This window comes from Delphinus delphis, chromosome 9, assembly GCF_949987515.2.
Source record: "Delphinus delphis chromosome 9, mDelDel1.2, whole genome shotgun sequence".
Lineage (NCBI taxonomy): Eukaryota > Metazoa > Chordata > Mammalia > Artiodactyla > Delphinidae > Delphinus > Delphinus delphis.
In genome coordinates, this window is record NC_082691.1 from 7,059,783 (window position 1) to 7,131,871 (window position 72,089).

Here is a 72,089-nt window from a genome sequence, read left to right on the forward strand (position 1 = left end):
TTTAATGGGTTATGATTTATACACTACAAACCAATATAGTATAAATCCATTTAGACCGTACCACTTAACAAGTCTTAACAAATGTATGCACACATTAACTTCTCATAAAAAGGAAGATACAGAATATTTCTATCACCCCAAAAGATGTTTCTTGCCCCTTTGCTGTCCATCACTCCTGCTGAACTGGCACCAAACAACCACCAATCTGCTTTTTGTTAGTGTAGCTTTGTTGGAATTTTCTAGAATTCTTTGCAAATGGGATCACAAAATATATACTTTTTTTTGCTTCTATTACTTAATATAGATTTTGAGATTTATCCATGCTGTTGTTTGTATTAATAGGTTATTTTTGATGCTAGCAAAATTAATCATGGAAAGAAAAAAAAAGGATGGAGGTAAGAAGGAAAGAGATGCACACAAGTGAAATGCTGAATGAAAAACGAGACGTAATACTGATACAGAAGAACATCAACAATAGGGCAATGTTATCAAGAATTGAATGCTAATAAATTTGAAAACCTATGCAAAAGGGGACGATTTTAAAAACGCATATAATTTCAACATTGGCAAAAACTACCTCTGGAACTTGAATAAACCAGTTAAAGACATGTGAAATGATACTGAAAATCTCTCCATGTCCCTAAAATTCCCAGACCCTGATGATTTAATAGGGAAATGTTACTAAATTTTAAAAAAAATCCTATCTTATTCATGATAGAAAATAAAAAAGAACTATAGCTGCCAATTTTATTGCAGAATATAATTATCATTCCAACTATGAATATAGATACAAAAATCATAAATAAAATATTAGCTAAGTAAACACAACAGCAAGTGAAATGTAATACATTATAATCAATTGAGGTTTATCCCAGGAATTCCAAGACGGTTTAACATCATAAATGTAATTATTACATTAATTACATTTGTTAAAAACTACATCAACAAACTAAGAGTGGAAAAGCTAACTCTTTATCCTTGCATAGATTTTTTTTTGACATTAGCGAGAGAGAGAGAGAGAGAGAGAGAGAGAGAGAGAGGTAAACCATAATTATATGCTTATCAGGGAACCATTAGAGGCATTCTCTTCAAAATCAGGAACAATATAAGAATGCTTCCATTCTCCCCTACTGCTCAGCAGAGTGCTATAATTCCTGGCAAATGTTATGAGGAAAACCAAATAAGGTCTGTACAGCTTGAAGGAAAAGTGATTGAACTACCCTTAGATCAAGATAGTATGATTGTCTCTCTAATTGGAAAAATCAACAGAAACAACAGATACACTGTTTGAACTAATTAGTGAGGTCAGAAATGTTTCCAATGCTTTAACTATAAAAAATTTTGCATACCAGTAATCTTGATTCAGAAAACATAATGCACTATTTAGTGAAACAATAGAATTATAAGGTATCTAGGAAATTATTGACCAAGAAGATGCATGAAAACCACAGCGAAGACTTCACAACTGCAATAATGGAAATGACAGTTGACATGAATAGATGAACTATTCCACTACTCTTTTTGAAATGTAAATTCTCAGGAAAGTAATTTATAAATACAATCCAATTAAATATAGGCTGAATATTTTGAGTATCTCAATAAGCTTTATATATATGTTTGTGTGTATACAGTGTATATGTAGTATTAACAGCATATACATATACAGGAAGTCCCCAAATACCTACGTGACCTGGAAGAGATCAGTGAAAAGGAGAGTACATAACTTATCAGATTTAAAATACATTTCAATTTATAGTATTAAAAATGCATTTATCATTGGAACAAAAAGATACATGGAAGAAAACAAGTATTTCAAAGAAAATCAAAATAAGAGATAGCAGAGTTGCAAGTCCAGGTGTACGTGAAAATAATATACTTTGAGGATAATACTGTATTTCAAGAGGGGACAGATATATTAGTGAACAGTATTGAGAAAATCTGGAAAATTAAAATTGAATTCCTATCTCTTGCTTCCTGTTCGTTTTTACTTCGACATGATTAAAAAATTAAAAGTGAAAGGTAAAACCTGTTCAGAATGCAAACCTCCAGTTTTATGCCAGAAAGCTAATGGCAGTCCCTGGCTGCAAGGACTGCAGGGTGGGGATGTGGTGAGGTGTGGAATTTTGGTATTTTCAGTGGATCCTTGAAAGCTTCTTTTCCTCATCCCATAGCCCTTCCTGTGAAGCACCTGGTGCCTCCCAGCTCTCAGCCTCTGTGGATACTGAACCACATTTGTTTTGGTTCCCCACAGAAACTCCGGTCTCAACTGTTCCTGTACTGAAGTTACCCCTTGTCTATCTGTTTTTTTCACATCCAAAATTCTATTGATAGATATTGATGTCCCTTCTCTATTGATAGCTCTCCTTATCATGTAGTTATTTATCTAAATATGTTTTTAATCGATGATAAAATCAGATAACTTCTTACATAAAATATTAAACATTGTCAGCTTTAGATAGATTATTTTAAAAGATTATGAATGAAGAAATTTCAATATTGTCAATAATGTGTTGGATATTTCCATTTGAACCCGATTATAATATCAAACAATTTTTTTAAAGTTTCATATAAATTCAGAAATCCAAGGTAAGGGATGTCATTCTCTCTTTTCCTATTATTGAATTTACCAGAATATTAAAGTGCTCTAAAACAGCTGGGTAATCAGCATGGATAGTATGCCCTTATCAAACAACTATCCTGTGTTGACTTAGCAGGATCAAATTCATCTAAAAATATCTGCCCCACTTTTTCATTATAGTAACGTTATATGACATAGATGTGTCTGCCAAAGTAAAATGTCTCTCTCTGGGGTTGCACCATTATTATGAATATGTAGTGTAAACTAATCCGTAAGCTGGTTTCCTGATTGACACTGAAGTAACTTTACGATTTAAAAAGCATAATTTTTGTCAGCGGACTTTCATCATTATTAAATTTAGCCTTAAGGTGCTACATAAAGGCGAGGGAAAAAAATCAAATAACTGAAGTTATGGAACATGTATGCTTCCAAATTTGAATACTTTTAATTATTTTTTGATGAAGAACTAAGCAAGATCATTGATTCAACAGTGATAAATGTTGCCCTGCGTTAGAGCAGACTATCCTGTTATAGATTTTTCTTATGCTCCTTTGTGGCTGTTTCTCCCCTAATATAACTAGTTTGGCAAGAACTGACATTAAACATCGTGTTTTCATGGTATTTGGGGTTTGCTTTTTTCTATTCTTCATACTTGGGGAAAGAGAGGAAATTTATTATATCAAGATTATCTCTGAGGAGTTACTTTTATACTGATTTTTTGAAGTTTTAGTCTTCTAGTCTGTGCCCCTTAGAATTTTATCTAATCAACTGCATCCCTCTATTCTGAGCATATAGAGGAAACAAAGAAGATACACAATGTGGCAACAAGAAGATCCTTTGTTGCTGATGTCATGTGAGGCCATGTGTTCAGCCCTTCCTACTCAGTCAATTTCATACTTGAATGGCATAGAAGTAGGTAAAATAATTGTTGCCATTTGAAAGACATGGTTGCTGAGTCTACATAAATTATTTTTGACCAGAAATCCACACAACAAGTCAATGTCACACCAGGTCTTAAATACTCATTTATATGACCCAGGAACCATTGATTTGTACACTCACCTAGGCTTTCTCTAATCATAACCACTTTGAATGAACTTATTTACTGCTGATAGTGCTAGTAATGATGACATTGATTATCATTTTGTGTGATATATTAGTACATATTTGTACACATACACGTATACATATATATACACATGCATGCAATGTTATGTACAGTATATTACAGAATATATTATAGACATATGTTATACACTGTCAGTAAAGCACTCTTCTGAGATACTTCAATCCTTTACTGAATGTGCATATGTGCCCCACAAAGGATTTCCTTCAAGAGGTTTTTGTTTATTTGTATCATTTTGCTTTTTATAGTTTAACACAGAAGAAATAATTGAGACAACTTATTTTTTAAGCAAAATATAATTGAACATTTATAGTTAAAGAGATGAATCTACACAGTATCTCTAAAGGATTCTACCTAAAAAAGAAATGTGCAAAGTGGCTGTTTCAGCAATAGTGAAACAATTTCACTGACAGACTTAGCAAAATTTGAAATATAAAACAGATAGATGTATGAGATTACTTTAAGAAAAATAACTTTAAGGACAGCCCAAAACATCTCCCCTAGCAGTCAGCCATCTTTGTTCCTTCACACTCCATGGCAAGTAATGATTATCTATTTCATTATTTTCAGATGTTGACCAATCTATATTGGATGTTTGATATGGGCAAATCACTCTGCTAGGTCCTTCAACAAAGAATTACAATTAACATTTTCTTCCAGTAGGTTTACAGTCTACTGGAGTAAATAAACTTGAAAGCAGGAAACTGTAAGTGAGAGCATGTCACCCTTGAAAGTGTCTTCAAGCCTGCTTGGTCCACAAGCCTGCTTCCACCTCACTGATAATTTCCTGTTTCAACCTCCACCCCAGCATCTCACTAAAATGTGCTTGCGAACACTCCTGGTGATCTCCTAATGACACAATTTAGAATAAATCCTAGTTATTTATAATTTTCACACTGTAAGCCTTATTGGGCATTTGACCACTAGCTAATTTTGAAAACAATGATAGATTTAATTTGTTAGTACTGCATTAGTTTTACGAAGAAAAGGAGAAGATAGTAGAAAGCGTTTTAATAAACCTCCCCCCAACCACATAGCCACATACACAGTTTCCCCTGTTATATTCCTATGGTACCGTTGTCACAATGACCCAATATTGACATATTAACTGCAGTCCATAATTTATTCAGGTCATATCACTCATTAATATCACTCTCTTGACAGCCAGAAATAAATCTGATGAAATATTTTTGAAGATATCTTTTCCCCCATAGACATATTTAACTCAAAGCTAATCTAATGAGCTTACACCACAAAAATGTCTCAAAAATATTACTGGAAAACGGCACATCAAAATATGTAACATTACCATGGAAGTTAGAGGCACTCTGCCATTATCTTTGTCTTTCACCCCATATCTATCTTTGCACTGCTCATTCTCTCTTCTAACTTTCTCTAACATAGAACCAGTTTTCTCTGTTCTCAACATCACAGTTTTATTATCAAATCACACGGTACCTTACTTAAACTTCCACAGTAGCTTGTTACTTTGCATCTGTGACAACCAAACATCTGTACACTGGTGCAATAATGATCTTTCACCATATGTATATATTTTGTTAAGTTAAATTTTAATTGAATACATAAACTATTCATCTATTTTCTATTAAATAATTACCACTTTATAGATTGAGCAAACCTCCTATTTGAAAAGGAGTCTATTCCTTTCCCAAATTTGTTATCCCAAAGGTAACAAGTTTGGCATCTATTTCTTCAGACTGAAAATGAATTTTATACATATAGCTTTGTATTTTTTCACTCTTTTTAAAATGCCACATTGTATCATAGCAAATAAATATATTATGTGTTGCTATAAAAACATATTCCAAAAGGATTTTGCAATTCATATTGCCACTGTGTGGATATAAATGAACACATTTTCTCATGAATTCAATAATACAGTATTATGAACATTTTAATACTTTCCTAATGTAATGAGTCTATTTTCAATCTGTATTTTTTACTGATATGATAATATTTTTTTATTACACTTTTGGTCATTTTCTTATTAAGGATATTTTTTAGATTTGCCTTTGTATATTGCAAACATTTTTTCTTACTCTATTGTCTTTCAACTTTGTATAGGGTCTGTTTCATTTTATGGTAGTTCGAAGTGTGTTATAATAAAATGTATTTATTTTTCTTTACAGTTTTGTTTTTCATTTCTAACTTAAGAAAATATTTACAAAACAAGATATTAAAAAATATATATTAATACATGCTAGAGCATGTCTTTGTGATTATTTTTTCAAATTTGCTTTGGCAGAATTGGCATGCTTATGTTTCATTAGAAATTTTCTGCATCCATGGTGATTTTCATAAATTACTGTGTGATTTTATTGCAAAGGTCTATAGGAGATTTTGTTTAAAAGTGCACTGAATTTGGAGATTAATTTAGAGAAATCAACTTCTTTATAATGTTGAATATTCTCTTTATTTAGTCAGATTTCTTTTGAGTTCTTTAGTAAAGCATATTATCTACATGAAGGTGTGCTTATTTTTTTGCAGGGTTTACTCCATGCCCACATGCATGTGTCTATCATAGTTTTATTTCTGTTGTAGTTGTTTTTTCTGCTATGAATGGGATCTTTTATTCTAATATATTTTGTGAATTCTTTTTACTTCTACATAGAAAATCACTCAGGTTTGCATGTATAGTGTTAGACTCTGATCATAGCTCTCTCTATCTTGCTAAACTCTCATAAATTAAAAAACAAGTATGTTCATTTTTTTTTTCCTTAGGTAAATAACCATAATTCCTCCAAATAGTTCAACTTGGCTAGTTCCTTTCAAATTTTATGTATTTTATGTTGGGTTAAATGAGATTTTCCTGTAGTAAAAATGACCTCAAGCTCTCTGCAGTTAACAAGAAAAGTTGATTTTTCATTAATCCAATTTTCTCCAAGACTCTGGATGGCCATCCAGGGTGGGTGTCTTCCATGTGTGATTCCTAAATCCAGGTTTCTTCATCTTGGGTTATCATACCACTTGAGTTCACATTTTGTGTGGCAAGACAAGAAAACATAACATATTGCACACTGGCTGTTAATGTTTTGTCATGGAAGTGAGGCAAATCATTTTTAACATTCTAGTGGTCAACAAGCAAACAACTTGGCCACACTTAACTTCCAAGAGGAGACATGCCACAAGTATTATCTCTGTTACATATTAGCCTCTTCATCTTTGCCAATTACATTAATAAAGACCACCAAACACCACTAAAGTCATCTTTATAATGTCAATCTGTGATTGTTTTCTTTTCTAACAACAATGGGATTACATAATATTTCATAATTAACTGTGATATTTTCTGTATTTCCTGGTCAATGCTCCTAATAATTCAAGAATATTCACTTTTATTCTTTCAGTTCCAAGAGTTCTTTGTTTGTTTGTTTTAATACATTTAAATTTAAATATTTTTATGCAATGTTATTTTTCCTTCTTATTTCATTTGTTAATGTAATGAATTATATTGACCCATTTTATAATGATGAAGCATAACTATTTACTGATGTAAAATTTATTAGTCTATTATTTTTAATATACAGAGAAACATAATATTTTAATATTCAGTATTATAATGTTTGGCATATATTTATATTTGGGAGATATTATCCTGTAGTTTTCTTTTCAAAAGTTGTCCTGTTCTGAATTTGATAGCTGAGTTACTCTAGACTCTTAATATAACATTGGGACATCATTTTCTGTGTCTTGGAAGCAATTTCAATGGGAATTTATCTGTTCTTTTAAAGTGCAGATGGTCAACGTCTCATAAAATTTGCCTGGTACTCTTTTTTGATGGTAGACATTCTTTAATGGTACTTGGGCTATTTGGGATTTTTACCCTCACCAGGAAATTTTGGTCATTTTTAAGGTACTAAAAAATATCTCTTTTAAGTCAAAACCCAGTTATTTTATTCAAGAATAAGATTTTTTAAACTTGGTATTATTTTATATCCTCACATAAGATATTTTATATCCTATCCTCATTACCCTCCTCTACCTTTGTTAATGCTAGCACAAGGTATTTCCATTTTTCATTGTTGTAAGTCATTTATCTTGACAACACTACCTTATTTAGGCAACACCATATTTTACTCATTTCTTAGGTGACCTGTGCACTTCCCTTATTCTACGTAGATTTATTATATTTCTCTGCTGAAGTACATCTTTAGTAGTTCTTTCAAAGAGAATCTGTAGGTGACAAACTCCTTGAGTCCTTAAATATCTGAAACATCTTTATTTCACCTTCAGAGTCAAATGATTGTTCCACTCTTCTGGGTCAAATGTTGATTTTCTTAAATACTCGAATATTGCTTCATAGTCCTATTACAGGTAGTGTCACTAGAAATTGATGAAAATAACAATCACAACAAACTAGCACTGTGTACCAGACACTGTTCTAATCACTTTATAAATATCACCTAAATTAATATTCTGTCTAAAAAGGCAAGTAATTATTGTCCTCATTTTACACATAAGAAATCTGGAGCCCAGAAAGTTGAGTAAATCACCCAGTGGTGCACAGGTGGTGAGCCAGGCCAGCTCAGCACCCACACTCTGCGTCACTGGGCTCTGCAGCTTTGCCATGTCAATGTGATTCCTGGTCCATAGGCACATATTTATTCCATCACTGTTGGAGCTTAGAATATTTCTTTATAATTGACAGTTTGAAGTTTATTTACAGTTTGTGTATGTATGAGTTTCTTTTAATTTATTCTGCACAGCAACTGTTAATCTCCTTTCAAGTCATTCTGATAAATTATTAGATATCATTTCTTATCCTTCCCCATTATTCACTCTGTTCTTCCCTTCAGGAATTCCCTTCTACTTTTATGAATTTTTCTTCCATATTTTCCAACTTTCAACTTTTGTGCTGCATTCTGAGGCAGTTATTCAGTTTCATTTTTGAGCTTAATAATTTGCTGTTCTGCAGTGTCCAGACTCCTATTCAGAAAATCTATTCAGTTTTTCAATAAATACTTTAATTTCTTTTTAATTACATTCATCTGTATTTCCTTTCCCTACTCCCTATTCTTTTTTATATTATTATTATTCTTTTTGTTATTTTTGACTGTGTTGGGTCTTCGTTGCTGTGCGTGGGCTTTCTCTAGTTGCAGTGAGCAGGGGTTACTCTTCGTTGCAGTGCTCAGGCTTCTCATTGCGGTGGTTTCTCTCATTGTGGAGCACAGGTTCTAGGCACGCAGGTTTCAGTAGTTAGTTGTGGCACACAAGCTCACTAGTTATGGCTCGTGGGCTCTAGAGCACAGGCTTAGTAGTTGTGGCACATGGGCTTAGTTGCTCCACGGCATGTGGGATCTTCCCGGACGAAGGCTGGAACTCGAGTCCCCTGCATTGGTAGGCAGATTCTTAACCACTGCACCACCAGGGAAGTCCCTTCCTCCTTATTCTTGACCTTAGTATCCTACTATAGGCATATAGATGAAATGACCTCCCTATGTCTTAGGGTGGATTCACATTTCTGGAAACTTTCTGTGGTTGTTACATTAAAGTTGTTTATAAAGGATAAGACATTGTACTGTATTTGTTGAATTGCTTCATATGTTTCCTGGTGTAGATAATCTTAAATGTGAGTGCATCTGCAGTTCAAATTCTCCTGAAGCTCCTCACCCTCCTTAAGCCTGCAGCCCTCCATACCTTGGAGAGGGAAATAGAAGTGGCTCCTGGGACTTTGCTCTCTACTCTGCTCAGTAGGAGTTGGGGATAGGATAAGCCTGATTTTGATTCAGATCCATAGAGCTTGGAATCTTCCAGCCTTATGCACTTATTTTCCTTTCCAAGCATTGCTAACCACCTGGGAACTGTTCTGCATCTCAAGTGCAAAGTTGGTTGGCAGACAAAGGAAAAGGCATCTCTGCTTCTGACCTACAGGACTGGGGCCTCTTCAAGATGGCCAAACATTGTGACACTTTGTCCATTGTGAGGTAGGCTCTGATTCTTCTCTTCTTGAATCAGGGCTGGATTGCTTGGGCTAGGGGTGTAGAGTGAATACTATATGAGTTGAGACTAGGGCTTTATGTAGACTGGCGGCTTTTGTCTTGGTTTCTTGGGTGCCTGAGCTGCCTTGAAATGAACCCAAGTATTTTAGCAAAGCCACATGGCAAAAGAGTAGAACCCAGCTGAGCCCAGCTCTCCAGCTGTCCCAACAATCTTAGCTCTATGGTCAAGCCCAAGTACTCACATCAAGTGAGTCTAGTTGACACCATGTGAACTGGGATTGCCCAGGTAAGGTTTGCTTGGAATCTTAATCCACAGATTATTAAAAAATTGTTGTTTAAGTTCTGAAGTAGTTTGCTACGTAGGCCTGCATGCCGCAGCTAAAGATCTCACAACTAAGGATCCCACATACCGCAATGAAGATCCCACACGAGGCAACGAGGATCCCGCGTGCTGCAACTAAGACCCGGAGCAGTCAAATAAATGAAAAAATGATTAAATAAATACTAAAAAAAAAAAAGAGAGAGAGAGAGAGAGAGAGAAACAGGGGTCAGGGGACAGTTACCCAAGTTTTGAATGTTCTGTATTCTCCTAATGGAGAACTTCAGCTGATCCTTCATTTAATCTCCCACTTTAGGATTCTGTCATATCAGAATGTGAAATATCGCTAGTACTAAACTCAGTTTTGAGGTGTACTACTCTTCTCAAGTATCTCTAATTGTAAATGGCTGATACTTTGCTTTCCAAAGAACTCTATGTGACCCCGAAAGAAAAAGAGAATGTATCCTATAGTTTACCATATTGATACTGCTATCTTGGCGGATGCTTTGCCAAATATGGGGGAGACTCCTTTTCTTTTCTTTTTTTAATACATCTTTATTGGAGTATAATTGTTTCACAATGCTGTGCTAGTTTCTGTTGTACAACAAAGTGAATCAGCCATATGCATACATATATCCCCATATCCCTTCCCTCTTGCGTCTCCCTGTCACCCTCCCTATCCCACCCCTCTAGGTGGTCACAAAGCACTGAGCTGATCTCCCTGTGCTATGCGGCTGCCTCCCACTAGCTAGCTATTTTACATTTGGTACTGTATATATGTCAATGCTACTCTCACTTTACCCCAGCTTCCCCTTCCCCTGCCCTGTGTCCTCAAGTCCATTTTTTATGTCTGCATCTTTATTCCTGCCCTGCCAATATGTTCATCAGAACCATAAGAAAACCATAATTCAAAAAGAGACATATACCACAATGTTCATTGCAGCACTACTTACAATAACCAGGACATGGAAGCAACTTAAATGTCAATTGACAGATAAATGGATAAAGAAGATATGGCACATATATACAATGGAATATTACTCAGCCATAAAAAGAAATGAAATTCAGTTATTGGTAGTGGGGTGGGTGGACCTAGAGTCTGTCATACAGAGTGAAGTAAGTCAGAAAGAGAAAAACAAATAGCATATGCTAATGCATGTATATGGAATCTAAAACAAAAATGAGACCCTTTTTCCTTATCAAATACTAACTTAATTATTTAATTAACATGACTTTGAGCAAAGGAGTCAGATTATAAAACATAAACATTATCAATATTTATTTTATTTCAAGAAAGCTCTGCATATTTTACTAAAGATAAAAACAATAAGGAGGTATTACAGAGAGTGTCCTCTCATCTTTGAGGATGGGCTTTCTTTTTATTTGAACTCAAATTTCTCAACAAGGCAGATGCCTGAAGAAAGGTGATAAGAGAGGTTTTCAGTCGTGTTTAAGTCCAAGTGTATGACCTGGTTATTCTTCACTTACAGCCATGGTGGATGAATAAGATAACACCACTTACAACATTTTCTTCCTCCTTTGGAGCACTGTGTCAAGTTCCTTTATTTTCAGACATGAAAGTACCAAAAAAAACATAATTTCTCAGGGCAAAGGCCAAAATATCTCACATAGCAGAACTCTTGCTTCCCTCCCTGTCTGGCACTGGAATGGCCCAGCACTTGTAGGTATACTATACCAGATTAATGAGAATTGAACAAGTACAAACTTTTCCAGTTGACATAAACTTTGTTAAAAGGTTATTGCCAAGTATCTTGATCAGAATGGCAGGAATTTCCAAGTCTCCTGACACGAGAAAATTATCTTTCTAAAGTTCACTTCTCCTTTAATTGGCCCACAGAGTAAGAATATGTCTTCAAGATTTGCTATTGGCTGACATATCCTGACAGAATTTCCCTGCTGAAATTTTAGTTTTCCTTGCCTTTGTCATGTCGTGTAACCTTGTTCCAAACACATAAAATATTTTCCATCAATATTTACTAAAACTTCCAAAACTCTTCACTTTTCATGACTCGTTACCTCTACCTTGACTTTTTTCTCTATATGCTTAGCACACTAGTACTCAATTGTCCAGAATTCACATAAGTATAATATATTTGGAAACATATATTCACTTGTGTATTTTTTGAACACCTTCCTCTATATTTCACATACACATAAACAATATAGGTTGAGTGTATTCCTAATAAAGGACTTATCATTTTGTTTTGTGTTATTGTAATGTTTTACTGTGTGTCCTAATGAATTGTGAATTTCTCAAAAGCATGAATAAATTTTTTAACTTTACAAAATACATAAAGATGCCCAGAATCACACACTAAAAGTTTATGTACACACTTTTAAGAATTTACTAATTTTCCTACTTATCACTTTGTTTCAGATATTTTTATTAAAGTTAACATTTTTAGACAAATTGTTATCTCCTTTGTTTACTCTCTCAATTAAATGTCCCTCCATCTCTCATCAGAGGCAAAAGTATCCTGAATTTAGTGTATTCTTCCATATGGAAAAATTTCATATGTTTATTGCCTTTATATAAATACATACACACAATACTCCTGGGTGTAAACTCTAGGTAAACTTTTGTTCACAGATGTAGAAGGATGTTTGCCATAGTGTTATTTTCAGGGGAAAAATTTTTATAAACTTGGTGGTTTTATTTAACTGTATGAACCAGTAAAATGCAGAATATAAATATCATTCAGTGGAGTGAACTAAAGCCACATATAATGAAAAATAATCTTGAAAACATAGAGTGAAAATATGATAACTCAAAAGTAGGACAACTAATGTAAATTTAAAACACAAAACAGTGATAGACATTCTAAATGAATAAACATATTATAAAAGCAAATGTGTGGGAGATGAATTGGAATTACACACATTGAAAACACAAAAAATGATGACAGTGAAGAAAGGGCAATGCAATCGTGTTGGGTAACAAAGGAGAACAACCGATAATCTAATAATTGATAGTCTAATAAAAGAAGGGACACTGTATAAAGTGATGATAAAATGATACCATGAGTTAAGGAGTAAAATCACCTCAGCTCTATGTTCCTGATTTCCCTCTCTCACCCCCTCAAAAAAGAAAAGAGCCTTTTACTCGTCTACATATTTAGATTTTGGCAATCAAAAATTATGAAAAGTTATATTTGCTAGACCTCACATTTTATGCGTGTTAGATACAAGTCCAAAAATGTTTTATTTTCAAATTCATATTATGTAGCATTGTTTGCAACAAAGATGTTCTATAAAATATAACAATGAGTCAACATAACTAAGAAGGACTAAAATATGACAGAGTGATTAGAGACACTGTATACAGAGTGATGGGCAGAAAAACAGGGACATTAACATTTAGGGCTGTTCAGTATTTCAGCTGTCTCTTAACAATATGCAAATATATAGCAGTAATTTTACCATTTTTCTCAAAGGAAAACAATCCTACTTTGTATTCTTAATAAGCACAAATTCGTTTTCTTCTCCCCTTGAAACAAGAGTGTAATGATATCCATCATCATCATTATCATCATCATAATCTTTTTACATCTGTGTGGAGTTTACAGGGTGCACTCTATTTAAAGAAGGTATGATTGGTTAGAAGTGTGAAATTAGAGAGCATTAAAAACATATGACCAACACCCTTAGGCCTTTCTTTTCTGGATTAGATAAAATAGAAACAAAACCATCAGTATTTCACACCTGCCCATTGAATAATCTGTAAGGAAGTCTTCACACTATCTTCCTCCTCTACCTACTCCCAGGCCCCCCTGTACTCAATAAAACATAAACCCAGAAGTTCTAAGTTCTGAGATCTGTTCTTAGTCAAAGGAGAAGTGACGAATTTCTCAAAGGTGAGAGAGAAGCTCAGAAAAGTTCTCTTCAGTATTGCTCATCCTAGAGCCCAGAAAATGATTATATTTTCTGTGTCATGAGCACCTCCTATGAGCCTCTGGTGTGCTGAGTCTATCACAGGGGTTATCACACATAACTCTAACCTCATGGTAGCCCTTAGAGACTATTGTCATTTCCACTTTTAATGAGAAACTGAAGTTTAGAGAGACTAAGTACATTGATCAGGTTATACAACTAGTAACTAATAAATGTTGAATTCAAGAGGACATTTGTCTGTCTGCCTCCAAAGTAAACACTCTGAATTCTTATGCCAAGCTGAAGAAAATGACAATTTTAAAAATGTAGTACCAGGGCTTCCCTGATGGCGCAGTGCTTAAGAATCTGCCTGCCAATGCAGGGGACACGGGTTCAAGCCCTGGCCCAGGAAGATCTCATATGCTGCAGAGCAACTAGGCCTGTGTGCCACAACTACTGAGCCTGCATGCCACAACTACTAAAGTCTGTGCACCTAGAGCCCATGCTCCACAACAAAAGAAGCCACTGAGATGAGAACCCTGTGTACTACAACGAAGAGTACACTCACTCACCTCAACTAGAGAAAGCCCTGCATGCAGCAACAAAGACCCAATGCAGCCAAAAATAAATAAATAAACTCTTTAAAAAATTATATTTAATTTAAAAAAACAAAATGTAGTACCAGTGCAAACCATATCAGCAGCCAGTGTTATAATAATGTTTTCATTACAAAGCCTGCAGTTTCTTGACTGTTGAGTGCCCAAAAATATAATAAACATTCTAAACACATCAGCTTTTATAATCTTCAGAATTATTCTATTGGTTATGTATAAATATTCTCAATGAAAAAATGAGAAACTCAGCAAAACCAATTCTCTACAATCTGTTCTAGAAAATAGAAGCAGAGGGAACACTTCTTAACTCATTTTACTACACAAAAACAGTACCCTAATATCAAAACAATACAAAGATACTACAAGATAAGAAAACTGTACACCAGTATTTCTTATGAACATAGATTCAAAATTCCTCAGCAAGATATTAGCAATTGAATCCAACAATACATAAAAAGAATTATAGACTACAACCAAGAGGGATTTATCTCAGATATTCAAGGCTGCTTCAATATTTTAAAATCAATTAATATAATCTGTCATAGCAATAAAAAAGTTAAAAATCATATGAGCACATCAATAGATGGAGAATAAACATTTGACAAAATCTAGTAATAATTCATAATAAAAACTCTCAGCAACCTAGAAGTAGAGAGGAACTTCTTCAACTTGATAAAGAACAACTACACAAAACCTACATCTAACATCATACTTACTGCTGAGAAACTACATGCTTTTCCCATAGGATCAGGAACTCAGCAAGAATGCCCTCTCTCATACCTTTTCAGCATTATACTGGAAGTCCTAGATAATGCAATAAGAAAAGAAAAGGAAATAAAAGGTATATATTAGGAAGAAATGAAAATTTGTTCATATATGACATATTTGTGTGTGTATATATATATATATATATATATAAAATACCAAAGAATAAAGAAAAAACTTTTGGAACTAATAAGTGATTATATCAAGGTTGTGAGATAAAAGATTAATATACAGAAGTCAATTGCTTTTTTACATATCTGCAATTAGTAGTCAGAATTTGTAGTTAAAAACACAACACCATTTACATTAACACCAAAAGAAAGGAAAAATAAATGTTGAAGTATATATCTAACAAAATATATATATAAGATCTATACAAGAAAAACTACAAAACTCCGATGGAAGAAATCAAAGGAAGTTTAACTAAAGGCACAGATGTTCCATGTTCATAAGAAAGACACTCAATAATGTTAGGTTGTCAGTCCTTACCAGCTTGATCTACAGATGTAATGCAATCTAAATCAAAATACCAGCGAGCTATTTTGTGGATGTCAACAAATTCACTCTATAGTTTACATGAAAAAACAAAAGATACAGATTGCCAACACAATATTGAAGAAGAACAAAGTCAGAAAATGAAAAAAATACCCAACTTCAAGATATATTCTAAAGCAACAGCTATAACAGTAGTGTGGTATTGGTGAAAGAATATAGAAATAAATCAATAGAACAGAATAGGAAGCCAAAAATAGAACCATAAAAATGTAGCTCTGTAATTTAAATGTAAACTGAAATTTAATAAAGGAGCAAAGGCAGTTGAATGGAGAAAGGAGAGTGCTTTCAAGAAGCGGTGCTGGAACAATTGAATATCTATATGCAAAATTATATATCTATATAGACATTAACCTTACACCTTTCACAAAAATTAACTCAAAATGAATCACAGACCTGTTGACTGGAAAAAACCCTGCACTATGAGAATTGTGAGTTAAGTTTTATTGGGGCAAAATGAGGACTATAGCCTTGGAGACAGCATCTCAGATAGCTCTGAGGAACTGCTCTGAAGAGGTGGAGGGGTGGTCAGTATATACGTAATTTTGGTGAAGGGCGATACATGCAATCAAGCACACATTTTGGCAGGGGTTTGCTGCTGGTCTCATGAAGTTTACTGCTAGAAACAGGAGCATATATTCCATTAATGATTTTAGTGCTTTTCTAGATATGATAAGATACAAGAATTTAGGCTCATAAAATCTTCTCCTGAAAATATCTAATTATCTGAATGACTCTTCTTCCAGTTTTTCCCAGCGCAAAGAGGGCCTCATTCCTGATCTCCACCCTGGACTCCTTTCAAGGTGTGTTGAAGTTCGGCGACTGCCACAGTTAGTGACCTAATCCTTGCAGAGGCAGACGTCAAGTGCCAATTTTTAGTTGGCAGACCTAAATGTAAAATGTAGAACTATAACACTTCTAGAAGATAACATTGAAGAAAATCCAGGTGAGCTTGGGCAGGAAAATGAGTTTTTAATACAAAAACAAAAGTATGATTCATGAAAAACATTTATACAGTGAGCTTCATTACAGTTAAAAACTTCTGCTCTATAAAAGACATTGTTAAGAGAATTTAAGAGACAAACAACAGCCTGGGAGAAAATATTTGCAAATCGCACATCTAAAGAACTGTAACCAAAATAATCAAAGGACATAACAGTAGGAAAACAAGCCTATGAAAAAGTGGGCAAAATATCTTAATATACTACTCACCAAGGAAGATAAATGAATGGAAAATAAGCATATGAAAGGATGCTCAACATCATATGTCATTAGGGAATTGCAAACTAAAATAACAATGAGCTATCACTACATGCCTATTAGGTTAGCTAGAAGCCAAAATACTGACAACACCAAATTCGAGCAAGGACATGGAGCAACAAGGCACTCTGACTCATTGCTGGTGGACTACTAATGGTACAGCCATTTTAGAAGACAGTTCGGCAATTTATTACAAATCTAAACCTCGCCTTAACCACATAACCCTGCACGTTGTTCCTAGGTATTTACCCAAATGAGTGAAACATGTATGTCAACACAAAAACAGGCATCTGACTATTAATAGCTGTTTTATTCATCATTGCCAAAAACTGGAAGCAGCCAAGATGCCCTTCAGTAGGTGAATGGATCAACAAACCGGGATACATTCATGCAATGGAGTATTACCCAGTGATAAAGAGAAATGAGGTGTCAAGCCATGCAAAGACATGAGGGAACCTTAAATGCATATTGCTGTGTATAAAAAGCTATTCTGAAAAGGTTGCATATTATATGATTCTAATTATATGACATTTTGGAAAAAGCAAAACTATGAAGATGGTAAAAAGAACAGTAGATATCAAGGACTTGTGCATGAATAGATGAAATGGGGGATTTTCAGGGCAGTGAAATGAATCTGTATGGTACCGTGATGGTAGATACATGGCAGTATGCATTTGTCAAAACCTACAGAGCTATACAACACAAAGAGTGAATCCTAATGTAAACTATGGTCTGCAGTTAAAAAGTAATGTGCAGATATCAGTTCATCAATTGTAACAAATGCACCACACTAATATAAACTATTAACAGTAAGGGAAACTTTGTGGGGTAAAGTGGGGTTATACAGGAAATTTCTGCTCAATTTTACTGTAAAACTAAACCTGCTCTAAAATTATTAATTAATTCATTCATTAATTAAATTTTAATAAATCTTTATTGGAGTATAATTGCTTCACAATACTGTGTTAGTTTCTGTTGTACAACAAAGTGAATCAGCCATATTCAAACACATGTCCCCATATCCCCTCCCTCTTGAGCCTCCCTCCCACCTTCCCTATCCCACCCCTCTAGGTGGTCACAAAGCACGGAGCTAATCTCCCTGTGCTATGCAGCTGCTTCCCACTAGCTATCTATTTTACATTTGGTAGTGTGTATATGTCGATGTTACTCTCACTTCGCCCCAGCTTCCCCCTCCCCTCCCATGTCCTCAAGTCCATTCTCTATGTCTATGTCTTTATTCCTGCCCTGTCACTAGGTTCATCAGTACCTTTTTTTTTTTTTTTTTAAGATTCCGTATATATGTGTTAGCATACAGTATTTGTTTTTCTCTTTCTGACTTACTTCGCTCTGTATGACAGACTCTAGGTCTATCTACCTCACTACAAATAACTCAATTTCTTTCCATCTCATGGCTGAGTAATATTCCATTGTATATATGTGCCACAACTTCTTTATCCATTCATCTGTTTATGGACAGTTAGGTTGCTTCCATGTCCCGGCTATTGTAAATAGTGCTGCAATGAACATTGTGGTACATGACTCTTTTTGAATTATGGTTTTCTCAGGGTATATGTCCAGTAGTGGGATTGCTGGGTCATATGGTAGTTCTATTTGTAGTTTTTTAAGGAAGCTCCATACTGTTCTCCATAATGGTCATAAATGCAATTCTATTAATTTTAAAAATTAAGAACTCAAACCATGACATGACTAGTTAGTTGACTTTCTGAAGACCAAGTTGGGGGAAGCCCACAGGCTGTGCTCCTACCTGCTCTGTTAGCTAATGGCTGAAAGCTTAGAGCTCAGGACTCAGCCTGCAGACTGCACATCCCTCATGCCCACCTGCAGCTTATCCTCAGTTGTTCTCATTTCCCATTGCTCTCTTGTTTTTAGGGCAAAGCATCACATTGTATTTCAGTGACCCACATTCGTATTTCTGAAGAATGGATCCCTGCTTAATAACAAGCCCCCATATCAATTCTTTCAACTCTAAGGCCCTCCACACTTCTCACCAGTTTCCCGAGTGGCTAGAACCACTTCTCAAGGAACACACATTTGTTAGAGAGCTCTCCTATTTGACAGCATACGCTATTTACGTTCCAACCTCTATGTAGAGCTGGATCTAATATGCTTGTTTCTATGCTTGACATAACTTTCTGGATTTCCAAACTATCCTACAAATGTATAACTATCCTGAAAATGTATCAATATAACAATGTATAAATTGTTCAGATCAATTCAATTGAATTAATATTTGAGAAGTAAAAATAGAATCGCCCACTCTCCCTCACCCCCACACACACAAATAGAAGGATAGATACATGATCGGTAGATAGATGAGAGATTGTAAAAACAGTGTTGCTATGTTGCTGCTATTGTATATGATTTTTCTATTTGAAAATATTTTACATGTGGTGAGTGCCAGGTAGCTCCAAGTAATACAAAAGAATAATCTAAGATGCAAGCAATAGAGCAGAGGACCATCCCTTCTACTCCCGGGAACAGGCCCCGGGGCCATGCAGTGTGTGTGTGGCAGGTGAGCTGGGACGGCGAGGACACCACAGGGAAAGCTAAAGTGACACTGAGGGTTTTGTGCTGAACCACAATATTGGAGAGGCTTATAGGACATACAATGGGTAAAGGACGGTTCAGGAGCTCTCAGGGCCTGTGACGCCACATCATAAATACTTAGAGTTCAGAGGAGCCCTGGTCCATTTGTCCAGAGTGGACATGGCACCCTCTGAGAGGCGAGGTTTCCCTGGGGAAAGAGAAATCAGAATGATCCCTAATACAGTAAAATAAAGAAACAGGTTTTAACAGTGGCAGACTACCCAGATATAAGAACTTTGATGTAAATCCAGCAAACGATTGAAGTTTTAATTCAGAAAGAGGGTTGTTCATAAAGTGTAAACCTTCAGAAGGTTACCACTATGACAGCTGAATATTGTCAATTATCCTTCATGCCAAGTCCATAAATCAGAGGACAATGGAAAATGTTCAAACAGAATTTATTGTGGAAAATTATGTTTGAATTTAGGGATGAGGGAATTGTCAAATGGTCAGGGGTTGGGCGTTCCTCCTTGTTTTTGTTTGTGTTCACATTTAACCTTTACTGAAATTTTCAGAGAATAAAACTATTTATTAATGTTGATTTCAAATAATAGCCATAAGACAAAAAAGACGTTTAAAGTGATTTGATTCATTCTTACTTTTCAATATTTATCCCATACAATTTCTGAGCTACAAAAAATATGTGACAACTGAGTAAATGAAAACACTATTTTTTTAAAATTCTTATTGGAGTGTAGTTGATTTATACTGTTGTGTTAGTTTCAGGTGTACAGCAAGGTGAATCAGTTATACATATATCTGCTCTTTTTTTTTAGAGTCTTTTCCTATATAGGTCATTACAGAGTATTGAGTAGAGTTCCCTGTGCTATACAGCAGGCTCTTGTTACTTATCTATTTTATATATAGTAGTGTGTATATGTCAATCCCAATCTCCCAATTTAACCCCCCAAATGCCCTGGTAACCATAAGTTTGTTTCCTACACCCATTTTGTAAGTTCATTTGTACCCTCTTTTCTAGATTCCACATATAAGTGATATCATATGATATTTGTCTTTCGTCTGACTTACTTCACTCAGTATGACAATTACTAAAAAAAAAAAAAAAATCTATTCCTGCTATAAGTATGTGAAAACTCACATAGGACGTAGCATTATATGATGATAAATTTGCTGAACAATCTGAGTGTTGTAAAATATTAGCTTCTGCCATTGTATCAAAGGATGTATACTAAAGAGATGACATTCTACTCCTTCACGCCAGTTTACATGGATTCATACACACATATACCCCCAACAACTTGGAATCAAAAAATAAGATGTCCTTCTGATAATTGGACAACAGAATATGCAAATAATTGGATCATAAATATATACACTTAGTTTATGAAGACAGAGTAGTTTAGAAGTCAGAGCAAGACTAGCACATAATCCAACTGAAAAATGTAGAAGAGAAATATGCCAGTTAGAAGCAAGAATATTGTCAGCTTGGAAAAAACAAAACAACTGTCCTAGAGAAAACCCAAAAAGCATCCTCTTGGGAAGATGTTGCTCTTGAAAATTAGACACAATATTCCCTCTGCTTCAGTAACCATGCTGAGGACAGAGTTACATCAGATTTTCATAATGTGATGTTATGAATCTTTAAATCATAACTTTTTTTGCTTAGAGTCCATAGTCATCAGTCAAACTCATCACTGATTGTCTTTCTGTATATTACAGTTACAAGGAGGGATTGTATCGGCCAGGTCTCTATAGAGATGGTTACTGCTTATCTTTTCAACTTAATTGAAAAACTAATAAATTACCATCAAAGTTTATATTGTTTTATTTAATGGAATTTCAACATAATAAATCATGAATTCACTGGAATGACAAGACAAGTCGATGGTAACTCACCTAAATCTCTCTGTCTCTAAATTTCAACAGTTACCATTATCAGGCCATCACAGACAATGGAGTAAAAAAATGTCCCAAAGGAGTTGAACCCAAATGTAACTTCATGAGTAAAATGCACTAATCAATAGAATTAAATACAGCATATATTTCATCAACTTCTAATAAAATCACTGCAATATCAGATGAAACATGAAAAATGTAGCCCATCTTCCATTCAAGTTCACTAATCCGAAATCCCACATAGAGATATGGATTTGATCAATAACACCTGCAGAGCCAGGGAAGGGATATTAAATCTAATGTTATTATGTAGATTACATCTTGATGACATACTTGGGAAATGTGTTTTATTTAATATTAATAATTCCCTCAAAATATTTGCTCTTTCAAAAACTTATATTACTTTTGCAGTTCTTATCAGACTATTCAGGGAGAAAAATATATTAAGATTAAAGATGTGCTGGAAGTAATAACATTTTCATAAATCTGATTTATAAGTCTCATAAAAACCTGGAAATAACCCCTTAGTTTTTACCATATCATTAATAGATAACTGTTATTTTGAATAAAACTTGTATTGTCTCATTCATCCTAATTTTTTTTTTAATCAACAGTTCTGAGTTGTAAAATTTCATTTTTCTACCTGACTTCATTAGTATCTAATATACCTCTGAAAATCCATTTCAACTATTAAGATTTGTATTTTCTGGAATTTGCTTGTGCCTTTTATACATTGAAACTTAAAGCTACAGTTTTGTCTGTAGCACAGCACCAAAACCAAAAGAGAAAAATGGTGACTAGCAGAGTGAATGATTTTGTTGTTGTTTTTCAGAAGAAATGGTCTCAACTTGATTTTTTTCACTGGTCAGGACACTTTGCTTGCTATTGGAGACATCCTACATATGTTTTCTAAACCTGAGCTATTGCCTTATGTGCATCCATGTGTTCACTGGATGTGAACTTTTAGTCTATCCCCACAAGTGTGTGCTATATATCACACTGGGCAATGATTTCATGGTGCTTTTCATAAACCAACATTTACTGAGAATAATATTCTTTGTCATGCATTGTTATAGAGACTGGGGATACAAAAGTCACAGAGAGAGATCTGTCCCCTTTCCTCAGAGAGCTGAGAGATGATCGCATAGATGGCATGCCTTAAGAAAAAAAAAAAAAGAGCAAAATTTGAGCTTGTCAAGAATAAAGGCAAACCTACCAAGCACAAAACCAGGGTAATATTCTAAGTTCTGCCTAGAAATAAGCAAGCAAAAAATATAAACAAAACAAAGATAAAGGTCCCTGTGAATTCGTAAGAAGGTAATATTCTAAGAGTAAAATACCCTCCATGGGATCAAAAGCACCATGCCCAATGTAAAATGTAGAAATAAGGCAAAGAAAAGCAGATAAATTTCTGTCAAAATCAAATCAGTGAAATAAAAGATGTCATCTCTGTAATAAATAAAATTAAAGCTATGGAGAATAAATACAAATCTTAGAAGATAAAGAGTGAAGCTCTTCTTCATGGGAATTACCTGAGTAAAGAACAGATTGATAGAAAGAATACAACTAGCGATATAAATAAGGCTTCTCTCTCTGAAGGCCCAGCACTCTAGACATGAAAATTAACTCACCTAATAACTCCACAATTAGTGAGTAAAACTCCACAATTAGTAAGTTGCAACCTTACTGGAAAAAAAAGTTCAGTACGTACTCAGGCATAAATCAACAAATACATTTTAAAATCAGAAGAGTTTCAGGTTTGTATATACTTTAAAGCACCAAATTATAAATATAATGAAGTATACACAGAGCCTTGTGGAGATTAGGTTGTTACCAAATATTTCTACATCAAAGTAAGTTGCTAACATTAGTAGAAAAATAAGAGAGAAAACCATATATCTAATGCTCTTAGAAAAATCCTTCTCACAAACCCATATGTTTACATAACTGCACTTGAACTCTAGCTGACAGATGGATCAGATAGGAACTCACATTAGGATGTGCTCAGTCATGAAATACATCAGATACAGAAGGAGGTTAAATCTAAGCAAATATTTAACATACTTTCACAAAGAGGTAAAAGTCAAAAGAACCAAATATTAATCAAAGTAATATTTTAATAATAACATTAAAACATAGATTTTATATTTTTGGACATTCACAGGAAGAGGGGGCCTGAACTATGCACCCTTCAGGACCTGTCTGGGGGCTGACACCACTGTAAGTATATGATGTGCAGAGATTAGCCTGCTACTTCAGAAGTTATTGTATAAGCTTGGACCATACAAAATTTACAATAATAGATAAATAATAAACAAAAATAGATAATAGACCTGTAATATTTGCATTCAAGGTGGCATAAATCAGATGGCTGAGAAAGTCAAGGATGGGATGTGCACCCCTGCAAGTTAAGGCCGGTTCTGAACCTTCCCCACAAGGTCCCTAGCTGCCCGGCCCTCTGAAAGGAAGACGCCTGGTCATGAAGCTTCAAGTTAGTGAGTCCGATCTTCAGGATATAATCGGTTAAGGCCTGTTCTGTATCCAACCGTCAAAAAGAGATACAAGAAGAAAACAGGTGAAACTCAGAAAAATTAAAAGAAATATATTGGTATCAGAATATATAAACTTTGCTAATATCAGGAAACAGAACCTCACCTACTAAAGGGCATAGTCTCAATTCTTGTCTACAAATAATATGAGTATCTAAGTGTATCTAATACAAAATTAAGGAAGGAAACATACATAATTCGATGATAAAAAATATTATAAAACATATACATTCTGATCTCAGGATTACAAAAAATTACATATATATTTCCTAATGTAGAAGATATATATAATATGTATATGTATAGCTATATACATAGATATATAAATATATAAGAACATAGGCCATATATGTGATTTTAGACATGCAGTATTAGTTATATATTTATATATTATATTAATATAATATATATGTGTGTGTATACATATACACACACACAGATTTTAATACTAGGTGACCACACATTAACTTGATTTTTCTTTTCTTTCTTTTTCTTTGTATTTCTCAATATAAACAATTTACTATTTGGTTAAACAAAAAATAATCTTTCAATCCCCAATGAGATTCACTAACTTCTTCAAAGTAATATCTCCTTATGACCTTTGCTAATGAGTTTAACTCAAGTCCTCTTCAGCCTGAGGGGGTTCAGGTGCCCATTCATCTAGACAGCGCCGTTTCCATCCCACGGTCTTCAGGTGGCTTTGCCAAAGGAAAGCCGATCACTGGACACACATGGATCTCTGGGTATTGATCGTGAGAAGGAATATTGTTTACAAGATACAATACAGCAAATATACGCATGATGGCATTTTTTCAAGCTGACCTCATGCCACCCATCATTTAGAAGCAACCCTTGAAAGTCAAACAGTGAGATCACAGTTTTTCAGGGCTCAGCTTCTTAATAGAGAGGCTCTTCTCACTGGCACTTCATGCATCCTTCTCACATTTCAAGTCCAGCATGACAGCCCAGCTGAAATGCACGTTTTCCTCACTACTCTGGTTTTCTAAAGCAGCTGTGGCTGGAGTCTACTCCTCACCTTATGCATCTAGCAGTTGGACACTGAAAGGTTGAGGACTACACAGGAGTGAGCTCAGAATCCACAAAAACGTCTAAAGCTTCCAGGCCATTGATTTCAGAGTTGTCTCCGCTAATACCTCTCTGTGTTAAACTGAGTTAGGAGACACATGAGAGCTCAGTTAAGCTTTCGTAGATGCTCACCTGGTGCAGGCAGAGCTGCGTTTTGCATGACAGTCTCCAGGCTGCATCCAGTTTCCCATCTCATTGTATAGTATTTCTTGACTGCCCTCACCAAGAGACCATGCCACATCTTTTGTTTGCAGTGCCCTGCAGTGAGAGGTAAGACAGATGTCAGGCAAGGTTTCACGTACAGCAGAAAGGAGTACGGGTGAATCTCACTAAGACCTAGGTTTAAAAACTTAGCCTCTTATTAGCCATGTGATTTCAGACAAGTTACTTAAATATTTGGGGCTGAGATTCCTCAATAGTGAAATGTAAAGAGTGAAATGAAAATAGTACTTATAATAGACCCTGTCAATATCCTGCCCAAGGTCATCTCCATCTACATATATGCCTCTGGCTTCCTGGGTTTCTCCATCAGAGGCTATCATGGGCTGCTGAGCCGCCCCATCTTGGGCAGGGCAAGCTAAGAGCACTAAGGAGTTAGTGGTCCAGGAGCAAATCTCCGAACCTGAGATGATAACTGGTGGGTAAGTAGTTCAGTGCTTGCCGTTCACAGCTCTGAACCATTCCACAGGGCCTCTCAGCGGGACATCCCCAGTGGCACTCAGCCCCAGGTGCCGCTGGTGGTGACATTCTCAGACCTGCATGAATGGCTGGTTCTCCAATTTCCAGTCTTTCTTCCCCATGTCTTCAGAGTACTACCTGGGTCCCCTGCTGAATCAAGTATTACACTTAAATTGTTTCTCAGGACCTGAACAGGGAAGAGGGGAAATAAAAACTAATAAAGTGCCAGAGAGTAAACATATTATTTGTGAGGATCAAATAAACAGAGCATATATAAACTGTGCAGCACAGAGCTTGATACAGAATACGATTTTAACAAATACCACTTCCCTTCATCCTTACCCACATCCTTCCTTGTGCTATGTGTTAGACACACTTGTTTTCCTGCCAGAGATAAAAACCAAATAAAAAGGACAAATGAGTCCAGAAGATGGAGGTTAAATGTGAGCTCTATTACTGTTAAAGGTGCTGTAAACGTGGTTTAGGTCTGTAGCCACAAATCATTTCCAAAATAGGAACTAACCCACTTTACTATTGACAGCACTGAAAAGTGGAAGGATTTCAATTCAGGGGCCCCAGTTTAGTGATTCCAAGTGTAAACTAATGCAGGGGAAAGAGAGGGACAAAAGTATGTCTGCCCAGTTCTTCTTCCTCCACAAAAACTTTATGCCTCCCAAAGGGAAAAGACTGAAAGAACAAGGGAGATGTAAGTCAGCGTTGTCCAGAGAAACAGAACCAGAAAGAGAGAGAGGGAGAGAGAGTTAGTTCATGTGATTATGGAGGCTGAGATGGTGCAAGGTGCTGTTGGTTTGCAAATTGGAGACCCAGGGATGCTGGTGTTACAATTTAGTCTGAGTCTGAAGGCTTGAGAAGCAGGGGAGCTGATAGTGTAAACCCCAATCGGAGGACAGAAAAGGTGAGATGAGATGCTCCAGCGCGAGCAGTGAGGCAGGAGAAAAAGGGGAAGATTCAGCTTCCTCTGCCTTTCCTTCTATTCAGGCCCTAGAGGATGGGATGGTGCCCACCCACCCTAGGGAAGGCAATCTACCCCTTCTAATGCTAATCTCATCCCAAAACATCTTCATAGACACACCCAGAAATAATGTTTAAACTGGGCACTCCATGGCTGGTTAAGTTGACACCTAAACTTAACCATCACAACGGAGAAAAAAGATTAGAAAATGTAACTCTACTGGATCTCAAAAAGTGAAATCTCAAGAATATCAAAACATGAAATCCAAATACTGTTCTGTTGGGGATCATTTCACATGAGCAGTGCAGTGCCTGAATTAACCTCCAAGCATGAATGTTGTCTGCTCTATTTCCCATACCAAATTATGTTCAGCTATATCGTCTGACATCAGCAATTCAGCAATGAGATTGCATGATAATATAAATATACCCCAATTAAAAAAATGCTAACAACACGGAGATAGCCCAAATTTAAATACATGCTTTTTTATCAATTTTAAGGAAAACATAAAGATTAAAAATTAAGTATCTTTTAAGTTAGGTTGAAGTCCAAAATATAAAATTACAAGAGAATTAAAATCAATACCACATGACCTGTCTTTATGGATTATAAAGATAGTAAGTCATCCTCAATTCCTTAATCTCATCCTCAGCCAAACAAGTCATCGATGCTTGGTTGGAGGTAGGGTTCCTTCCAAAGCTGTGGCCTGGGTTGTTTCTCACAAGGCTGGTTGTATAGTGTCTCCAAAGTATATTGTTAAGGATATTTAGGTTGAAGCAACTCTTCCATATGGTCCTGGGTTGATCCATACATGGGTGATTCCATGCATTTGTCATACCCATAGGATTTATGTGTTTGACAAAGAGTGAACTTGACTGTAGGCACACTTTAAACAACCACCAGAAGGATGGGGAATTCCAGGATGGAATGCAGACTGTGACAGATGAGCTAAGTGTACCACAAATGTAGGACATAACTTCACTGAAGGTAGTGGGAGAAAAAGAGTTGACCTAAGTGTCTCTGGAAAGCAGTGTTTCAGCTGAACACTTGAAGGTGGAAGACAGGAACACCATACTCTAACTGGCAAGTATGTTTCTCCCAGAGGCACTGGTTAGCCATTCTGAACCTACTCAATACATATTCAAGGATTGAACAAATAAGTAAACAAACTGTGGATAACGGGAAACAGGGTTTCTAACTGTCAGAGAAGGAGGTTGTAAATAAGCAAGGGAGAGAGGGTAGAGTAAGCCCTGTGTTGCTGGATTAGAATAGGAGGTGTCAGTATAAACTCTTGTTCATTTTAATAGAGAGATGGAGAGGTTATATGTAGATGGACAGATAGACAAGGGATAGGAAGGTAGGTAGGTAGGTGGATAGCTAGACAAGATAATTAAAATCCTGTGTGTGCATGGTTTAGCATACAGGAGTATTGCTAGGTCTTCCACTGAGAGGGCCTAGAAACAGTACCACTCCAGCAGCAACAAGCACAGCCAGTGCTCGTATTGATTTCTTAATCCCGTTCTCCAACAAAAGAAACCAGAGCTCCCTTCATAAAAGATTGATTTCAGGGCTTCAAATGATTCCCTGCTAGGGCAGCGACAACACAAGATGAGGTAGATCATCTTGAAGTGTCAGAAAATAATGAAGTGCTTTAAAAATAAATAAATAGAAAATAGGGGCTTGTCAAAAGGACACAGGAGCCCATCTGAAAGAGCTCCAAGTGACCCAAGCCGGAACAACTGTCCCCAAAAAGAAATAACGATAGTGTTGTGTTATGTACCAAAGAATAAAGTGAGTATCCTTGAGCCCATGTTAATGTAAATACATGATTAGATATATGAGTAAATGGAAAGTAAGGACAAAATTCTTACAGAAAAATTCCAAGTAATAAATATATAAGGGTAAGAGGAATAGGAAAATCATCATTATAATCGCATAGCAATAATTGCTGCAGGACTAATCCATGAGTGAATTCCAAAATAATGAGCAACATTTTAAAGAGAAACAGAATATTTGCATAGCCTAAAAGCATATCACTAAAATATGTATTAATTACTGGGGTGGTTTTGTTATACTGCCACAAATTCCTTGAGCACAGGGCTTAGTGACTTGGGTTGGACAGAATGCAGGATGAGAATAAATAGTGAGTCTACAGTGGAGAAATCTAGCCAACTCCACCTTAACCAAGGGATAAAAGTTGACATCCTGTACCCCAGACAAGATGGAGTGAGAAGGAGGCTCACTTCAGTATTATTCTTCCCCCAGAAAACATAGGGTTAGTCTAATCTTGAGAAAACATCATGCAAATTCCTATTGAGGGACATTCTACAAAATACTTAAGCAGACTTCTCAAATGTGTGAGAGTCATGGAAAGCCCACAGACTGCCACCATTGGCATAGAGGAAGGAGACAGGGTCATTAAATGCACTGCAGCAGCATGGATGAGGTTCTAAACAGGAAAAAGTTAGTGGAGAAACTGGCAAAATCCAAATAAAATCTCTAGTTAAATTTAATATCAGAGCTTTTTTCAGAAAAAGGGAGATCTTTGACATCCTTGCTTTCAGACCTGTGTGTAAAACTAGCTTGAACTTCATTCCTTGGGTTACAAACCCTCGAGTTCAAATTTAGAAATAAAAAATAAGTCCTCCTAAGAAAGGAAAAAGTAGATCTAACACCACATCTCTTAATGAGATTCACATCTTAGATTCTAGAGTTAAAACTGCATAGCACAGGGAGATCATCTCAGTGCTTTGTGACCACCTAGAGGGGCGGGATAGGGAGGGTGGGAGGGAGGAAATGCAAGAGGGAGGAGATATGGGAATGTATGTATATGTATAGCTGATTCACTTTGTTATGCAGCAGAAACTAACACAACATTGTAAAGCAATTACACTCCAATAAAGGTATTTAAAAACAAAAAGTGATCACAACGTTGGCCTCACATCAGCGACACTGAGAAATGCATCAGTGCCTGTTCCCCAAAGCAGGAGGCCCAGGGCAGGTTCTGTCCCCTGAACACCATCCCCGGGGCTGCCACAAACCACTATTATATCTAAATAGCATCTGAGCAACTTGCTGTACAGCGGAAATTAAACACAGCATTATAAATCAACTATACTTAAACATAATTTTAAATATATATATATATTTACTATGGTTCATTGAAACTTGGACACCTGGAGGGAAAAATGAGTCTTAATATCTTGTTTCCAATGTTTTTCTCATCGGAGTCTCAGTTTCTTCATGTGTCAAACGAATGTTTTGGATTAGGTAAAATTTCAGCATTCTTAAAGGTCTGACATTCTTGATCCTCAGTAATTGATATTAGGGAATTTCAAGTGATTGCTTCATTAAAAATTTATTTTGGTAATAATTTCATATGTCATGTGAAATTTCTTTTTACTGTCTTTATTGGAGTATAATTGCTTTACATTGATTTGTTAGTTTCTGCTATATAACAAAGTGAATCAGCTATATGTATACATATATCCCCATATCCCCTCCCTCTTGCGTCTCCCTCCCACCTTCCCTATCCTATCCCTCTAGGTGGTCACAAAGCACGGAGCTGATCTCCCTGTGCTATGCAGCTGCTTCCCACTAGCTATCTATTTTACATTTGGTAGTGTATATATGTCCATGTCACTCTATCACTTCATCTCAGCTTACCCTTCCCCCACCCCATGTCCTCAAGTCCATTCTCTACATCTGAGTCTTTATTCCTACTCTGCCCCTAGGTTCTTCAGAACCATATTTTTTACATTCCATATATATTTGTTAGCATACAGTATTTGTTTTTCTCTTTCTGACTTACTTCACTCTGTATGACAGACTCTAGGTCCATCTACCTGACTACAAATAACTCAGTTCTGTTTCTTTTTATGGCTGAGTAAGATTCCATTGTATATATGTGTCACATCTTCTTTATCCATTCATCTGTCAATGGACACTTAGGTTTCTTCCATGTCATAGCTATTGTAAATAGTACTGCAATGAACATTATGGTACATGACTCTCTTTGAATTACGGTTTTCTTAGGGTATATGCCCAGTATATTGGGATTGCTGGATCATAAGATAGGTCTATTTTTATTTTTTAAGGAACCTCCATACTGTCTTCCATAGTGGCTGTATCAATTTACATTCCCACTAAAAATATAGAAGGGTTCCTGTTTCTCCACACCCTCTCCAGCATTTATTTTTTATAAATTTTTTGATGATGGCCATTCTGACTGGTGTGAGATGATACCTCACTGTAGTTTTGATTTACATTTCTCTAATGATTAGTGATGTTGAGCATCCTTTCATGTGTTTGTTGGCAATCTTCTTTGGAGAAATGTCTATTTAGTTCTTCTGCCCATATTTGGATTGGGTTGTTTTATTGATATTGAGCTCCATGAACTGCTTGTATATTTTGGAGATTAATGCTTTGTCAGTTGCTTCATTTGCAAATATATTCTCACATACTGAGGGTTGTCTTTTTGTCTATTTTAGGTTTTCTTTGCTATGCAAAAGCTTTTAAGTTTCATTAGGTCTCATTCATTTTTGTTTTTATTTCCATTTCTCTAGGAGGTGCATCAAAAAGGATCTTGATGTCAATAATGTCATAGAGTGTTCTGCCCCTGTTTTCCCCTAAGAGTTTTATAGTGTCTGGCCTTACATTTAGGTCTCTAATCCAGTTTGAGTTTATTTTTGTGTATGGTGTTAGGGAGTGTTCTAATTTCATTCTTTTACGTATTGCTGTCCAATTTTCTGAGCAACACTTATTGAAGAGGCTGTCTTTTCTCCATTGTATACTCATGTCTCCTTTATCAAAGATAAGGTGACCGTATGTGTGTGGGTTTATCTCTAGGCTTTCTATCCTGTTCCATTGATCTATATTTCTGTTTTTGTGCCAGTACCATACTGTCTTGATTACTGTAGCTTTCTAGTATAGTCTGAAGTCAGGGAGCCTGATTCCTTCAGGCAGTTTTACTTTCTCAGTGTTGCTTTGGCTATTCAGGGTCTTTGGTGTTTCCACACAAACTTTGAAATTTTTTGTTCTAGTTCTGTGAAAAATGCCACTGGTAGTTTGATAGGGATTGTATTCAATTTGTAGATTGTTTTGGGTAGTATAGTCATTTTCACAATGTTGATTCTTCCAATCCAAGAACATGGTATAACTCCCCATCTGTTTGTATCATCTTTAATTTCTTTCATCAGTATCTTGTAGTTTTCTGCATACAGGTCTTTTGTTTCCTTAGGTAAATTTATTCCTATGTTTATTATTCTTTTTGTTGCAATGGGAAATGGGAGTGTTTCCTTAATTTCTCTTTCAGATTTTTGATCAGTAGTGCATAAGAATGCAAGAGATTTCTGTGCATTAATATTGTATCCTGCAACTTTACCAAATTCATTGATTAACTCTACTAGTTTTCTGGTAGAATCTTTAGGATTCTCTATGTATAGTATCATGCCATCTGCAAACAGTGACAGTTTTACTTCTTCTTTTCCGATTTGGATTCCTTTTATTTCTTTTCCTTCTCTGATTACAGCAGCTAAAACTTCCAAAACTATGTTGAATAATAGTGGTGAGAGTGGGTACCGTTGTTTGCTCCTGATCTTAGTGAAAATGATTTCAGTTTTTCACCATAGAGAATGATGGTGGCTGTGGGTTTGTCAAATATGGCCTTTATAATGTTGAGGTAGGTTCCCTCTATGCCTATTTTCTGGAGAGTTTTTATCATAAATGGGTGTTGAATTTTATCACAAGATTTTTCTGCCTCTATTGAGGTGATCATATGGTTTTTCTCCTTCAGTTTGTTAATATGATGTATCACATTGATTGATTTGTGTATATTGAAGAATCCTTGCATTCCTGGGATAAACTCCACTTGATCATGGTGGATGATCCTTATAATGTGCTGCTGGATTCTGTTTGCTAGTATTTTGTCGAGGATTTTTGCATCTATGTTCATCAGTGATATTGGCCTATAGTTTCCTTTTTTGGTGACATATTTGTCTGATTTTGGTATCAGGGTGATGGTTGCCTCACAGAATGAGTTTGGGAGTGTTCCTCCCTCTGATTTATTTTGGAAGAGTTTGAGAAAGATAGGTCTTAGCTCTTCTCTAAATGTTTGATAGAATTCGCTGTTGAATCCATCTGGTCCTGGGCTTTTGTTTGTTGGAAGATTTTTAATCACAGATTCAATTTCAGTGCTTGTGATTGGTCTGTTTATATTTTCTATTTCTTCCTGGCTCAGCCTCAGAAGGTTGTGCTTTTCTAAGAATTTGTCCATTTCTTCCAGGTTGTCCATTTTATTAGCATATAGTTGCTTGTAGTAATCTTTCATGATCCTTTGTATTTCTTCAGTGCCAGTTGTTACTTCTCCTTTTTCAGTTCTAATTCTGTTGACTTGAGTCATCTCCCTGTTTTCTTGATGAGTCTGTCTAATGGTTTATCAATTTTGTTTATCTTCTCAAAGAACCAGCTTTTAGTTTTGTTGATCTTTGCTATCATTTCCTTCATTTCTTTTCATCTATTTCTGATCTGATCTTTATGATTGATTTCCTTCTGCTAACTGTGGGGTGTTTTTGTTTTTCTTTCTCTAATTGTTTTAGGTATAAGGTTAGGTTGTTTATTTAAGATGTTTCTTGTTTCTTGAGGTAAGATTGTATTGCTATAAACTTTCCTCTTAAAACCACTTTTGCTGCCTCCCATAGTTTTTGGGTCGTCATGTTTTCATTGTCATTTGTTTCTAGGTATTTTTTGATTTCCTCTTTTATTTCTTCAGTGATCTCTTGATTATTTAGTAGTGTATTGTTTAGCTTCCATGTGTTTGTATTTTTTAGAGATTTTTTTTCCTGTAATTGATATCTAGTCTCATAGTTTTGTGGTCAGAAAAGATACTTGATACAATTTCAATTTTCTTAAATTTACCAAGGCTTCATTTGTGACCCAACTTATGATCTATGCTGGAGATTGTTCCATGAGTACTTGAGAAGAAAGTGTATTCTGTTGTTTTTGGATGAAATGTCCTATGAATAGCAATTAAATCATCTTGTTTAATGTGTCATTTAAAGCTTGTGTTTCCTTATTTGTTTTCATTTTGGATGATCTGTCCATTGGTGAAAGTCAGGTGTTAAACTCCCCTACTATGATTATGTTACTGTTGATTTCCCCTTTTATGGCTGTTAGCATTTGACTTATGTATTGATGTGTTCCTATGTTGGGTGCATAAATATTTACAATTGTTGTATATTCTTCTTGGATTGATCCCTTGATCATTATGTAGTGTCCTTTCTTGCCTCTTGCAACATTCTTTATTTTAAAGTCTATTTTTCTGATATGAGAATTGTTAATCCAGTTTTCTTTTGATATCCATTTGCATGGAATATATTTTTCCAGCCCCTCACTTTCAGACTCTATGTGTCCCTAGGTCTGAAGTGGGTCTCTTGTAGATAGCATATATATGGGTCTTGTTTTTGTATCCATTCAGCTAGTCTGTGTCTTTTGGTTGGAGCATTTAATCCATTTACATTTAAGGTAATTATCAATATGTATGTTCTTATTACCATTTTCTTAATGGTTTGTGTTTGTTATTGTAGGTCTTTTCCTTCTCTTGTGTTTCCTGCCTAGAGAAGTTCCATCAGCATTTGTTGGAAAGTTGATTTTGTGATGCTGAATTCTCTTAGCTTTCACTTGTCTGTAATGGTTTTAATTTCTCCTTCAAATCTGAATGAGATCCTTTCTGTGTAGAGTAATCTTGGTTGTGTTTTTTTCCCTTTCATCATTTTAAATGTGCCCTGCCACTCCCTCTGGCTTGCAGATATTTTGCTGAAAGATCAACTGTTAACCTTTGGGGATCTCCTTGTATTTTATTTGTTCTTTTACCTTTCTGCTTTTAATATATTTTTTGGATTTAATTTTTGCTATCTTGATTAATATGTGTCTTGGCATGTTTCTCCTTGGATTTATCCTGTATGGAACTCTCTGCTCTTCCTGGACTTGATTGACTATTTCCTTTCCCATATTAGGGAAGTTTTCAACTATAAGCTCTTCAAATATTTTCTTGGTCCCTTTCTTTTTCTCTTCTTCTTCTGGGACCCCTATAGTTCAAATGTTTGTGTGTTTAATGTTGTCCCAGAGGTCTCTGAGACTGTCCTCAATTCTTTTCATTCTTTTTTCTTTATTCTGCTCTGTGGTAGTTATTTCCACTATTTTATCTTCCAGGTCACTTATCCATTCTTCTGCCTCAGTTATTCTGCTATTGTTTCCTTTTAGAGAATTTTTAATTGCACTTACTGTGTTGTTCATCATTGTTTGTTTGCTCTTTAGTTCTTATAGGTCCTTGTTAAACGTTTCTTGTATTTTTTCCATTCTATTTCCAATATTTTGGATCATCTTTACTATCATTACTCTGAATTATTTTTCAGATAGACTGCCTATTTCCTCTTCATTTGTTTGGTCTGGTGGGTTTTTACCTTGCTCCTTCACCCGCTGCATTTTTCTCTGTCCTCTCATTTTGCTTAACTTACTGTATCTGGGGTCTCCTTTTCACAGGTTTCAGGTTTGTAGTTCCCATTGTTTTTGTTGTCTGCCCCCAGTGGGTAAGGTTGCTTCTGTGGGTTTTGTAGGCTTCCTATGGAGGGTACTAGTGCCTTTGTTCTGGTGGATGAGGCTGGATCTTTTCTTTCTGGTGGGCAGGACTGCATCTGGTGGTGTGTTTCGGGGTGTCTGTGAACTTATTATGATTTTTGGCAGCCTCTCTGCTAATGGGTGGGGCTGTGTTCCTGTTTTGCTAGTTGTTTGGAATGGGGTGTCCAGCACTGGAACTTGCTGGTCATTGAGTGGAGATGGGTCTTAGCTTTCAGATGGAGATCTCAGATAGAGCTCTTACTGATTGATATTACGTGGAGCCAGGAGGTCTCTGGTGGTCCAATGTCCTGAACTCAGCTCTCCCACCTCAGAGGTCCAGGCCTGACACCCAGCCAGAGCACCAAGACCCTGTCAGCCACATGGCTGCAGCATCAGTCTGCCATTATTGTTGCTTTCTTTCTCTCTCAACAACTGAGCACAATAACATACACCCTCTTTCTCCTGAACTGGGAGAAGTTGAAGGAGAGCTGGTGAGAGCAGGAGGGCCACAGTCATAGTTGAGGCTTGACTCCAATCGTCATGTGAAATTTTATTTAAAACAATTATTTGGAATTTATATGATACATACAAGCATTTTTGATACCCTGTTCATACTAGAATAAGCATTCGAAATAAAAAGTTTTCTTCAGTTTTCAAAAAATTAATTAATTAATAAAATAGCATCTAAAGGGATGCAGGTGAGCCCTCTTCCTCTCCCCCTTAACCCTGAACAAAGCTAGTCTGGGGATACTTACCTGACTATGCTGTAATAGGTTAAAGGTAAACCCTAAGGATGATGTACAGTGGATGTAGAGCCCAGTGGTGTTGCATTTTTAAAGGCATAAAATGTTGTTTTACCCATTGATGTCTGAAAACCTGTAGGCAAGATCCTGCCTCAGTCCTGCCTACCGTGTGAAGCCAGGCTGCACGTCCATTGTTCAAGATCAGACTGCAGCTTTCTGTGCCTGAGGGCCACTGCCTTGTGGCTGAGGGACCCTCATCCCCACACACCTGCCACTCACATTTGGACAAAGCAGCTATAAACTGCAGGACCTGCTGAAGCCAAAAGCACATGAGCCCTAAAGTTTCAAAGTCCTGATGAGCTGCAGTGACTTAAATCCACAGTGAAAGGGTAAAAGCGAGTCAGGGGCCCCCACACAGACCACTGTGCACAGCCAAGAGCAAATGTCCTTGGGGTCTCACCCAGCCAAAAGCAGCAATCAGCAACTGCTTCCCTTAAATTCTACTCAGGTTTTGTATTGGTCTAACAATACAAACTGGGTAAAACAAGTTTAATAGAAAGAATTGCTAAATGCTGAATAATAATACAAAAGTGATGATAGGATATAAGGGAACCATGTGCCTCTAGGGCTGAAGGAGAGTAGACAGGTTGGACAAATCTGGGAGAGATGACACCCACCAAACCTTATTGGGGAAGGTGGGTTGAGCCCCTGGGAGCAGGAAGTGTACAGATTCACCCAGGCTGGATCTCATCTGCGAGTCACTGAGCAGTGGAAATGCAGCCCTCAGAGTGTAGCATCTGCTCTCAGGTCACCAGCAAGTGCTGATGTGGGCCTAGAGATGCAGGCTGAACAGGAAGCTGCAGCTAGGATGCAGCAATGCAGCCGGAGGTCTTCAGGACCCCAGTTTCCTTGTAGCGAGGCTGCAGGAAGGTTATTGCCAGGCTAGGTCGAGGTTGTAAGGTTGCTGACGGGCCGCACATTCTGGGCCTGCTGGCCTCTCCCCAACCCCCAACCTTGAACAGCAGGGTGCCCTTTGCTCCCACAAGTAACATTGTGCTCATCGTAAAGGAGAGATGCTTAAAGAGTTCTGTCCATGGTGGCAGGGTATATGTTGAAATGTTAAATTGATAACAGTCAGATTCTTCTTCTAAATGTTCATCCCCATGCCCCAGACCTTAAAACCACCCTGGCTTGTTAAGAAATAGAAATTGACAAACCTTGAAAACAAAACTGCCTTTCTTCCTCCAAAGCAGAAGAGGCAAAGGGGAAGAGGTAAATTCCTCCTCCCAGAGTGAAATTTGGTGTGGCGGGGTGGAGAAGGGGGAGAAAGTAAAGGGCTGTCACTCTAATGAATGTTCCTCCTGAAAAACCGGGAGTCAGGGAAAGGAGGCCCCAGTCCCAGACATTAGGGGGTGGGTGAAAGGCACTGAAATGTTTCCTTTAGTGGAAGGATTGCCTACAGGTATGTTTTCCTTAGAGTTTACAAGGACCCTAGTGTTGGGGACCACTAAACATTGAAAAGGGAAATGGGCATTTTAGTTGGTGTTCCCTCCATCATTTTCCCATTATCCCTTCTCTCAGAGGTAGCCCTTGACCTTACTTTCCTGTCTTACCCCACTTTCATTCTTTGAGATTTCTGCTGTCCATAGTCTCTGTGTCTGTATGTTCTGTGTGGGCATCTTCAGGCCTCAAGGCATTACTTTTAGACAAGCTCAGATTATCACAGATAATTAGCCTTATTAGTAGTGAAAGCATTATGACTTGCTTCATGAGTTTAACGTGGAAATTTGATTGCATTTATTTTATGTCTTCACTTAATTGCTGTAGCCTTCATATAGGATGTATTAGCAGGAAGCCCAATACTTTAGTCTTGACACAGGTCCTATGAATTACCCAATGATCCTAAGAATTGATTCATTCTGAAGGCTGATGAAGGTCATCAAAACCCAAAAGGTAGGACTGTGTTTTGATGATTCTAAAACTATTGCTGCTTGTAGATGCTTCTTAAAGATCGTTCCTTTGTGAATTATAATTTAGTACCACTGGGTACTCTTTCTTGTCCTGGCACCTGCCCAACCAGCACTGCTGCCCAACATTGGACCCCATGGCCTCTGCCATTCCCTCATCTCTCTACACAGATGTTCTTTGACAGTCTCTGTTCTCCTAAATTCTTCTCCAATATAAGTATCTCTCCATCACTGTTGGATCTGGAGGAGCTTCAGCATCTATATAAATCCAGACCGCAACCCCCCCCCCCCAGCCATATGTTGAACACAAGTCTGCTAGCCTTGCTGTCTTGGTAAACACCTGTTTGAAGTAGTTCTAAGTTCACAAATCTCTGGGTTCCTAGTGCTCAGCTCTCCACACTCTGCTTTCCAAGGGCAGAAGCAGCTTTGCTAATCCTGCTACATAAAATAGAGTCTTACTACACTTTAGACTGGGACAATAGAACTATCTTTGTCTTAATTTTTGCTGGAGAAAGGGCAGCTCTTCGAGGAATTCTTTTATGAAAGAGAATCTTCTCCATATTGTCCCTTTGTCTGAACTAGAAAATTATTTATATCAAAATAATAAAAAATAAACAGACCACAGAAAACTAATAAAAACAACAGCAAGAAACCACTAAGAGAGGACTAGAACCGTGCTCAGAATTCAACATCCATCCAGCTGAGGAGGTACACCTTGCTTTTGTTGTCAATTTCTTTCTTCTTTCTAGTGTGCATTATCCTCGTGACTGCACTCTTTACTCTTAAGGACTTTATTTATCTGTTCTTTCTACTTCTTTTACTCCCTTCTGTCCTCACTGAAGATGGAATTTATTTTTATTCTTGGTATATTCATGGTTATGTCCATCTCATGCATTTTTGGAGTGACATGTTGATCTCTAAACCATCTCTCAGCTGTTTTCTGGGTCTCTATAAGTCTCACATTTAAACTCACTTAAAACTTATTTGACCCAGAGGTTGAGCATACCAGCTGACCAGGGTTCTCACGTCAGTCTCATGTCTCACTTCATGGGTACTGACCAGCCCATGGATGCTTGTGCTTGTGCTAGTTCAAGAGTTGCCCCATGGTCTGTTTAATTCTGGCTGTAGTTGTGGGTTGCACTGCAGGCACCTTGTTCAGAAACATCCGTGAGCACATGGACATGGGTGTCCAGAATATCCTCCCCCTCCCTAGTTCATTCTCTACTCCCATTCTTTCTTCTTAATTCACAAAATTACCCGTGATATGTGTTTACTATGTCATTTAGACTATTCACTTCAACTATAAAGAACAAGTAAATCAAATGGGATGGATAAGACCCACTAAATATGGAACGTGTTGAGAGTAAGTGAGCAACTAGCTTGTGAAACATGTTAAAGGCAAATTGAGGAGTGCATGTGTGTGCTAAAAATACACAGGAAGGTGGATGAGGGGACCAATTAAGAAACACATATTCCTGAGGCACCAACTACTTATGGTAATCATTGCCTCCATAAATTGGCCACCCACAGTGATGCTCAGAATGGTCCCCAGTGCTCTCTCTACACAAAAACTTGCATGTGAAGGCCACAGCTGCTCACCAGGTTTTGGAGAGTGACAGCTATGGCAATACTTTCTTGCTTCTGTACCCCTTTAACAGAGCAAGGATATATTGGGTCTGTTTGTTGGACCCCACTGTCCATGGGGAAGGCTGATACAGTAGAGATGAAAACAGGATATACACCATCGATGATTATACACACACAAAATGTTATCAGGTTACAGAAGGCATCTCTAAAATTATAGTTACTCTCTTGTTTATGTTTTATCCTGATTCAGTAAACCTGTGTTTAGAGCCCTTTAATTTGGTCCTAGAACTTTTCTGCTGCAAGTCTCCTGAAATGGTTTGTCTGGTGTCTACCTGGAGGTACCACAGCACCCTGCCCACTTCCACTGGAGTCTGTCCAGATCACTCAGAACTTTCCATCTTTGTTCTGTCTTCCTTATTAGCTAAAATCTGTTTCCTTCCCTTCAACCTTAAACTCATGCATCTTCCCCTGAATGACAGCCTGCATTTCTTTCTCTCATGATATTTAGTAATGCTCTTTAGATGCTACAGACCTTTTACAACAGTTCATTCTGTAAACTGTACATCAGTATTTTACACACACACTCACACACACACACACCCCAGATTAATGGTATTGGTATAAGTCTGGAAACAATAAGAGTTGGGAATGTTTAAGCAACTGAAACATAATTTCACCAGGGTTTAACCACCTTTTTGCTTTTCCTTAGTGGTAAATGAGATTTTAGTAATTTAAACTTATTCAAGGGTAGATGCTTTAAAATGACTGCAATAATGACCGTCTTGCAAACATAAATGCTTTGAAAATAGCTTCAGTGTTCAGCAATTGTAAACTCTATGTTCTGACACCTTCTGTCTTTTGCTCAATCATTACTACAAGACTGCAAACATCCCAGGGGTGTATCTACACAATGTAAGTGTGCCTCTATTTCAATTTCCAATGTTTATCTGCTGCAAATAGGCAATTTAAGGAGAACTGCTTTGAGCCACTGAGATTCTGGATGAACACTTACAAAGACTGATCTTCAAGTCAGTTGCATGCCAATAACTTTAAATTGCCCTAAGCCATAGTTGCAAATAATTGCTTTATTATATCCTTCTGAGATACAACTTTATAATCCATATTCAGAAAAATAGAAAATGCATTTTAGTTATTTTCAAAGAGAAACAGAAAACTTAATATTATATACACATATAAAAATGACAAGAGTAAATCAATGAATTAAATAGAGAAATATTATATCAAGAGATGAACTGAACTTGGGACTTACCTGACGGTAAAGTGGTTAAGATTTCATGCTTCCAATGCAGGGGGAAGGTTCCATCCTTGGTCAGGGAACTAAGATCCTGCATGTTGAGCAGCACGGCCAAAAAAAAAAAAAAAAAAAAAAAAGGAGAGAGAGAGAGAGAGAGAGAGATGAACTGAGCTTATATTTTAATTTTATCATTTTCATTTTACCATGAGGAATGCAGTAATTATACATATTGGCAGTGAAGCTGCTACAGTTTGTGCTAGATTTGCTGAAAAAACGTGAGTCAAACATCTCTTATCTTCTGGAAACTACAACCAAAATTACTCTACCTGGCAACGATCTCATTCAGATTTGGCAGAGAAATAAAAATCTTTACAGGCAAGCAAAAGCTAAGAGAATTCAGCTCCACCAAACCAGCTCTAAAACAAATGCTAAAGGAATTTCTCTAAGTGGGAAACACAAGAGAAGAAAAGAACCAACAAAAACAAACCCCTATGAGGACATATGTATATGTATAACTGATTCACTTTGCTATAAAGCAGAAACTGACACACCATTGTAAAGCAATTATACGATAATAAAGATGTTAAAAAAATCCATAACAAGAAAATAGTAATAGAAACAATCATATTGATAATTACCTTAAATGTAAATGGATAAAATGCTCCAACCAAAAGACACAGGCTCACTGAATGGATACAAAAACAAGACCCATATATATGTTGTCTACAAGAGACCCACTTCAGACCTAGGGACACATACAGACTGAAAGTGAGGGGCTGGAAAATGATATTCCATGCAAATGGAAATCAAAAGAAAGCTGGAGTAGCAATAGTCATATCAGATAAAATGGACTTTAAAATAAAGAATGTTACAAGAGACAAGGAAGGACACTACATAATGATCAAGGGATCAATCCAAGAAGAAGATATAACAATTAGAAATATGTATGCACCCAACATAGGAGCACGTCAATACCTAGGACAACTGCTAACAGCTATAAAAGAGGAAATCAACAGTAACACATTAATAGTGGGGGACTTTAACACCTCATTTACACCAATAGACAGATCATCTAAATAGAAAGTTAATAAGGAAGCACAAGCTTTAAATGAGTCAATAAACCAGGTAGATTTAAATGATATTTATAAGACATTCCATCCAAAAACAGCAGATTGCACATTCTTCTCAAGTGCACATGGACTATTCTACAGGATAGATCACATCTTGGGTCACAAATAAAACCTCAGTAAGTTTAAGAAAATTGAAATCATATCAAGCATCTTTTCCGACCACAACACTGTGAGATTAGAAATCAATTACAGGGGAAAAAACCCCACAAACACATGGAGCTTAAACAATACGTTACTAAATAACCAAGAGATCACTGAAGAAATCAAAGAAGTCAAAAAGTACCTAGAGACAAATTACAATGAAAACACAATGATCCAAAACCTATGGGATGCAGCAAAAGCAGTTCTAAGAGGGAAGTTTATAGCTATACAAGCCTACCTCAAGAAACAAGAAAAAAATCTCAAATAAACAACCTAATCTTACACCTAAGAGAACTAGAGAAAAAAGAACAAACAAAACCTAAAGTTAGTAGAAGGAAAGAAATCATAAAGGTCAGAGAAGAAATAGATGAAACAGAAACAAATAAAATAATAACAAAGAACAGAAAAACTAAAGGCTGGTTCTTTGAGAAGATAAACAAAACTGATAAACCATTAGCCAGACTCATCAAGAAAAAGAGGGAGAGGACCCAAATCAATAAAATTTGAAATGAAAAAGGAGAAGTTACAACAGACACCTCAGAAATACAAAACATCCGAAGAGACTACTACAAGCAACTCTATGCCAATAAAATGGACAACCTGGAAGAAATGGACAAATTCTTAGAGAGGTATAACCTTCCAAGACTTAACCAGGAAGAAATAGAAAATATGAACAGACCAATCACAAGTAATGAAATTGAAACTGGGATTAAAAATCTTCCAACAAACAAAAGATCAGGACCAAATGTCTTCACAGGTGAATCCTATCAAACATTTAGAGAACAGCAAACACCCATCCTTCTCAAATTTTTCCAAAATTTGCAGAGGAAGGTGTACTCCCAAACTCATTCTATGAGGCCACCATCACCCTGATATCAAAACCAGGAAAAGACACTGCAAAAAAAGAAAATTACAGACCATTATCACTGATGAATATGGATGCAAAAATCCTCAATAAAATGCTAGCAAACAGAATCCAACAACACATTAAAAGGATCATACACCATGATCATGTGGGATTTATCTCAGGGATGCAAGGATTCTTCAATATATGCAAATCAATCAATGTGATACACCATATTGACAAACTGAAGAAAAAAAACCATATGATCATCTCATTAGATTCAGAAAAAGCTTTTGACAAAATTCAACATCCATTTATGATAAAAGCTCTTCAGAAAGTGGGCATAGAGGGAAACTACCTCAACATAATAAAGGCCATATATGACAAACCCACAGCAAACGTCATTCTTAATCATGAAAAACTGAAAGCATTTCCTCTAAGATGAGGAACAAGACAAGGATGTCCACTCTCACCACTATTATTCAACATAGTTTTGGAAGTCCTAGCCACGGCAATCAGAGAAGAAAAAGAAATAAAAGGAATACAAATTGGAACAGAAGAAGTAAAACTGTCACTGTTTGCAGATGACATGATACTATGCATAGAGAACCTTAGAGATGCCACCAGAAAACTACAAGAGCTAATCAATGAATCTGGTAAAGATGAAGGATACAAAATTAATGCACAGACATCTCTCGCACTCTTATACACTAATGATGAAAAATCTGAAAGACAAATTAAGGAAACACTCCCATTTACCACTGCAACAAAAATAATAAAATACCTAGGAATAAACCTACCTAGGGAGACAAAACACTTGTGTGTAGAAAACATAACACACTGTTGAAAGAAATTAAAGATGATACAAACAGATGGAGAGGTATACCATGTTCTTGGATTGGAAGAATCAATATTGTGAAAACGACTGTACTACCCAAAGGAATCTACAGATTCAATGAAATCCCTATCAAATTACCAATGGCGTTTTTCACAGAACTAGAACAAAAAATCTTAAAATTTGTAGGGAGACAAAAAAGACCCCGAATAGCCAAAGCAGTCTTGAGGTAACAAAACGGATCTGGAGGAATCAGACTCCCTGGCTTCAGACTATACTACAAAGCTACATTAATCAAGACAATACGGTACTGGAACAAAATGAGAAATATAGATCAATGGAACAGGATAGAAAGCCCAGAGATAAATCCAAGTACCTGTGGTCAACTAATCTATGACAAAGGAGGCAAGGTTTACAATGGAGAAAAGACAGTCTCCTCAATAAGTGGTGCTGGGACAACTGGGCAGCTACATGTAAAAGAATGAAATTAGAACACTCCCTAACACCATACACAAAAATAAACTCAAAATTGATTAGAGACCTAAATGTAAGACCGGGCGCTATAAAACTCATAAAGGAAAACATAGGAAGAACACTCTTTGACATAAATCACAGCAAGATATTTTTTGATACACCTCATAGAGTAATGGAAATAAAAACAAAAATAAACATATAGGACCTAATGAAACTTAAAAGCTTTTGCACAGCAAAGGAAACCATAAATAAGATGAAAAGACAACCCTCAGAACAGGAGAAAATATTTACAAATAAATCATTGGACAAAGGATTAATCTCCAAAACATATAAACAGCCCATCCAGCTCAATATTAAAAAAGCAAACAACCCAATCCAAAAATGGGCAGAAGACTTAAATAGACCTTTCTCCAAAGAAGACACACAGATGGCCAAGAAGCACATGAAAAGCTGTTCAACATCACTAATTATTAGAGAAATGCAAATCAAAACTATAATGAGGTATTACCTCACACCATTTAGAATGGGCATCTTCAGAAAATCTACAAACAACAAACGCTGGAGAAGGTGTAGAGAAAAGGGAACACTCTTGCACTGTTGGTGGGAATGTAAATTGATACAGCCACTATGAAGTACAATATGGAGATTCCTTAAAGAACTAAAAATAGAATTACCATATGACCTAGCAATCCCACTACTGGGCATATACCCAGAGAAAACCATAATTCACAAAGACACATGCACCCCAATGTTCATTGCAGCACTACTTACAATAGCCAGGTCATGGAAGCAACCTAAATGCCCATTGACAGACGAATGGATAAAGAAGAGTGGTACATATATACAGTGGAATATTACTCAGCCATAAAAAGGAACAAAATTAGGTCATTTGTAGAGATGTGGATGGACCTAGAGACTGTCATACAGAATGAAGTAAGTCAGAAAGAGAAAAACAAATATTGTATATTAATGCATATATGTGGAACCTAGAAAAATGGTACAGATGAATCAGTTTGCAGGGCAGAAATAGAGACACAGATGTAGAGAACAAACATATGGATACCAAAGGGGGAAATGGTGGGGGTGGGGGGCGGGTGTGATGAATTGGGAGATTGGGATTGATATATATACACTAATATATATTAGATGGATAACTAATAAGAACCTGCTGTATAAAAAGTAAATAAAATTCTAAAATTTAAAAAAAAAAGAAAAACATCTCTTATCTTCTGGCTGAAATAATATATTGCAGGACATACAGGAAAGACATAATGAGTCTAGTTCATTTATTCCAGCTGCACCTCTCTGAGAGACACTCCCTTCCTAAGAGAAGGAGAAATAATCCTTATAACCATGGAGCCTGAAGTCTGGCAGGCAATTTCTACAAAAAAACAAATCTTTGTCATATTTTTATTTTCCTAATAGTAAGAGTAAATGCATGTTCATTGTAAAAAGTCAAAATGTGCACTGCAATATAGAGGAAAAAAGTAAGAATCTCCACAAACTTATCCTCCGAAGAAAAACATTCATATGATTGGTAAATAAATCATCAGATAAATACAACTCTTGCTCATCAACCAAATATTAATTTTGTCCTTACTATGCATGTGCCAGACCCTGTGCTCCGGTTTTAATGATAAAATGATGGACAATGGCAGGTATGAGATCTTCCCCTCAAAATGTTTATAATCCAGTGAAGCTGCCGGATGCTATCACGTAATCACACACCGTTTTTTGTTTGTTTGGTTGGCTGTTATTTTGTTTGGTTTGTTTTGTTTTGTTTCAGTTTTCTTTGAATTGAAGTATAGTTGATTTACAATGTCATGTTAGTTTCACATGTACAGCACAGTGATTCATATATATATATATATATATATATATATATATATATATATATATATTCTTTTTCAGATTCTTTTCCCTTATAGGTTATTACAAAATATTGTGACAAGAGCTATAGCATGAAACTAGTCCTCTATGAAAATGATAAGGTGGAGCTGTGATGTAATTTGAGGAATAAGGCATTTCTTTATTTACTTACTCACATGTTGAAGATGGAAACTTGCTTGTGCCCTGAAGGGTGAATGGGTAGATTCTGGACCTAGCGTTAGGAGCATAGTAGGGGAGACATGGCAGGTAGAACAGAGGGATCGGGTTGTGGAAGTGCAGACAGAAAGAGGAGCTCTATTTTGAGATGAATCTAGAAGGCTGGGTGGGAGCCAGATCACACAGGGAAGGGCAGATTATGACAAGTATTATCTTCATTATCTGAAAAAGGAGAAGGCATTGCAGTATTGTAATTGGGTGCATGACAAGACCAGATATTTTTACACTTTGAGCATCACCTGGTAAGAGTGGGGATGAAAGACATGGTGACAAGTTTCATTATTATGTATCATCTATTTGCAAATCACTATCATAGCAAAATACCATGTACTGAAAATTGCTTTTGTACTTAATAAAATATTGTAGATACTTTTCCTTATGAGAGCATATTGTTCTACACTCTTCAAGGCATCACATTATTCATTGTATCAATGTAGCATGCTTTTAATAAATCCATATTTTTACCTTTTTCAAAGTTTCAAATACTGTTAAGAGCAATATCCTTTAAGTTATATCTTTGAAATGTATGAAAATATTTACTTCTAAGAAGTGAATTTAAGGCTAGGCCCATTTTAGAAATTCACAAATAATGTCAAACTACCCATTAAAACACTGTGACAATTTACTCTCACCCCCAACAGTTAGAGAGAGCATCCTGTATTCTCATCACCTTTACCAATGACATGTCATTTTCTTAGACCTACTAAGCTTCAGAATGTTGTTATCCCTGGGACTACCTCTGCTTGACATTCTAAATGCCAACATTCCCTGTTCTGACTGACTCCAATTATTTTCTAATATCCAATTAAATATCTAATATTTTCTAATATCTAATTACTTTCTAATATTCAAATATTTCTAATATTCACTTACTTTAATTACTATAATTATGTCCATTTTACAGGCAAGGAAACTGATTCACAAAGCAATTAAGAAACTTATCCAAAGTTTTACAACTAGTAAATATGCAGGTGGTTTTAACCACTATGCTTTATTACTTTAAAAAAAAAAAGCTGTTTGATAAAATTCAAAATTGATTCATGATCAAGAAATTAAAACCTCTTTATATGCTACAAGTAAGCAATGGCTTATTAGTATAATAAATATTATATAACTCCTAACAATAATTAAAACCACAGTTTATTGAGGGATTCCACAGTTGTTCCACTAAAATAAAAAACCAGAAATGTTTTGATAAGACTATTATATAATATTCTTAATTTATTCTTTAGCCAATAAAATGAGAAGCCAAAAAAAATGACTATCATACAGAAGAAAATAAAGCAGTGATTTGTTAATTTGTTTAACAATAGTTAAGCCACTACTAAATGTGAGTTCTGGGCTCAGCAGTGGAGATTCAGTAAAGAAAAACAGATATGTGATTTACCCCTTCCTTGCTCTTAGAATCTCTTGGCAAATGTCAATAGTTAAACAGGACTAATATTAAAGCTTCCTTTGTACCATGTAAGGGAAAGTTCAAGGTTCAGTGTAAGAGTTAATACAGAGACAGAATCTATTCCTAGAGAGATAGGGAAGACCCTCCATGACAACTGAGGGTAGCAGGTGGAAAGCCAGACCAGCCATAAGCCAGACAGGACACAGGAATGGTCTTCCCAAGAGAGGCAATGGTATGTTGAGCTCCCACAACTGAAAGAACTCAGGGTAGAACAGAACATTAGGTGGGGATAGTACATTGCCATGTTATATTAAGTGAGTAGAGGATTCCTCTATAAGAAACTTGCAGTGAGTATGACTTTTTTTTTTTAACCTGAAAATAAGCAGAGAGAAACAAAGTTTTGAGGAAAGGGGTTACAATGTTAAGAGGGGTTGCATTTAAAAGAATCACTTTGACTACCTTATAGATTATCTATGGTAAGGAGAAAGACCAGAGTTAAAGCTCTGGTGATGAAGGTTATGCAATAAATAAGAGGAAGATTTTGGTAGGCCAGACTTGAGTTGTAGATAGAGATATAAAGAGAGAAAAAAAATCAGGTTTGAGAAATACTGAATTGGTATAATGGCAGAACTTGGTGATTGTTGAGCTGTGGAAGAGGAGAGAAGGAGGCAAACAGTGGGGCGTCCATTGTAAAGGAAGTACCTGAAGGCAAGGAGGGATGAGTAGGTTAATGATTTACTGAATTTGAAGCATGAATTATAACTGAGCATGACCCTATGGGGCCTCCCCCATATCCTCTGCTTTAGTTCCTCTCTGAAGCACCGAGATAATAGTATCTGATGCACATTTCTTGAGTTGTTTTGCAGATGCAAAAACCACCACCAAATGGAAGAAATTAACTAACTGATGACCATGAGCACTTAGGCCCCAGACCTATTGGAGCCTGAGGGTTGATAATGTGACACTGCCCTGTTGCCTCACCATCAACCAATCAGAGACATGTGCACAAGCTTATCACAACCTTCATCCCCCTCCCTCACCTGGCCTTTAACAATGCTTCCCTGAAACCTACTAGGGAATTCAGATCTCTTGAGCACTGGCTGCCCTGAACTCCTTGCTGGGCACCTGCAATAAATGCTGCACTTTTCCTCCACCACAACGTGGTGTTAGCAGATTGGTTTACTGCGTGTAGGTGAGAGGACCTAAGTTTGGTTCAGAATGAGGTATCTCAGGAGAGATGCCCAGGATGCAATTGGACTATAGGTCTAAACTCAGGGGATTTTGTCTTGGATATAAATTCATTATTCATCAGCATATTCATGAATGAATGCTCATACACAGAAATGAATGAGACACAAAGTGGGTTTTGACAAATTGAGAAAAGGACCAAGGAGAGAACCTGAGAAATATTCACCTTTAAGTTGAATGAATAGGAGCCTGAAATGCAGGCTGAAAAAAATTAAAAAAAAGAATCCAGAGAGATGGGGAAGACAAGGACAGAGTAGAGTCACAAAAGACATGAAAAGGGTGCTTTCCAAGAAGGAGGGTGCAGTCAGGAGCCTCACCTGTTGGTAAGACATCAGTGAAGAAAGGGCTGAAAATTATGCCTTGAAATTAAATACAAGTAAGTTGTTGTTGACCCTGGAAAGAACTATTTTAGTAGTTCAGAGGAAACAATATAAAAACTTAATTTTGATTAATTATAAAAGTATGTGAGGAGCATGAAACTTTGCATGTAGAATAGAATTATCAAAACTCAGATTGCCAAGGAGTAGACAGATGTGGAATCATTGGAAGAAGATTTAGAGGAAATTTTGTTTAGAATGGCGAAGAACTGAGAATATTTATTGGTAATATTAAGGATCCAATAGAGATGGGCTATTGAAAATGCAGTGGAGAGTAGTGCTCTAGGAAGAAGACAGAGAACATAAGGGATGCAGCAAATCATGTTAGAGCATTATCCAGGCTTCTCCCATAAGCAGCTAAGTAGAAACTGGAAGAAATATTGCATGTGGTGATGCTAATTGTGACTTTTATTCTGGAAATACTGGATTCAAGTTGCTGGTGAGACTTTCAGAGGAAGACATTTGGGAACATTTTAAGTCCAGAGCTCAAAATGGAAATGCACATTAGGAAATTTTCAGAATGTTTATAGTAATTAAATCATAAGATTGGAGGAGGCTGCCTAATATCAAAGATACACACAACTACAAATTGGTTCAGAGCTGCCCGAAAAACTTATTTATTTTAACAGTTTTGCTGAGATATAATTGACTGTACATATTTAAAGTGTTCAATCATATATGTCTTAACATACATAACGCCCATGAAATGGTCATCACAATCAAGATGTGAACCTACCCAGCAACTACAGACCTGCTTTTTCTCACAATAGATTAGTTGACATTTTTAGTCTTATATCAATGGAATCATATAGTAGATAACTTTTCATTTTCTTCCAATGAGCACAATTATTTTGAGATTCATTCATGTTGTTGCATATATCAATAGTCCCTTTTTATTGCTGAGTAGTAGTCCATTGTATGACTATATTTTAAATTGTTTATCCATTCACCTGTGGGTTTTTTTTCTATTTTTTTTCCTGACATCACTGAGATATAATTGATATATAACATTGAGTAAGTTTAAAATGTCTGATATGATGATTTGATGTTTGTATATATTTCAAAATGACCCCTTCACCTGCTGATGGACATTTGGGTTTTACTAGTTTGGGGACTATTACAAATAAAACTGCTATGAATATTCATGTACAAGTCACTGTAGGCACATATACTTTCTTTTTTCTCTTGGGTGAATACCCTGGAGTAGAGTGGCCAAATTACATGGGAATAGGAATTTAAAATAGCACAACCCCTTTGGAAAACAGTTAGGCAATACTATATAAAGTTAAACATATCTACCACATGATCTAGCAAAGCACTTTTAATACAGTCTTCCTAAAAGTGTACCAGAAAACAGAGACTGTGAGTTTAACAGTTGTGCCAGGCACCAGAGACTCTGCTGAGCTCTAATATGTGGGGCAGAGAGGTTCGGTTCAAGCTGGAGAGTTAAAGTAAAATCTGCTACTCAGTGAGAACTTCCTGTGTACCAGGATCTCATTCTTCTGATGATTTACATCTTTATTCCATTCCATCCTCACAGAAAAGTGATTCTTATTATATTAAATGCAATTCTTATTATGATTTTCCATATTAGGAAATTGGTCAAGGTCACATGGCTAAGAATGTGATGAAGCCAGGGTTCAAACCCAGGCAGTCTGACCGGGGAGTCTAAGATCCTCAGCACCAGGCAATATGGGAAAGGAGGAAGAGAAATAATGGTGAGTCCCCTGGGAGCCCACGTAGACTAGAGTGATGCCATATGTACAACTTATGAACGGTCACCCTACACAGTCAAGTTTTAAGACTTGCTACAATTATCTAAAACATATTCACAACTTAGACATTCTTTCAAAGAAATCCGGGTTTCATTTTAGAAAGAGAGAGACAGTCTCACAGTCTGACAAGCCCAGACTCCTTATCTCCTTGTACACAGCATCAGGGAACACAACAGAGAAAACCGTCCCTGACAACAAAAAGCCAGCCTAGTCATTTTTAATTTTATTTTATCTTCTGCTCAGTCAGTAAATGAATTCATTGTTTAGCTTCCTAGTTTGAAAACACTCCATTTCTTTATCCTTTCTTATTTATACAGAGTATGATTTATATCCCAGTCTTACACAATGTTCGAACACTGTGGTGGTTTATCCTATGTGGACTGAACTGGAACTGCCCGAAACTCCTTCCCCTCCTGTTTCTAAGGTTCAAGTTTACAGAGCACCAGGCCCACTGTGCTCAGGCAGATTGTTTCAGATCTGCTGGTGAAACTGAGAAGGATCCTGCAGAGCCCTCCTGGGTACAAATCCTTTCCATGTCCCCTGTTTCTTGTTTGTAGGATAAAGGCTTCAGTCTCCTAGACCTTCCCCGAGTTCCAAAGAGCAGACTTAAGCAGTTACTAATTAAGGAAGGGAGGGGATGCAGAAACAAAAGAAGAGCAGTCAAGAAACAATAATGCAGCTTTGGGGCAGGATCCTGGTCCCTCCTCAAGGGATATGCATAACAATATCTTTGAGCTCTTCTACAGGAACTAAGGCCCCCACCCAGGAGGAGGATGGTAACTTCAGGCTGAGCACAAGATTCCTGAAGCTCCACCTTGTTACCTCACCACTAACCAAGCAGAAGAAAGCCACACACCTTGCAGCCCTCACCCCAAATTTTGCTATAAAATCTTTTCCCCCAAAACTGTTGGGGAGTTCAGGGTTTTCAAGCATGAGCTGCCCTTTCTCCTTGCTTGGCCCTGCAACAAACCTTTCTCTGCTCCAAAGTCCGACGTTTTGGTTTGTTTGGCCTCACTGTGCGTCAGGCACAAGAACTTGCATTTGACAACATTGGTTCTCTTTGCAGACCCACAGCATGGCCTGTGTCCCCTGTTTTGGCTTTTCTGTGACCCTGAACAGCTACTCCTGCAGGCTGTGCACGTGGCTGAGACTGGCATTGATGGTGGCTGGTATGAGTCTGGTTTGTCCTCAAGTTTCCAGGCTGTGCTCACACTCCGTCTCTACACCTACCTTTTCTTCCTGACTGCTGGCCCCTGTGATTCCAGGCCTGTCACCACAGACAGAAACAGCAGCTTTTCACAGCCTTCTTTGCCTGCTCCCCACTGCATAATTGTAATGGCTAAACCCTGTAACAAAACTTTCGTGACATGTCACTCGTGGTGGTAGCTTCCCTGAGTGTCCCCTGACTGCTGCAGGGGCCACCAGATACAGTTTGGAGTTCCCTGTTAATTACTTAACTTTTTAAAGGGAGATGCATGTGTTTATTCGAAGTTTCCCCTTCTCTAAAAGAAGGTGTTTTAATATTATGTTTCTTCTGTGGGGAGGAAGTGTAGTAAGTGCTGAGCTCCACAGACAGCACGTCAAGATCAGGGACAGGAGGGAGGGCTCAGCAAGGAAAGAGGACTAGTAAACCCAAGATTGGGAGGGAAATCAGGAGACGCGGTATCACAGAAGACAAGGAAGAAGCATTTCAAGTAGGAAAAACATATGGCTGCTTCTTTTCAAAGACAGTGTACCTACTGGTTTTCACTTTGATTTTACAGTTAAAGCTATAGCATAACATTTCTCCAAAAATGCAAAATATCTTCCTTGAACATAATTTTAAATGGAATCAGCTGGGTTATATCAGACTTTCTTTAAATACTAGATTATTATTTCTTACCGATTATTTCCAATACCTTTAATTAAGAAAACTTCAATAAATAAACTTACATTCAAACTTACATTCTACATACTATTGTAATATTTTTTCTCAAAATACAATTGTAGAAGTGAATTTTTGTATTTTTGATATACATTGTAAAGTTTATCTCATAAAAATACATACAGCCCTTGTAAGTCACCAGTAACAGGGCTAGAAGAGACTTTTGGAATGGGGACCACTAGCTCCGTACACCATCCCCAGGCACTTTTGTCTAAATCAGGTGCCCAGAGTTCCAGCTTCTGGAGCCTGGGAAGGTGAGTGGGTCTGCTTCCCATGACTCCTTGGGGGCGATCAGCAGAATATAAGGCCATGGGGCCCACAGCCTGACTGTTCCCAGAGGGAGTTTTCCAGTCATGCTAAGCATAATCCTGAGCAGCCAAGGTCAAGGTTGATCCTGCCTGAGTTGGCCCATTCTCCCTTCAGAAAGAAAGTAAATGTGCCGGAAAACTTTCCCTACCTATTATGCTGGGAGAGGACAAGTTTACGGGGCCATAGGTGTGATTTTTATCTTTCACTGACTTGGGGATTCACACCATTAAGGATATTCCAACTCGTCAGTTGTGATCTCAGGGAAGCCAGATAATGGTAAAAATTATAATAACAAAAATGATCATTTGAGGCTCTTCAGAAGCCAGAATGAAGAGAATTCATGTCAACAATCAGAACACAAACCTAGTTTGTCTCCTACTCTGGAGACACATGGACACCTGAATTAATAATGATGATGGTGGTGATGACAACACAGAAGATGCAAATGCAACAAGCAAAATAAGACTTTCTGAGGCTTAACTTGTTCAAACTAAAAAAAAAAACAAAACGTTTTTAGATATATTTTAGGTAAATTAAAGGAGAGGGCAATAATTTAAGCACCCAGCCCTTTTTCCCTTGGAAAATCAGTTGCTCAATTACATTTCCCAGGCCCCCTCACTGTGAGTACACAGATGTGACCTACATTCCACTAAACTGTTACCTACGGGCACAATGTTTATTGGAATGTGAAACTCATGATGAATATGCTCTGTGTGGAACTGGCTTTTGGTCCTGGCAACTTATACCCTGGGGTTTTCCCTGTTTCCAAGGCCAGGCTCCCAATGGAGAACCGGTACCATACGTGGCATGAGAACAATTGCAACAGATATATTTTCTGGCATTTTATACCCTGCCGCATATGTATGTGTGTATCACTTGGGTTGGGACATTGTGTCTGAAAGTTTAAACTCAGTCCTTTTAATTCACCTTCTCTATAATCCTATAATTTACCTCATATCCATTATCTGTTTAACTCTATTTAAATCCTTTATCTGTTTAACCTGAATCCATCCTATTACTAGCAACTAAGAATATATTCTAAATAGGAATAAATTTACATTGGGCACCATGTTACAAAAGAACTTTGGAGATTACTTATAAAACTGTAAATGTTCAAGATAATAGTGAGATCCTCCAAAAGTCACCATATATATCAATTTTACATACATTTGTATAAAATGTATATTTCAACAAATGTAACAGACTCAAAAACAAGATAAACACATATGTATATACCTCATAGACAACAGAGCAACATAACAGCAATTATGGGACTAGAGTCAGGGGATAGAAGCCAGTAAGATGCAGTTCTATTGAGGAACAAGGAATTACAGCATCTAATGCATGGAGCTGTGGAAAGGGAACCCCTGAATGAAAGAGAGGGACATGAGGCAGCAGCCCTACCTTTGAATAAATCTGAGAGAATTTATTGGGTCAGGGTGCGTTAGCTACTAGAATAAATAATTCCTAAATTACAGTGCCAGAAAACAACAAAGTTTCCATTCTTTTTTATGTCACAGTGGGATGAATGTTGATGCCTACAGGAGTCTTCTTCACATAATGATCTACGGACCCTGAGTCCTTGTACCAGTGACGCGACCACCCTCTTGGCCTTAAATTACTTTGTTATTTTGAAGCCAGGTGGCCAATGAGAGATGAGAAATTATGTGCAGAATCTTGTAAGAGAATTTAGAGGCTAAGCCTGCAAATGGCAACTGTTATCTCTGCTCCTATTCCATTGGCTTGAACTCAGTCTTATAGACCCATTTAACTCTTCCATTTTTGTGTTTCTCAGTATTTGTGAAAATATTGTTCTTTTTCAATTTTACCTTGGCTATTCTTGGGTTTTGCATTGCCACATAGTTTTAATTAATTTTATATATGTTTTTATATGTTTAGATTGGGACAGTAGGGATTTACTATTTCCAACTGTAAGTGATTTTCCCTCACCAGTAAAGACTTATTTGGAGTGGTCTCCACATTGTAAGAGACAGTGTCTCTATCTAGTATTCATCAAACATTTCAACTCTATTATTCCCACCTTCAGTCTTAGGGTTAGCTTGGGGCTTACAGTACTTCTTAAAGCCAAAATCTAGGCTGTTGTTTCTACAAATATTCTGTCTTTCCTCTCCTCTTGAGACTCCAGCTCCGCTTATGAGAGAATTTTTCACTGTGTTCCCTTTGTCTCTTGCATTTGTTTTCTTCTATTACTTTTCCACTTTGTGTTTCAGTTAAGATATATTTTTCTGGATTCATTGAGGTATAGTTGAAAATTTTTAATTGTATATATTTAATGTGTACAAGCTCATGATTTGATATATACGTGCATTGTTAGATATTCACTATGATCAAGGTATTCAATGTATCCAACATGGCACATGGTTTCTTTTTTTCTTTCTTCTTTCTTTTGCTCTCTCTTTGTTTTTTCTTCTTTCTTTTTTTGTAGTGAGAACACATAAGATCTATCTTCTCAGCAAATTTTAACTACACAGAATAATATTAACTATAATCATACTGTTGTACATTAAATCTCCAGAACTTATTTATCTTACACAACTGAAATTTTGTACCCCTTGACCAATATCTACCCATTTCCTCTACACCTCAGGCCCTGGAAATCACTGTTGTAGTCTCTGCTTCTATGAGTTTGAGTTTTTTAGATCCCACATATATGTGAGATCATGCAGTATTTGTCTTCCTATATCTGGCTTATTTCACTTATCACAATGGTCCTCTGAACATGATTCATCCATGTTGTTGCAAATGGTAGAATCTTCTTTTTCAAATTTGCAGTTTATATATGTATATAAAATATAAAAAAATACATATATAAAATGCAGATTTGAAAAAGAAGATTTATACATATTATTTATCCATTCATCCACTGATGTACATTTAGATTGTTGGCTATTTTGATAATACTGAAATGAACATGGGGTGCAGATATCTCTTTGATATCCTCAAAGGATATCCTTATATATCCTTCTGGATATATAACCAAAAGAAGAATTGCTGGATAATAAGGTAGTTCTATTTTTAATTTTTTGAGGACCCTCCTCACTGCTTTCCATATGGCTGTATCAATTTATATTCCCACCCACAATGTACAAGGGCTCCCTTTTCTCCACACCCTCATCAACACTTATCTCTTGTGTGTTTGATAGTAACCATCCTAACAGGTGTGAATTATATCATTATAATGTCAATTTGCATTTCCCTGATGATGTGTGAAGTTGAGTACCTCTTCATGTACTTGTTGACCATTTGTATGTCTCATTGATTATCTTCTAATTTACTAACCTGATTGCATACTATGTCTGATTTACTTTTAGACCCACCTGATAAGTTTTCAGTATTAATTATGCATTTATTATTCTTATATTTCAATTTGATTTTATAGATTCAAAATTATAACTGAAATTCCCTATTTCTAATTTTTCTCTCTCTTCTATTTTTTGAATATATTAGTTACAGTCATGTAAAAGTCTGTACCTGATAACACATCATCTAAGTTACCTTTAGATCTATTGCTCTTATTTGCTTTACTTATTGAATTTTCTGTGGCTTGATGATACCTCTTGGTACACTTACTAATTCCTCACTGAGTTCTGAAAGTAACTTGCAGAAACACTGGATGTGCTTTCTCCAAGCAAAGAATGTTTACCCTTTTCCTTTGCTAGAGTGGATAGAACAGGGCCACATCACCTTAATCTAATGGGTAACTGTGCAGACTTCATACTTAGAGCAATTTTGGCAAACCTCCATTCATCTCTAGTTTGTTCTTGCTCCTGAAATGTGATTTTCAATGGATTTCAATTGATAGCTTGTAGTTTTCACTGGGATCTTGGATTCTTCTTTATTTCATGCTAATTTTGACTAATTTTCCCAAAAAATAAGTTTATTGTCTGCCTGATATCACTTTTTGAAATCTGTTATCTTTAAAACCTAGCATTATTTTGTATTAAATGTGTCTCTAAAGGTCCACAAGTTTGATATGTGTGAACCACTATTTTCTGGAAAATAATCTGAGAATCTTCTAGATTCCCATTCCTAATTAAATAGATTGTTTCCTGGCTCTAAGCATTGATATCACCTTGTGCTTTCTTTCTTTCTTTTCTCCTGGAATGTTTTCACTATTCCTTAAATTCCATGTTTACTCCTTTCATAGGTTTATTTCTGCTTTTGCTGGAATAAATTCTTCATATTTTCAGAAAGTATATACAGGAATTTTAGTTTCTGTCTTTGTATGAAATGTATTGCTTGAAAATGTATTGGTTTCTTCACTTGATTTCAAATTTGATTGAATAAAGAAATCTATGTTCAGAATCATTTCTCTCAAGATGCAAAGTATATTGTTCCATTGTTTCATTACTGTGGTGTTGATGCTGATTAATCTGACAGCAATTTTCCTTGCAATTACTTGATATTTTTACATGCTATTCCCTGGAAGCTTGTCAGATTTCTATTTTGTTCTTGGTTTTGTGAGGTTTTACCAGGTTATCTTTAGATGTGTGTGTGTGTGTGTGTGTGTGTTTTGTGTATCTTGATGTGAGCCCCCTGGTAATGTGTGTGTTGTTTTATTGCAAAAATACATCTTCTACTAAAGCAGCATCCTCCATTTCTGTTTCTTTTTCCCCAGCTTTTAAATTATAACTTTGTGTTCTATATTTTGAAAAAAACAAAACAGTTAGACTTTCTCTTTTTTACTTGAGTGACTTTTTAAGGTAACCATATTTTAAATTTTTATTTATTGTTTTCTTTGTTTCTTCTTCATACCAAGCTACTACCATATTTCACAGACAATATCATTGTGACATGTCCTGAGGACACAACAACTTTTAATGTTTTCTTCTCTGACATATTCATTTTTCCTGAATCAATTTTTTCTTCATTTTTATTTTAGTTTTCCTCAAATATCCGTTAATTTTTGATTGTCCATTCACATAGAAAAATAGAAACTATTTTGAATAAAGGTGGGTAGCATGAGTTTCCCCTGGATATGCTATGTTTTTTCCCATAAAACTAAGCTCTGAAGAGTAAGGATGCCAGTGGGTACTCTTCCCATAGCCATCCATCTTCCCTTAAAGACAAGCAGGGGGAGAGATGTAGGCTTCCCCACACCCCACTAAAGCCAATGTGGTGAGTTCTTTTCTTTCCTTGGAATGAAGAGAATCCAAGAAAGAATGATCTGTGTCACAGCCTGCATTTTTTTCTTTTCTTTTATTATTTTTAAAATTTTACTTAATTTGGAAATGTTTAGTGATCTCAATATGCACAATATGCACAATCGTTCTGCTTCTCCCTCAATTGCCAACCAATTGCTAGCCCTTCTCTCAAAGTGTTCTTTTTATTTCTTATTTTTATTTGTTTGTTTCCTTGAGAGAAAGAGAGAAGTAGTTCTGCCAAGAGGCAGCAAGGGCGAGGGGGAGAGCCAAATAGACCGGTTGTTAAAGAGGCTTCCTCCCAATTAATCACACGATTATTATCCATCCACGTTGGTTTCCATACCTAAAAACTGGCCACCTGGGAATGATCAAGGCCTCCAAAATGAAAAAGAAATTCCTCCTTACCACTTCCAGAAATTACTGATGGGTAGAAAATATCTGTACTCTTTATTATGTACAAATACAACCTGTGTAAAAATGGATATCACTCAAATATGAACAAACAGAGGATATTTATTTAGAGATTTTTATAGTGAGGGGGGTCAGCCACCCTCGGCATTTGACAGGTACTTAAAGTCAGGTAGAGAGTGGGAAGATTTATAGTTTAAAAAAAGGGATGGGGGAAGCCTCCAGGTATGTTCTTTATACTCATCAGAAGTTGTTATACCTCAGTAAAACTGAAAAAAAAATGACTATAAATAAGAAATGACTTACAAGAAAATCTCCATGAAACTTAATAAATAACTCAGAAAACCTAAATGAAATAGGTTATTTTTTCAGAAAATTTAAATCTATAAAGTTAATGCAAGAAATAGAAAACCAGGATAGAAAAATTATCATAGAAGAATTTTTAAAAGTAATAAAATATCCATACCTGAAAAAAAATAAGGAACAAACATTAAGAACAAATACTTTTTAATAGACATATTTCACTATACTTTCAAAGATCAAGTAATCTCCATGGTATATAAACTCTTCCACATAGAAATATGGAAAGCTTTCCAATTTATTTTTGGAGACTGACATAACCTGAAAATATAATCAATCAAACAAGGGTAACATCAAAAAAGAAAACTAGCTGTTAACCAATTATAATGATGAATAAAATGTTGACTACTAAATATAATATTAGCAATCAAATCTTACTGACCAAATAAAATACTTATTCCAAGAATGCAAGTGTATCCAAAATGAGGAAATCTGCTTCTGTATATCCTTACTATAACTCATTAAAGGAGGAAAACCATATGATTACCTTACTTGATGTTTTAAAAAAGCTTTTGATAATACCTGATTAAAAATATAGTGTGCCGGGCTTCCCTGGTGGCACAGTGGTTGAGAATCTGCCTGCCAATGCAGGGGACACGGGTTCGAGCCCTGGTCTGGGAAGATCCCACATGCCGCGGAGCAACCGGGCCTGTGAGCCACAATTACTGAGCCTACGCGTCTGGAGCCTGCGCTCTGCAACAAGAGAGGCCGCAATAGTGAGAGGCCCGTGCACCGCAATGAAGAGTGGCCCCCGCTTGCCACAACTAGAGAAAACCCTCACACAGAAACGAAGACCCAACACAGCCATAAATAAATAAATAATTATATATATGTGTGTGTGTGTGTGTGTGTGTGTGTGTGTGTGTGTGTGTGTGTGCCAACAATAGAAATATATTCTTTAGCAGGAAAAAAGAAGCTGGCTTATATGAACACATAAAATCAATAACCTCTGTGTTACTAAAAATACTATGACTAAAGTAAAAATAATTGGCAGATGGAAAAAGTGTATTTATGAGAAGGACAAATACAGAGAGAGCATCTCTAAATGAATGAGAAATGGGAAAACATGCCAATAGATATCTGGGAAAAAATTGTAAAAAAGCTATTAATTAAAACTCAGTAATAAGATCATAGAAAAATCATTTAACTTCACCAAGAGTCAGGAAGTTGCAGCCTTAAACAGGACACAATTTTCACTCCTCAGATTGATAAAATTTAAAAGATTGGAAACGCCCGGTTTTGAAAGAGTGGTGGGGAAAAGCATTTTCATTAATTGTTAGTGTAATTTCAATCTTAGAACAGAATCTGGCAAAATTCATTGCTGATATGAGGAAGCTGGAAGTGAGCTAACAAGAAACAGGGCACCTTTGTGATTAGTCTGGGAATACATTTGGCTTTATCTGGTTGATCCTGAGGTGGAAGCAGGGAGAAAATATGGGGCAGCTGTCAGTCACTGACCAAGTTCTGACCAGTTCCTTGTCAATCACTAGAGATTGTAGATTGACTTTCCAGGTGGTAGCTGCAATGTGTTGGTCAGAGTTCTATGTCGTATATGGTCTATACATTTCATAACCTGTCCCTCAGATTTCTTCAGCTTTTCATTTCTAGGAAATCCTCAATGTCTCTGATTTGAATATGGTACTCTCTTTTTTTCAGTGATGCTTTGGACTTATTAATGTTTGTACATTTTTATCATAACTTCAGTGACATTTTGGAATTATGATAAGAAAATATATTAGCTTATTTTATATTTTTAATTAAGGGCTAGATGAGAACATATTCTTGGTATTATGTGATCTAATTAGGAAGATATGAATATGTAGACATTTATAAACAATATAAATTTATGTATATATATAATTTTAAAATGTTTAAGTTGACAAAACAGATCATATTTTGCATCATCATTTTCTCAGTCAATTCTAACTTTAAAATTCTCTATATTTTTTCAAAATTTGCTTAATTTTCTTGGTATTTCTAATGTTTAATATTTATACAAATGACTCTAATTTATTCAGAATTTATTTCATTTTGCCTTTTATGTTTATTTGTATGATCTTTGTTATATAGCTAGGATTATGATTTAATATCTGTGTAATGGTGCTAAGACATTGTTACAATATGGAGTGATTTGCAATATCCACTCCCTCACCCATAATTTTAAAATTCTAACATTAGATAGCATAAAAGGCAGTACCTTTCACTTCTTTACCTCTTTCCAAATTTTTACAATTTAATATCAATGTTTAAACATTAAATTTTTTTTTCTGATAACTATTTTTTAACATCTTTATTGGAGTGTAATTGCTTTACAATGGTGTGTTAGTTTCTGCTTTATAACAAAGAGAATCAGCTATACATATACATATATCCTCATATCTCCTCCCTCTTGCATCTCCCTCCCACCATCTCTATCCCACCCCTCTGGGTGGTCACAAAGCACCGAGCTGATCTCCCTGTGCTATGCGGCTGCTTCCCACTGAAAACTAAGTTCCTGATTTACTTTCAAAATAATGTTTGTTTTTATTTTATTTTTTTCAGATGCATTTCTGAAAGCCATTTTATCAAGAATAAACTAATATTCTCTTTAAGTTTTAGGGGACATCCTCTTTATCTTCCTCTATGGTGATTAGAAAATAACTGAAATGTTTACAATATTCAAATCTTCTTTACCATTACCAACACTTGTGTTTTCATTTTTTGAAGTCATATTTATTTCTATCCATAATGACCTTAATATTTTATAATATACTTAGAACCACAAGTTAAGTTTTCAATTGTGTCTTTGTTGATACAAAGCCACTCACACAAAAAGGAACACTTTAGCAACCAAAAAGCTAAGACTAAAATGTTTTCAAAATGAAATACAACGTCAATTGGCAAAGTTCACACAGTGAAAACGTCCCTTCAAAGTCTGTTGGATGATCCACTGACTTCCTTCTTCAGAAAAAAACAAGGTTCTTGGTTCCTTGTGGATCCTTTTAGATATATTCTAGGAAGACGTTTACAAAGGCACTTATAGATATAAATACACACTCAAATTTTTTAAAGAAATAGATACAAATAAACAAAAGTACAAAAATACAATGATACAAGCAATCTAATTCCCTCCATTAATCATGCCAACTCAATTCCTGAACTGTTTTCTCCATTTTACTGCCGCACTGTGTGTCAATGTATGAGCACATCATCACTTATGTAACCAGATCTCTCTTGATAACCAGTTATGGGGGTCATCCAGGGAGAGGCAGGCACTACTGGAGGACCCCCAAGGGGTAGACAGGACTTTCAGGGGAAATGCTTCCCTGTGCTCCCAGAGAGGCTCATTTATGAGGACACGTCTCTCAAATTCATCAAAGACACTTATACATGAACTTGGCTCAGAATTAGCTGAGCTTCCCTTTTTCCAATAAATAATGTGCATCCCAGGGGTAAGTGCCCCTCAGCACCTTGCCAAGTGTTTACCAGGGACAGATATAATTTGATTTAGAAAAATAAACTCATGTGACGTTTCTTAAATCCAGAGTTGTAAAGTCTTTAGATAAAGTATTTGCCCGAGACATACATATGAAAGTGATGTGCTTGCTTCCAATTCTTCCAGATAAATATCTAGAAGTGGTATTGCTGGATCATGTGGTAGTTGTGTTTTTAATTTTATGAGGAACCTCAGTGCTGTTTTCCATAGTGGCTGTACCATTTATTAGCACTCTCATGTTCACGGAAGCACTATTCATAACAGGCAAAATGTGGAAACAATCTAAAAGTTCATTGACATATGAATAAACAGAGGTTAGCCCCAAAGAAGTGGGCTAACTCTAAACAGCACTAGTTAAAGCATTCTTAAAACTTTACCACAATATCTGAAATTAATCTCATCAAAATAAAATGAGTCAGTTGAAGAATAATATTGTTATCACAGATCACTTGACATTTCCTTTGATCCAACTAGCCCTGCTTGAAATCTTCCTTGATGCTTGAAATGCTCTTGTTTAACAATGGATGCAACATGCAAGGGAGCCCCTTCTGTTAAGACTACACCTAAAGGACACAGGCCCTCATCAGTCTGTCAGGGCCCTCATTCTGATTAGAGTGTTAACTAGCTTGTTTGTGTCTCTCATTTTACAGTTCTGACTGGCTAGTCATTTTTATGTGAAATGGAGACCATTTACCTCGGCAAGAACTACATAATGAAAATAATGATGAATAGAAAACATGGCTCAAATGAGAAATACAGATAATACCAATATTGGTGAGGGTGGGAAGAGATTGGAATCGTCAAAGCACTGCTGATGGGAGTATAAAATGTAGTAACCAGAATGGAAGTATGTTTGGCAATATCTACTGACATGGATATAAATATACTGTATGACCCCAAATAAATGCATAAATGTGTTTAAAAACAAAAATAGCTATAGAGATAAACATGATAACACATTTATAATAACTTTACATTTGAAAGTATGCAATGTATATCAATATTAAAATAAGTAAATTGTGATAGATTTAACAATGGGACTCCTTTAATTCAGCAATATTTGCTATGCCCACCAACATGTTAAAACTCACAAACATAAACTTGAGAAAAAGAAACTAGATGAAAAAAAGCACCTTCTGTATTATTCCATGTGCACTCTCTTCTGTATCCAATAAAACTATGCTTAAACATGTTGAAATAAGCCATAGCTTCACAATTCCTAAAATAAGATTGATTCAACAATCAACTTAGAAGATAGAACTGAAGTATTTTTCTTGAAGCTGTAATTTTAAAGCAATTTACATAAACTTGAAAAATACTCAATTTTCCATTTTAAAGAAAGGGTGTTGGTGGCAAAGCCTGTGGAGTTGATCTAAGGAAATCCACCACAAGCTAAAGCTTGTCCTCCACCCACTGGCTTCACTGACTGCACCTGATGTTAACAGGCCCAGATGTACCTGGAACTGTGGGTACACCTCAGGTAGGTAAAGGATAGAGATTAAGAACAGCAAATCTTTGTTGTTTGTCTTTTATAAAAGACTGTATCCTTGCAATTTTCTGTACTGTATCCAAGTCTGATGGCTAATTAATTTTAAAATGTATATATGCATTAGTACTGAAGCATGGTTTTTTGAACAATCTGAAACTTTAACCTGCCCTACCCAAATTTCACCATTCATCAAGAGGTGTTAAAAGACCGACGTGATATAATTATGAAAATTAAATCAAGTAATAAATGCAAAGTGTCAAGCATAGTACCTGCTCTTCCACGGAGGGTAAATAGGTCCCCTCTCAAATCCATTACTGTGTAGAAGATGATTTATTCCTTCTTTGTTTGGAAGAGAAGCCCAGCTCTCAATGGGGCACATGGTGGCCTAGAACACAGACCATATTTTCTTTGTGTTCTTCCCTGTCAGATGAGTGTGGCTGTGTGCTACAGTGGTAGCCAATGAGATGTAGATGAGAATTAGTAGCAGCTTCCCCCAAACCACCTGACCACGGAGCTGGCACACACCCTGTGCCCCTTTCCTCCTGCCCCGGCCTTTGAGGCTGCCAGGAATGTAGATGCAGAGAAGAAGGGCCAGGGTCATTGGGGTAACAGGGCAGAGCAATGCAAGGAGCCTGAGAGCCTGGCGAACTTAAGGACCTCATCAGGGCGACTTCATGCCTGCAGACTCCCAGAACGTTTCTGGATTGACCCTCCCAACCTCCATTACACACTGTCTTCTGCTTAGAGAATTCAAAAAGCTAAACACTATCTTTTGCAGAATCCCTCATAGACAGAGTTTGGGCATCACTTCAGTCCCGACCCTGATGGCACTTGTGTGCTATTTGGAGACAGACACAGGTCTGCAGGCCACAAGGAAACAGCAGGGCCCTGCATTCCTGCAGCAGGTCCTAGGACTCTTTCTCCAGTTTCTGGAAGACCAGAAGCAATTGCGGGCATGGCTGATTTCTTGCTCGACTTCCCAAACCTTGGGTCATAGCTTTGGGTGGCCAGTCTCCAGCCCCATGTGCTCTGAGGCTGTTGTGCATCAGGGGGGCTTCTGGGGGCATCAGAGGCAGGGCCGCCCCTGCTGGGCCACCTCCGAGTTGCACCTGGCCTGGTAACAGTGCCTTCTGCCCTTCCAGTGACACAGTAATAAGCCAAACCCCTGAATAAGACCCTTTCCTGCTTTAAAATGCTTATCCTTCCCTGCTCTGAATTCCGGCAAAGAGAGGATTTATGTTATGCCTGTGTTAAGTAAAAGGTCATTTTAATTAGGCCACTGTTATTTGGGGCTTTCTGTCACTTGAAACCAATAGAATTCTAACTCATAAGTCACCAGATCACTAACCTGGAAGCGATTTTTGCAAACCTGAAAGATGATTTTTCAAAGTAGACCCTTAATTTTCTACACATGGACTTTTTAATTAAGTATATAGGTGGAAGTTTCATTCAGTAACCTCAGTGGAGCACGTGTGGGTTGGGCACTCTGTCTGATAGGGGTGCCAGGATTAAGAATAAAGCAACATAATCTATGTTGTATATAGTTTAACTATTGAATGACTTCCTAGGCAACCTCGGAATGGCCCATACAAAAGCCTTTCTTTTTTGTTGATTTGAGCAACACAATTTGTTTTTATGTTCCTACAATCTCTAAAATGCTTAAATCAGAATAAATTCAGCGTTTTCAAACTTTAAAAGCATTTAAAAATATTTTCCATTTGATTATTTTAATTTGTATCTCAATATTGCAATATTCCATTTTCTATATTTCTATATTTTTTCTGTATTACTATATTTTTAAATACATTTACATAGTTGCTTCACTCAGGGAACTAGGAGAATTATGCAATGTAGGGCTAGTTTAACATTTTGAACTTTGGATGTGCTGGTTTACTTCACTACTGCCTATAGACTGAACTCCCAAATTCTGCTAAACATCACAATGTGCTTGATGCAGGCAAAAGGTGAACCCAGGCAGAGCATGGAGAGAAGCACAGAGTCGTTTGCACTGCCAACAGACCAGAGGGCATGGGTTCTACTGAGAATGGTGGAGTGAAGTCAGTCTCGTTCAGATGAACAATACACAGGTTGTTACTGCTGGAATCCAGGTGGTGTTGACTACAGAGGGCAAGGGTGTCATTGGGAGAGTGTGCTTTATAAAAATATCTTTTAATTTTCTGTACGTCTGAATCTGCTGTTTAATATTCATTTCAAAAACTGGAGAATAAATGGAATTATATTTTCATTTTTATCAAGTTTCTTCAATATCCTGTAACTTAGAGCTGGTTTCATCATGTGAAAACTCCAGATGGGTGAATGGTAGAATAAGTTTAAACCTGTTGGATATTTGTCATTTACTCATTAAAGTAAGGATTCGCAGAGGGAAAATGTATGCCATTTGGGGAATAGTTCAATGAAAGTAAATCATCAAATAAAATATGACAATAACAATTCTGCAGTGGAAATTTTAACCCATGAAACAGACTGCTCATTAGTCTCTTCAAGGGAGAATAAGCTTAAACAGTGTTTCATACAAGATAAATCACTAAATATTTGCTCAATTGAATTTGTTTATGCTACAAATTAGGGGGAAATCACTCGATAAAATGTGTGGTTATTCTTTTCAAATCAATAATTAAATGCAGAGTGAAACCTGCAGGTTTTCTCCCGTTTTTGCTCCCCTGTGTATCTCCCTCCTTACTCGGGTTCTAGGACTAGGAGAGAATGTTGAGGCCATATTGTCAAAGCCCTCATCCAGTAGCTCAGTTCCACACACAGGTTTCCGAATAGCTGGTTGAACAAACTCAAGCGTGGAGTATGCACATGGCATTTTCATGGTGGTCCATCCTTCTGTTTGTTATGCTGTTCCCTAGAGATTAGCTGTCTTTTGAATTTTATAAGTTCTTCAATTTTTTCAGATGATAAAAGTAAACATATGCAATATGAAATTATAATGAAGTGATTTGCCATTATTAAATACCTTCATCAATGATAGCTGTAATTGTAGTTAAACATGTTAAAGGACCTATTGATGCCATCAGCTAATAAATGTTTTATCATTTACCCCACTTCTACCCCGTGAGAAAGTGTCAGTTCATCCAGTTACCCAGCTAAGTAGTATCAGGAATGAGATTTAAACCCAACTTTAATTAGCACCTTTATTTATATTTTTATCATTGTGCAAAGTATAGTTTCCTCTACCAATTAAATTTCCACATAAATATATTAAGGATGATATATTAATATACCTAAAGGACATTATGTAATTATACCTATAGATCAAAAAAAGTTTTTAAAACATCAAAAATAATAATGTATTAAAAATAAAACAATAAAATGGGAATAAATGTCATGGAGTATTGTTATTTTAATATTTGGTTAATTTTATTTACTGTTTTATTGAGACTTTGTACATAAATATTCATAAAGGAGATTATTATGTAGTTTTTGTTTTTGTAATATCTTTGAACTTGGTATCAAGTTTATAGTAGCACAGAAACGTTTTAGAAACTCCTTTTTCTACATTCTGAGGAATTTTTATAGTGTTAGAATCTGTTCTTTCTAATCTTTGAAAATTACTTTTTGAAATTATCTGAGCATATTTTATTTATGGAATGATTTTTAATAAATTATTTTATGTGTTCTATGACAATTCGATTGCTTAGATTTTCAATCTCTGTAAGGCCAAACTATAATATACAATGTGGCAAATCATTCATTGTATCCATTTCAAGTTTATTAGCCTAGAATAGAGCAAAGTAGTCTGTAACACCCCTGGAACATTTGGCTGTTTCCACATTTAATTTCTTATTTTATATGTTCACTATTCTCCTCCCCCTTTTTCTTTATTCAGTTAGCTGACAAAATAACTATTTAGTTATTTTCCTCAAATAAATTGCTCTTGAAATAGGTCTATTAGCTATACTTTTTTCCCATTTTCCTATTTATTTCTCTGTTTTCTTTATTGCTTACTTTTGTTTCCCTTGTTGTTCTGTCTGAATTGGACTATTAAATTTATTTATTTATTTTGCTCTTTCTTGCTTATTAATTTGGCTTTTTCATCTGAGAACTGAATTATCTGTGCCTTATATATTAGAATATAAATATTATGTAGTACCCCTGTATAAGAGGAAGATGTTTATAATTGTCTATGTACTGAGCAATTTACATTTTTGTGATTCCTTTTTCTCAAACAATGTTTGAGAAAGATCAGGAAAACATCCTAGATGGTAGGATGTTGCCTAGATTTCCTTTTATATCCAATTTTACTATAATGTGATGTGTAGTGGTTTGCTCTAGAATTTTTCCACATATCTTTAGTCTATTTTTTCATTATTCCAAGGGCACATGAGTTCAGTATGAACCCCTAATGTATTTTCCAACCAGGTCAACTTGGTAAGAATGACATTTTCTCAGAAAGCTTTTTTTCTGTAGCTGTATTTGACTTTTGGGTGGATATATTTTGTACTTTGACTTTGGTAAATGTGTTTGAGACGTATTATTTGTAAACCCTATTGTTTTCATTTTTCTTCTTTAAAGGAAAACGATATCATTTCCAGATAAAATTGCCTTTGAAAGGACACTGCTTTTTATAGCAATTATGAAAAGGAATAGCCCTCCCATGTAAAAGAGAATGAGGGAGAAGAAGTGGAACAGGAAGGGTAAAAGGTCAACAGAGGGAAGAGGGGGTGAGGGGAGGAAAAGCAGCAGTGATGTGCTGGAAGGTGGGCTGGAGACAGGAGGGAAAGGCAGCTAGGAGAGCATGTGTTTCTTCTGCATTCAAAAGAAAATGCACTATTGTGAATCTTGATGCTGTTAAAGCTTATTAAGTTTATCTTATCAACAAAACTTTCTTAATTGGCACAAAATAACAACAACAAATACAGAAACCTATAAACTCCCAGGGAAGATGTTAGGCCTGAACCTTTCTGACAAGATAATTTCCTAGTTGATTACATTTGACAGATATTATAGGCTAAGAGAAAATTAAAGACACATTGAATTGAAAAGTCATGTGAGTTAGCCACTTTGACAGCCTTTGACCTGATCTCATAAAATGATGAAAAAAGGAAGAGATTGACAGTATCATTTCAGTCTTGAGAAATGTGTGTGTCCTGGAAGGTCTACTGCAGAAGGGAACAATTTGCATGTAAACAGTGTTCGTGATGAGAATTTTATTAACTTGCATTTGCAAAAGTCAAATGTCTTTCGATCAACAGAGTGGTCACCAGGTTAGAAAGAGGTCCAGCTTACCACCACTTTCAGCTCTACTAACTTCACAAAGAATAATTAGAAGTACGTAAATTTCATGAACTACTAGATTTACATACACCACACACTTCAGTTATACCTACTTTAGTGGAAATACCAAATGTGATCCTTAGATTCTCTTAGTGCCACCACCTCTCAGCTGCCTGCCCGCCTCAGCCCTTCTCCTCTGCTCTGTCCCTCACCTGAAAGAGCCTACGTCACCCTGCGGGGTGGGAGGAAACCGCTGCACACGTTCAGGGTCCGCCTGTCCCACCGCTTCTATATTTAGGTGAAACACCCCATCACCAGGTGGGGAGTCGAGGAGGAGGGTATGGCTTCTTGAGAAACTGCCAAGCAGGTCAAGGTCAAACGTTCCATTCTGTAAAGGCAGAAAAGTTAATTCCAGTGGGGCCAATATTGACCAGTGCAAATATGGGAGAGAGCATGTCAGGTGGATTAATCTCTTCTCCTTCCTCCTCTTGAAGGACTTTTCTCAGGCGTGGTTCCTGTGCACAGTCAACGTAGAGATGTCCTGCATGGTTGAGGGCGTGTCCTAGAGGAACGGTGAGCTCTATGTCCTATTGTTGAGCAGTGGCCACCCTGCTAATATGTAACCTTGCATTGCCTTTCCCTCTGTTTCACGCACTGGGATCACCTCTAGATAAATCCATAGTTTTTTATTTGTTTTGTTTTTTGACATCTTTATTGGAGTATAATTGTTTTATAACGGTGTGTTAGTAACGCCATAGTTTTTTTTTTTTTTTTTTTTTTTTTTTTTTTTTTTGCGGTATGCGGGCCTCTCACTGTTGTGGCCTCTCCCGTTGCAGAGCACAGGCTCCGGACGCGCAGGCTCAGCGGCCACGGCTCACGGGCCCAGCCGCTCCGCGGCATGTGGGATCTTCCCGGACCGGGGCACGAACCGGTGTCCCCTGCATCGGCAGGCAGACTCTCAACCACTGCGCCACCAGGGAGGCCCAAAGCCATAGTTTTTAATCCTTACCTTGGTCTCTGTTTTCTATGGGACCTAGGCTAAGACAACTACCAATTGAATAGGACATAATGATTTAAGAGTTAATGATTTGTATCTCTATTGCTCTGACCTTCCATGCACAATGAGAAATGCAGGGAAATGTAAACTGGAGTTAGAACAAAGAAGATTCCTGTGAGTCTTGGATTATTGTGATTAGATTATAATGATTTATAGGCTTGAGAGTATCTATAAAATAATAGAAGGATTATATTTGGAGGGAGCAGACCAACTTACCACAAATTTGAGACTGGAAAATAAAAAATAATTTCCAAACAATATTTTCCACAATGGCCAGCTTACAATATTAGATGCCCAAAAAGCCAATCAATGTAATATATAATATGTTTTATTCCCCTTAAGTCATACTGTATCTTTTTTCTTTAATTTAAAATCAGGGCCTTTATTCTCAGAGTTAGGGCTAAAGATCGGAACAGTTCCCAGTTCCTTTTATCAATTTAGCACTTTAATTTTGCCTGGTGTTCAAAGGTAGTTTCTATTATAACCTAAACAATACTTTGGATTTGAATTTACTATGTATAATTTACAGGACAACGGTCATGGAATGGTATTGGCTTGGCCAAAAAAGTTTGTTCGGGTTTTTCCATAAGATGTTACGGAAAAACCCGAATGAATTTTTGGCAATAAAAGGATAGATCTGGATTACTTTAGTTAACTCTTCTCCAGCCATATGCTTATTGCAATGAATTCAGCATTCTTTGTATAAGGCATAAAAAAATACTAAAATAAAAATACTACCAACAAAAAGTCAATGAATGCAGTTAGCAAGAAAAGGCGCCAAAAACCTGTTTTTATTCACTCAACCCTGTGTCCAGTGAAAGATAGCACCAGGATCAGGGATACGTTCTGGTATAAAAGTGGCTCATGCTAAAGACCATAAATAATTCTGAACAAAGGCTCACTATATAATTATTTACCTTTCCTTTAATATCCAGAAATGGTCTGAGGAATAGTGACCCAAGCATTGAAATTACATGATAAAAATATATTTATGGACATAAAACTTTTCAGTTCAATGTTAATGAAAATACTGTTTTGTAATCTAATTTTTATAACATTTATAAAATCTTTTTTAATGAAATATCTATAAAATAAAATTTATAAAATAAAATCTGATTTGTAACATGGACATTCACATCTCTTGTAAAAATATGAAAAATGTATATCAAAAAGTTATCAGGAGTGGCAGAAATACATATCTTTATTTTATCTTTTGTTCATACCTGTAGTTTCTAAGTTTTGTAGAGCAAACCTATTTCCCTCATGTTCTAAAGTATTGAATGCCGTGCTCCCTTTGCTCAACACCAGTTGTGGCATTGAGGTCCTCAGTAACAATCAGATCTTCAGTGGGGTGT